We start from the raw sequence: 72,089 nt of genomic DNA on the forward strand, positions 1-72,089 counted from the left end.
GCCATGTCTGTACATGCTAGGCTCGTCAAGTCAACCTAAGTGTTTTGCATGTGTAAATCTAGCTTACACCGATTGTATGCGAACGTTAGAATCTATCACACCTGATCATCACGTGGTGCTTCGAAACAACGAACCTTGGCAACGGTGCACACTTAGGGGGAGCACTTTCTTGAAATGTTATGAGGGATCATCTTATTTATGCTACCATCTTTCTAAGCAAATAAGATGAAAAAACATGATAAACATCTCATGCAATCAAATAGTGACATGATATGGCCAATATCATTTTGCTCCTTTTGATCTCCATCTTCGGGGCGCCATGATCATCATCGTCACCGGCATGACACCATGATCTCCATCATCGTGTCTTCATGAAGTTGTCTCGCCAACTATTACTTCTACTACTGTGGCTAATAGTTTAGCAATAAAGTAAAGTAATTACATGGTGTTATTCAATGACACGCAGGTCATACAACAAATTAAGACAACTCCTATAGCTCCTGCCGGTTGTCATACTCATCGACATTGCAAGTCGTGATTCCTATTACAAGAACATGATCAATCTCATACATCACATATATATCATTCATCACATCCTTTTGGCCATATCACATCACATGGCATATGCTGCAAAAACAAGTTAGACGTCCTCTAATTGTTGTTGCAAGTTTTTATGTGGCTGCTATAGGTTTCTAGCAAGAACGTTTCTTACCTACGCCAAAACCACAACGTGATATGCCAATTGCTATTTACCCTTCATAAGGACCCTTTTCATCGAATCCAATCCGACTAAAGTGGGAGAGACAAACACCCGCTAGCCACCTTATGCAACTAGTGCATGTCAGTCGGTACAACATGTCTCACGTAAGCGTACGTGTAAGGTCGGTCCGGGCTGCTTCATCCCACGATGCCGCCGAATCAAGATAAGACTAGTAGTGGCAAGTAAATTGACAAAATCGATGCCCACAACAACTTGTGTTCTACTCATGCATAGATACTGCACATAGACCTAGCTCATGATGCCACTATTGGGGAACGTAGCGGAAATTCAAAATTTTCTATGCATCACCAAGATCAATCTATGGAGATTCTAGCAACAAGAGAGAGGGGAGTATATCTTCATACCCTTGAAGATCGCAATGCGGAAGCGTTGCAAGAACGCGGATGAAGGAGTCGTACTCGTAGGGATTCATATCGCGGTGGATTCCGGTCTATGCGCCGAACAACGGCACCTCCGCGTTCAACACACGTGCAGCCCGGTGACGTCTCTCGTGCCTTGATCCAGCAAGGAGAGAGGGAGAGGTAGAGGAAGACTCCGTCCAGCAGCAGCACAATGGCGTGGTGGTGATGGAGGAATGTGGCACTCCAGCAGGGCTTCGCCAAGCACTGCGAGAGACGAGGAGGGAGAGGGGTAGGGCTGCGCCAAGAGAGAGGGAGACTCATGTGTTTGGCAGCCCCAAAATCCCCAGTATATATAGGAGGAGGGGAGGAGGGTGCGCCCCCTCTAGGGTTCCCACCCTTACGGTGGCGGCAACCCTAGATGGGGTGGAGGGGGGCGGCCAAGAGGGGGAGAGAGGGGGGTGCGCCCTAGGGTGGGCCTTTAGGCCCATCTGCGCCTAGGTTTTCCCCTCTCCCCTCAAAGCTGCACCTTGGGCCTTGGTGGGAGGTGCACCAGCCCACTCTGGGGCTGGTCCCTTCACACTCTAGGCCCATGTAAGCCTCCGGGGCTCGTGGCCCCTCTCGGTGGACCCCGAAACCCTTCCAATGGTCCCGGTACATTACCGGTGACCCCCGAAATACTTCCGGTGCCAAAATCTCTCTTCCTATATATTATTCTTTACCTCCGGACCATTCCGGAACTCCTCGTGACATCCAGGATCTTATCCGGGACTCCGAACAACATTCAGTAACCACATACAAACTTCCCTTATAACCCTAGCGTCATCGAACCTTAAGTGTGTAGACCCGACGGGTTCGGGAATCATGCAGACATGACCGAGACAGCTCTTCGGTCAATAACCAATAGCGGGATCTGGATACCCATGTTGGCTCCCACATGTTCCACGATGATCTCATCGGATGAATCACGATGTCGGCGATTCAAGCAATACCATATACAATTCCCTTTGTAAATCGTTACGTTACTTGCCCGAGATTCGATCGTCGGTATCCCAATACCTCGTTCAATATCGTTACCGGCAATTCACTTTACTCGTTTTGTAATGCATGATCCCGTGACTAAATACTTAGTCTCACTGAGCTCATTATGATGATGCATTACCGAGTGGGCCCAGAGATACCTCTCCGTCATAGACAAATCCTAGTCTTGATTCGTGCCAACCCAACAAACACTTTTGGAGATACCTGTAGTGCACCTTTATAGTCACCCAGTTATGTTGTGACGTTTGGTACACCCAAAACACTCCTACGGTATCAGGGAGTTACACAATCTCATGGTCTAAGGAAATGATACTTGACATTAGAAAAGCTTTAGCAAACGAACTACACGATCTTGTGCTATGCTTAGGATTGGGTCTTGTCCATCACATCATTCTCCTAATGACGTGATCCCATTATCAATGACATCCAATGTCCATGGTCAGGAAACCATGACCATCTGTTGATCAACGAGCTAGTCAACTAGAGGCTCACTACGGACATGTTGTGGTCTATGTATTCACACATGTATTGCGGTTTCCGGTCAATACAATTATAGCATGAACAATAGACAATTATCATGAACAAGGAAATACAATAATAACCATTTTATTATTGCCTCTAGGGCATATTTCCAACAATATCATTCTCTGACTTTTCTAGGGAATTTTTGCAACAGCGGTAAACTTTCTGTTTTGAAATAGCAACATGTATACTTGCAAAATAAGCATGGTAAAGGCTATCCTTGAAATTTTTATTGAAAATATAGATGCAAAACATTATTCTTAATAACAGCAAGCAAACACTAACAAAACAAAATGACACTTCAAGCAAAACACATATGATGTGGTAAATAAAATATAGCTCCAAGTAAAGTTACCGATGAACGAAGACGAAAGAGGGGATGCCATCCGGGGCATCCCCAAACTTAGGCTTTTGGTTGTCCTTGAATTATCCTGGGGTACCATGGTCATCCCCAAGCTTAGGCTCTTGCCACTCCTTATTCCATAGTCCATCGATTCTTTACCCAAAACTTGAAAACTTCACAACACAAAACTCAACAGAAAACTCGTAAGCTCCGTTAGTATAAGAAAATAAAACCACCACTTAGGTACTGTTGTGAACTCATTCTAAATTCATATTGGTGTAATATCTACTGTATTACAACTTCTCTATGGTTCATACCCTCCGATACTACTCATAGATTCATCAAAATAAGGAAACAACACATAGAAAGCAGAATCTATCAAAAACAGAACAATATGTAGTAATCTGTATCATTCGAATACTTATGTAACTCCAAAAATTCTGAAATAAGTTGGTGGACCTGAATACTTTGTCTATTAATAATCTTAAAAAATAATCAACCTAAGATCACTCTCCAGTAAAAAATGGCAGCTATTTTCGTGAGCGCTAGAGTTTCTGTATTTTACAGCAAGATCATAAAGACTTCACCCAAGTCTTCCCAAAGGTTCTACTTGGCACAAAAACTAACTAAAACATAGAAACACATCTAAACAGAGGCTATATGAATTATTTATTACTAAAGAGGAACAAAAAGAAAAGAACAAAAATATAGTTGGGTTGCCTTCCAACAAGCGTTATCGTTTAACGCCCCTAGCTAGGCATGATAATTTCAATGATGCTCACATAAAAGATAAGAATTGAAACATGAAGAGAGCATCATGAAGGATATGACTAACATATTTAAGTCTAACCCACTTCCTATGCATAGGGATTTTGTGAGCAAACAACTTGTGGGAACAATAATCAACTAGCATAGGAAGGCAAAACAAGCATAGCTTCAAGATTTTCAACACATAGAGAGGAAACTTGATATTATTGTAGTTCCTACAAGCATATGTTCCTCCCTCATAATAATTTTCAGTAGCATCATGAATGAATTCAACAATATAACCAGCACCTAAGGCATTCTTTTCATGATCTACTTGCATAGAAATTTTACTACTCTCCACATAAGCAAATTTATTCTCATGAATAGTAGTGGGAGCAAACTCAACGAAATAACTATCATGTGATACTTTATTCACATAATCAATTTGAGCATTAAAATCATGATGACAAGTTTCATGGATATCATTACTCTTTATAGCATATATTTCATCACAATAATCATCATAGATAGGAGGCATCCTATCATCATAATATATTTTCTCATCCAAACTTGGGGGACTAAAAATATCATCTTCATCAAACATAGCATCCCCAAGCTTGTGGGTTTACATATCATTAGCATCATGGATATTCAAGGAATTCATACTAACAACATTGCATTCATGCTCATCATTCAAATATTTTGTGCCAAACATTTTATAGACTTCTTCTTCTAGCACTTGAGCACAATTTTCCTTACCATCATTCTCACGAAAGATATTAAAAAGATGAAGCATATGAGACAAACTCAATTCCATTTTTTTGTAGTTTTATTTTATAGACTAAACTAGTGATAAAACAAGAAACAAAAAGATTCGATTGCAAGATCTAAAGATATACCTTCAAGCACTCACCTCCCCGGCAACGGCGCTAGAAAAGAGCTTGATGTCTACTTCGCAACCTTCTTCTTGTAGACGTTGTTGGGCCTCCAAGTGTAGAGGTTTGTAGGACAGTAGAAAATTTCCCTCAAGTGATTGACCTCAGGTTTATCAATCCGTGGGAGGCATAGGATGAAGATGGTCTCTCTCAAACAACCCTGCAACCAAATAACAAAGAGTCTCTTGTGTCCCCAACACACCCAATACAATGGTAAATTGTATAGGTGCACTAGTTCGGCAAAGAGATGGTGATACAAGTGCAATATGGATGGTAGATATAGGTTTTTGTAGTCTAAAATTATAAAAAAAGCAAGGTAACTAATGATAAAAGTGAGCACAAACGGTATTGCAATGCTACGAAACAAGGCCTAAGGTTCATACTTTCACTAGTGCAAGTTCTCTCAACAATAATAACATAACTGGATTATATGACTATCCCTCAACATGCAACAAAGAGTCACTCCAAAGCAACTAATACTCGAGAACAAACAAAGAGATTATGGTAGGGTACGAAACCACCTCAAAGTTATCCTTTTTGATCTATCTATTCAAGAGTCCGTAGTAAAATAACATGAAGCTATTCTTTCCGTTCAATCTATCATAGAGTTCATACTAGAATAACACCTTAAGACACAAATCAACCAAAACCCTAATGTCACCTAGATACTCCATTGTCACCTCAAGTATCTGTGGGCATGATTGTACGATATGCATCACACTATCTCAGAATCATCTATTCAACCAACACAAAGTACTTCAAAGAGTGCCCCAAAGTTTCTACCAGGGAGTCAAGACGAAAACGTGTGCCAACCCCTATGCATAGATTCCCAAGGTCACGGAACCCGCAAGTTGATCACCGAAACATACATCAAGTGAATCACGTGAATATCCCATTGTCACCACAGATAAGCACGGCAAGACATACATCAAGTGTTCTCAAATCCTTAAAGACTCAATCTGATAAGATAACTTCAAAGGGAAAACTCAATCCATTACAAGAGAGTAGAGGGGGAGAAACATCATAAGATCCAACTATAATAGCAAAGCTCGCGATACATCAAGATCGTGTGAAGTCAAGAACACGAGAGAGAGAGAGAGAGATCAAACACATAGCTACTGGTACATACCCTCAGCCCGAGGGTGAACTACTCCCTCCTCGTCATGGAGAGCGCCGGGATGATGAAGATGGCCACCGGTGAGGGATCCCCCCTCCGGCAGGGTGCCGGAACAGGGCCCCGATTGTTTTTTGGTGGCTACAGAGGCTTGCGGGGGCGGAACTCCCGATCTATCTTGTCCATCGATGTTTTTAGGGTATATGGGAATATATAGGTGAAAGAAGTTAGTCGGGGGACGCTCGAGGGGCCCATGAGACAGGGGGCGCGCCCAGTAGAGGGGGCACCCTCGTGGCTTCCTCGAAGCTTCTTTGACATGAACTCCAAGTCTCTCGGATCATGTTCGTTCCAAAAATCACGCTCCCGAAGGTTTCATTCCATTTGGACTCCGTTTGATATTCCTTTTCTTCGAAACACTGAAATAGGCAAGAAAACAGCAATATGGGTTGGGCCTCCGGTTAATAGGTTAGTCCCAAAAGTAATATAGAAGTGTATAATAAAGCCCATAATCATTCAAAACAAATAATATAATAGCATGAATGCTTCATAAATTATAGATACGTTGGAGACATATCACTATCACATAATGAACCAGGTATGTATGCAAGTACAGTGCTACAAGACAACACGTACTAATAAGAGCAAAGCAGCGGGCTACATATTTGTGATATCCTGTTGTTCTTTTCAAACCGGAATTCTTCTTCAAGCAGATATCCTGCAAAAAAGATTCGTAAGGCACATGCAGAAAAGTAGAAGTTCAAATTGTCATGTAATTTCATAGATAATATGTCATCCTGGGAACGAGACCAATGCATAACAAGGTTTTTGCATTCAATGTCTTCTAAATTTAGCACAGGAGACTTCACCGGAAATTCGTTTATAGACTTGCCATCTAAGTGTGATTTCCTCAGGTAACACCGATACTGCTGCAATGCTTCCTTGAAAAGAACAAGCAATCTTTTCTCGTCATGACTATCCAGATTGACCCTCGCCTACTTACAAAAATGTAATGTAAATCATTGATGTGTTCAATCAGCGGAAAACAGGAAAATAATAACCATGAATATTATCACTTGCATGTAAGTTGGACAGGAAGATGTGAAAATGGTGTTTGTCTTCACTATAATCTTCCCATGATGGGAATATATGCACTTAGTCCCTAACAACATTGAAAGTATTGTCTTTTAAACTGGGAATAACTGGAATGGGGTTCCAATCTGCAGTAATTGGCCGTCTCTACAGTTGGGATAGGTCTTCGGCCGGTGGACTTGCTGTACTTTGCTGGAGTGGGATTTTTCTGTGGTACGGCTGGTGCTATGGCAACTGATATCTGTATACCTTTTGCTGGAGCGCAGGTCCTGTGTGGTGGGGCTAGTGGTGTGGCCAGTGAAGTATGGGTACAGTCTGCTGGAGTCGGTCCTATGTTTTGTGTCACTAGTTGTACAACCAATATAAGTGGGATGCTGTCTGATTTCTCCGACACCACCACGTTTTTCAAGGACTTGCTGGTGCTCCTTCAGGTTCGACAATCACCCTCTTCCTTTTTGATGTCTGATGCACAAGAACAACATTTGAGTGGAAAAACATGGTATGATGACAGATGGAATATGTATTGATAATGGATGGGCATGGCATCTCGACATATATGATGAGTAAACTAAGCAAATGGTGGTGCAACAAAGTAGAAGAAGTGCAAAATAACATATGCAAGATACGCGCAATCAATAAAACCTTGCCAAATTAGAACAAGCACCTTGATGGGTGAACATGACATGCCATCTGCCTTTGACTCCTCAAGGTTAGAATAGTCATTAGGATCATATTCTGAACAAGAATCAACAGGTGGGGAGCGTATGAGTTTCATTGCATCCGGAATGGCACTCAATGCCTTGGTGCTAATTTTGTAAGTCATTGCAGTGTTTAGCTTCAAGAGTGGACTGCTGCTAGTGCGACACAAAGCAGCTATACAGATCATAGTGTAGATATAATGGGAAAACCGTAAGCATCAGAGTAAAATCAGCAAAGTGGAACTTGCTGGAATATATGTGCTAGTATTGCCAGTACGACTAGAAAGGCTTCGGATACCAACTCTCTTCAACTGAAGGTGCGGTACTGTTAATATCAGTGTTACTCTCAAAGGCGACACAACTCTCCGCATTTCCTTGCTATTCTTATAGGATTCAAGTTGGCAGGTGTCGGAGTAATGGGCCACGGGTAGGCTAACCCGAGCCCCAGAACCTTTCAAAACATCGGGGCAGACTGCGCCCCTCAAGACCCCACGATGAAGAGCCGCCTCCTGGGAGTCGCCAGCAACTGTCCCTCACGGCCGAGTCCCAGGGACGACTTCGAGTTAAGCCGACTCTTGGCTAACGGCTTCGTGTTAAACCGACTCTTGGCTGACGACTTCGAGATGAGCCGACTCTTGGCTGGCGACTCCAAGATGAGACGACTATGGGAGTCGGCCCGCGACTCCAACCATCTCCTGCCTTCGCCACGATGGACGGGGCGGGGTATGATCACTGCATGGTCGTCTCTACCCTGCCTACGAAGGGCTGGCATGGCTACAGTGCGCCGTATCACTGGAGACCTCCATCGTGGCGCGACACTGTTGCCATGCCTGCCTTGACCTCAGCCTTAGTGGGCGGCGCACAGTGCCCACGATGGCCTACCTGTACGGCCCGGAGACAGCAGGACCCGCCCGTCAACGAGAGAACAGAAGACGGCGAGAGCACCCCGAAGACGGACCCATGGGAGTCGGCCCCCTGGCGTCGGCCGGCCCTCCCACGGGCCCCGCACGCCATTAACCAGACAAGACAGGGAATGGCGACAGTGATCGTCCGCCAGACGGCGGCACTGTTGCCATGACCCCATGACCAAGCCAACGTCATCAGAAGCACTGCTATAGTACCAGGCCTGTCGATGGGGCCCGCCAGTCGGCGGGCCCCAACAGTCGGCGGAGAAGACGGCGGCCTGAGAGACAGACGGCTGGGACCCGCGCCCAGCCGGATTACCATTGTATCCCTGGGGGGCAGGCCTATATAAGCCCCCCAGGGAACCCATGCAAGGGGGATAGCTTCTTTAGCATTAGAGCCAATCATATAGGAAGGAGGGAGCTAGCCTTGCCCTCTCCTACCTCCAGAAAACAGCTCTAGGAGCAACCTTGTATTCACTTTGCCATAGTGATCATGCGGAGACCCCGCAGAGCAGCAGTAGGGGTGTTATCTCCTCGGAGAGCCCTGAAGGTAGGTAAGATCCGCCGGCGTGCATGTCTTCGCCTCATCCCTCTTCCGGGCACCGGCGACGTTCTACTCGCTCCCACCATGATAAGCCATCCTTTGGCATATGTTGCACCCAACCCCCGACATTTGGCGCCCACCATGGGGCGAGGTGCACCGTCGTCCGGAGACGTGCTCTGGACGGGAACCCTATTCCTCCCTGGCGAGCACAGCGAGCCCGGCATGCCAGACGGAGTCTGCGCCGACACGCTGCACGGCGCTGAGATCGCACTCGCGGCCAGCTGCCTCGCTGAACTTATCGGCGAGGTTCACCTCTCCGATGAGCCTGCATCTGACGCAGGCACGAGCGGCCCCGAGAGCCTCCTCGTGGGCCTCCTTGACCAACTCCACGTCGCCGGCGAGCCCGTCGTGGACCTGGAGTCCATAGGCTCCACTGACCCGATGCTGGTCGACTCCGACACCGCGTCGCTCGACACGTTCCCCACCAATGTGGTGATCTATGACGAGCCGCTCCCTTGCGCAGAGAGCGGCTGAAGCACCGTCACGGAGGTCCTCGTCCTCGATCACGGCGAGCGTTCCGGCGAAGGAGCTCATGATCCACTCGAAGCGGCCCTGCGAGACCTGACTGCTCCCATTCCAGGAGACGCTGACGCCGAGACGCTGGAGGCGCGCCACCTCCAGCTCGTTGAGGGCGCGAAGAAGCTGGCGAGCATGAGACACTTGTCAGAAACCTACCAGTGTGAGATGGATCGCGCTGTGGGCGGCTCACCGGCACCGACTGGGCCTAGCCGCCTAGGCGCGGTCCGACGGCGTGGCGCGGCCATCGCCAACCTGTTCGGGGCCAATCGCCCTGTGTACGCCACGCCTGCGGAGAACATCCGCGCCGCCCAGGCGGCGGCGGACGAGCTCAACAACTTCGAAGGCGAAGAGCGCCGCCTGATGACGGAGCGAGTTCAGCAACTCCTCGACGTGGCTACCGCGCAGAACGAAGCCGGCTGCCGCACGGAGGCGCTACAACGACAAAACGACGACTTGCCTCCCCGCCGAGATCAAGGCGCGATGTCTCGCACACCAACCGGCGGTGTCCACGGAGGGAAGGACAAGGGTCCGGCTATCAGCCACAGTCGGACTCGCATCACCATCGAGCGCGACCAAGACGGCCGCCCCAAAGCAGTAGAACGGCGGGATGACTATGTGCCTCCTCCTCCTCGCAAAGAAAGACGAGTTTCCCCGCCACCCATTGAGCATCCGACTCTTGGCGACCGCCTTGGCCGCCGAGAGGGAGTCGGAGTAAATGACGCCAGCCACCGGATCGACCGACTCCATCGTTCCCTGGCGCTGGAAGAAGAAGACAAGTTGGGCCTCCCTGTTTCGGGCCCCGCATCTGAGATGAGCCCCTCCCCAAAGGGTTCACGCTCCCCCGAGACACGCCCAAGTACACGGGCTCCGTGAAGCCGGAAGACTGGCTAGTTGACTACTCCACGGCCGTCAACATAGCAAACGGCAACAAGCGTGTTGTCGTAAAGTACGTTCCACTCATGCTCCAGGGCATGACCCGGACATGGTTGAACAGCCTGAAGCCCCGCAGCATCAACAGCTGGGTCGACTTCACCGAAGCCTTCGTCCGCTACTTCACAAGCACATACAAGCGGCCTCCCAAGCCTCGCCAACTCTCGTTGTGCGTGCAAGGCCCCAACGAGTCGACTCGCGACTTCCTCATGCGCTGGGCCGAGCTTCGGAACTCCTGTGAGGGCATGCACGAGGTGCAGGCTATCGAGTACTTCACTGCCGGGTGTAGAGAAGGCACCCTCCTCAAGCACAAGCTCCTCTGCGACGAGCCGGAGACCCTCGACGAGCTGCTGATCATAGCAGACAAGTACGCCACAGCCGACTCCTCGATGAAGGCGAAGGTTCAAGTTAGTGCGACTGGCAAAGTCGCCCCTCAGGCTCCCAGAACTCCGGCTGGGGACGCCAGTCGGCGGCAACCTCAGAACGACCACAAGCGCAAAGCCCCACAGCCGGCTTCCAGTAGTCGGCAAGTTGCGACAGTCAAAGACCAACAGCTGGAGGAGCAGCCTCCGGCCAAGCGGCAGAAAGGCGGCAAGTCCAACTAGCTGCCGGCCTTCTCCTACGAGCAGACCCTAGATGGCCCCTGCAAGTTCCACAACGGGGCGAAGCCGTCAAACCACACCACCCGGAAGTGCCACTGGCTCACCAGAATCGCCAAGGGAGACGGCCTCTTACCTCCCCCGCCTGCTGGGCCGCCGCCTCCACCGCCGCCCCAGGAGCCGGCTGTCAGGCCAGTCGATGCAATACAAGACGAGTACCCAGAAGAGCATGGAGCCTATGTGGTGTTCACTAGTGTGGCTGACGACCGACACAGCAGGCGACTGCAGCAGCAAGAGGTGAACGCAGTCGCGTCAAGCACTCCAGAGTTCATGCACTGGTCCGAGAAGCCTATCAGTTGGAGCAGAGATGATCACCCAGAGGTGATGCCGAATCCAGGCTCTTACGCCCTAGTCTTAGGCGCCACACTCGCCACAGATAGGCGGGCCGCTCGTTTCTCGCGAGTACTGATAGACGGAGGCAGCAGTATCAACATCCTGTACAAGGATACCATGGAGAAGTTAGGAATCAAGCAAAGACAGCTTCAGAGCCGCCGGACTATGTTCCACGGCATTGTTCCTGGCCTTTCCTGCTCGCCAATCGGCAAAATCCTGATAGACGTCCTCTTTGGGGACAAAGATCATTTCCGCCGAGAGCCAGTTTGGTTTGAAGTGGTGGACCTCGAAAGCCCGTACCATGCGTTGCTTGGCCGACCTGCTTTGGCCAAGTTCATGGAGGTCCCCCACTACGCCTACCTCAAGATGAAGATGCCGAGTTCCAAGGGGATTCTAACCGTAGCCGGCGACTATAGAAAGTCGTCCGCTTGCGCGTCCGAAAGCAGTCGGCTGGCCGAGTCCTTGTGATCGCAGCTGAGAAGCGGCTTCTTGATCGGGTTGTGGCGATGGCCGGCAAGCAGCCTAAAATGTCGCCCGACCCCAAGGAGTCGGAAGCAGAAGGATCGTTCAAACCGGCCAGAGATACGAAGAAGATACCCTTGGACCCGGAGCACCCAGAGAGGTACACTGTCATGGGTACAAACCTTGACAGCAAATAGGAAGCCGTGCTCGTCGATTTCCTCCGTGAGAATCGAGACATCTTCGCATGGTCCCCTAAAGAGATGCCAGGTGTACCGACGGAATTCGCCGAGCACAAGTTACATGTCCGGTCTGATGTGAAGCCCGTCAGGCAGCCCTTGGAGAAGAGATAGCCCGGCTCCTGGCAGCCGGCTTCATTATGGAAGTGTTTTTCTCAGAGTGGCTAGCAAACCCAGTCCTGGTGCTGAAGAAGAACAAGCAGTGTCGGATGTGTATCGACTACACAAGCCTCAACAAAGCTTGCCCCAAGGACCCATTCGCCATGCCGAGGATTGATCAGGTAATAGACTCCACTGCCGGATGCGAGCTGTTGAGTTTCTTAGATGCATATTATGGATATCACCAGATCAAGCTGAACCCGGCTGACAGACTGAAGACCGCCTTCATCACGCCGTTTGGAGCCTTCTGCTACCTAACCATGACGTTCGGCTTGAGGAACGCCGGCGCCACCTTTCAGCGTTGCATGCAGAAATGCCTCCTCAAGCAACTCGGCGGGAACGCCCACGTCTATGTGGACGATGTGGTGGTGAAGACGGAGAAGCGCAGAACATTGCTGGAAGACCTCAAGGAAACCTTTGAGAACCCGCGCCGATTCCAGATCAAGCTCAACCCTGAGGAGTGCGTCTTCGGAGTACCAGCCGGCCAACTCCTTGGCTTCCTGGTCTCTGAACGCGGCATAGAGTGCAACCCTGTAAACATCAAGGCCATTGAGAGGATGGAGGAACCCCGCCGACTGCTAGATGTGCAAAAATTCACCGGCTGCTTGGCGTCCATCAGCCGTTTCATCAATCGGCTGGGCGAGAAGGCTCCTTTATTCCAGCTCATGAAGAAGACGACCTTCTTTGAGTGGAACCCCAAGGCGGACGAAGCTTTTCTCCAGTTGAAGAAAATGCTGACTACTCCCCCTATGCTGGCGGCTCCGACTCCTAAAGAGCCCATGCTCCTATACATCGCCGCCACCAGTCGGGTAGTCAGCACAGTTATTGTAGTTGAGCGCAAGGAGGAAGGCAAGGCGCTACCAGTCCAGAGACCGGTATATTACCTGAGTGAAGTACTGTCGGCCTCCAAGCAGAACTACCCCCACTACTAGAAGATTTGGTATGGCGTGCACTTTGCCGCCAAGAAATTGAAGCCTTACTTCCAGGAGCATCCAATCACTGTGGTCTGCACAGCCCCACTTGCCGAGATCATCGGAAGCCGAGATGCTTCTGGCCGAGTGGCCAAATGGGCCATCGATCTGGCTCCCTACACCATCTACTACCAGCCCCGCACCGCCATCAAGTCGCAGGCACTGGCCGACTTCCTCGTCGACTGGGCCGAGACCCAGTACCTGCCGCCAGCGCCCGACTCCACCCATTGGCGGATGCATTTCGACGGCTCCAAGATGCGCACCGGCTTGGGAGTCGGCGTCGTCCTCACTTCCCCCAAAGGCGACAAGCTCAGATATGCGCTGCAGATCCATTTTGCCACCTCCAACAACATCGCTGAGTACGAGGCGCTCATTCACGGGCTCCGGCTTGCCAAAGAACTCGGCATTCGCCGGATCCTGTGTTATGGCGACTCTGACTTGGTGGTCCAGCAGTCATCTGGCGATTGGGACGCCAAGGATGCAAACATGGCGAGCTACCGCTTCCTTGTGCAGCAACTCAGCGGATACTTCGAGGGGTGCGAGTTCCTCCACGTGCCAAGGAATGACAACGACCAAGCAGACGCCTTGGCACGAATTGGCTCCACCCGCCAAGCAATACCATCTGGCGTCGCCCTTTGGCGCCTCCTCAAGCCGTCTATCAAGCCTTCACCAGAATCAAACTCCATCTTTGTGCCGGCTCCACCCGAAGAAGTCGGATCCGACTCCAAGAATGCCGCGGTCGAAGCCGGCCCGAGGACTTCAAAACCCGGCCCGGGGACTGCGGCGACCAGTCCGATGACTCCAGAACTCGGCCCGGGGACTTCTCAAGTCGGCCCGGGGACTTCGTCAATCCAGCAAGCGGCTGCGGACTCCAACCCGCCGCCTCCTAGCCCAGCTGCCCTCGTCCAAGTCGCAGTACTGGTAGTCAAAGAAATAGCAGCAACCTCATGGGCACAGCCCATCCTCAAGTTCCTGGTGAGCAAAGAACTGCCAATTGATGAAACCTTGGCTCGGCAAGTAGAACGCCGTGTGGCAGCCTACACCATAGTCAACAGAGAGTTGGTCAGGCGCAGTGTCACTGGTATCTACCAGCGTTGCGTCGAGCCAGAGCAAGGCCAAGCAATTCTCAGAGACATCCATGAAGGCGAGAGCGGCCACCATGCGGCTTCAAGAGCACTCGTCGCCAAAGCCTTCCGGCACGGTTTCTTCTGGCCAACTGCCCTAGAAGAGGCCAAAGAGTTAGTCCAAAAGTGCAAAGTGTGCCAGATGTTCCGCTCCAAGCCACATCAGCCGGCTTCCGCACTCAAGACTATTCCCATCGCCTGGCCCTTTGCGGTTTGGGGCATGGACATGGTGGGACCATTCAAAACAGCAGGAGGCGGCCTAACTCACTTACTTGTCGCGGTGGACAAGTTCACCAAGTGGATAGAAGTAAAGCCCATCAAGAAGTTGAATGGTCCGACTGCAGTGACTTTCATCGCTGACATCACGACTCGATACGGCATACCGCACAACATCATCACCGACAACAACACAAATTTGGCCAAAGGTGCCTTGGCCCGTTTCTGCGCGACTCAGGGCATCCGACTGGACTTAGCGTCCGTTGCCCATCCGCAGTCAAACGGCCAGGTAGAGCGAGCAAACGGCCTCATCCTGTCTGGCATCAAGCCTCGACTAGTCGAACCACTGGAGCGTTCGACCGGCTGTTGGCTTGACGAGTTGCCAACCGTCCTCTAGGGTCTGCGCACGACTCCAAACAAGTCAACCGGCTTCACACCCTTCTTCCTCGTCTACGGTGCTGAAGCCGTCATCCCGACGGACATAGAGTTCGGCTCTCCGCGAGTCACCATGTACACCGAGGAAGAAGCAGAAGAAGCACGTCAAGATGGTGTCGATCTGCTGGAAGAGGGCCGGCTGTTGGCACTCAGCCGGTCCAGCGTCTACCAGTAGAGCCTGCACCGATACTACAACAGGAAGGTCAAGCCGAGATCTTTCCAAGAGGGCGACCTTGTGCTCTGGCTGATTCAGCGAACAGCCGGCCAGCACAAGCTGTTGGCACCTTGGGAAGGCCCCTTCATTATCAGCAAGGTGCTGGGAAACGACTCCTACTACCTGATCGACGCTCAGAAGCCCCGGGCACGTAAGAGGGACGACTCCGACAAAGAGACAGAACGCCCGTGGAATGCAAACCTTCTCCGGAGATTTTATAATTGATGCAGTATGTATCGCACTACCCTTTGTATGAAAGTACCAAGACTTCGGGCCCCCCGAGACGAGCTTGGGGACTGCCTCTTTTATTATCTGTATGATAAGAATTATGCCTTCGAGTATATTACTCTTTGTTATGCCGCTTGGCACCGGGCTCGACTAGTCGGCCCGAGGACTCGTCGCCTTGCCCTATGAAATGCTTCCTGCAGTCGGACAAGTAGTGTGTGGTGCCTAAGCCGTCTCCTGTCAGAAGCTGCAGCTTGCAGAGCGACTGATTGGTGGACATGAGTAAGGAAGAATGGGCGTCCGCACGAAAAATGGCTAAGGACTCAAAGCATAAACATAGCTTAAGCCGACTCTTTAGTAGTCGGCCTGCCGCTTTCTATCCAACTTGCTAAAGACTCTAAAAAATGGCCAAGTACTTGCCTCCCCAAAGTAGCCAAGCACTTGATCCAGTGGCAGCCGCTGAACGGTTGTCCGACTGGCAAGGCGGCAACTAAGGGAAGGCGGCAAAGGAAAAAGCCAAAAGAGCAATGAGCAAGGAAAGATAGAACTCGGATAAATATTTACATAGCATAGGCCCTTGGCCGAATCTTCAAACAGAAGTTCAAAATACACCCCGTGGGTGGAACTATTCAAATTAACAAGTTCTTCAAAGATTACTAAGGCAGATAAAATGGAAGCAAGACGGCAGCCTAAGAATCGGCATCCGGGTTTGGAGGGTCGGAGGAGACGGCGGTGTCAGGCGCCGGGGTGGCCGGCTGGGCAGTCTCGGCTTGATAGTCTCCGGCGGCAGCCGCCTTCACCGGACGCGGCTCCTTGCTAGAGGCACGGTCGAGCTGAGGCTGGTCGCCCGTTCCGTCCTCTGGCGCCTCTGTCTCACCTCCGTCCTCCGCCTCGCCTTCCTCCTCGGCGCTGGAAGCAATCACCTCCACCGAGTCCTCATCGTAATCTGGGTTCATCCCGAACCACTCCGGCGGTGCCTTCCTGCCGTCTTCAGCCCGATCAGGGACGAAGACGCTGGTGTCTGCGTATTCGGCGATCGCCGCCGCACGCGCGACGAGGGCGTCTTCCACAGCTACCAGCTCTGCCTGGGCCTCTGACCTGAACGCGGCCAGACAGTCCAGGTCTAGCCCTGGAATCCACGCCTTGACGAATTCCAAGGCCCGGCACGCTCCAGCCTGGGCCGAGGAACCCTTCCAAGCCTCAAGACGACCAGCTACGACCTCCAGCCAGTCGGCAGTCCGACTGGCAGTGCGTAGAACCGGCATGTTTGGCTACAGGGCGGCAATGGCCTGGGCACCGGCACGTTGAAGCCGGCGCAGCATCCGATGGGACAGCCGCAGACGAGCTTCGATGCTCAGAAGTTGCTCGTCAAGGGTCCGGGTGGCGTTGGCGGCAATCTCCGCACCATCTGCTCTCCGCGCCTCGCGATCTGCCTCGATGGCTTCAGTGGCCGCCTGCGAGTGGCCAGGGAAGAAGTCTGCCAAGAAAAAAAAGAGAAGCAAGTCAGAATCAGGAGTCGACCTGACCCACAGTCGGCGGCTCAAAGGAAACCAAGAAACTCACCGTCGACGATGTCCTCGATCTCATGGAAGCCGGAGGTCAGCTGCGCCTCCTTGTCGGTCCAGGAGGAGCGCTCGCTCTCGAACTTGGCCAGGAAGGCAGTCTCTCTCTTCTCTGCCTCGTCCTGCGTCTTCTTGAGCAGCTCCCTCTCCTCCACCAGCTGCGCGGCCAGCAGGTCGCGCTCCATGATGAGTTTGTTGCACTCCTCCTCCTTGGCGCGCAAGGCGGTGTTGGCCTCGCCCAGCTGCTGCTGAAGAGTGGCGTTGGCCCCTGAAGAACAAAGGAAAAAGATGATAAGTCGTTGGCAAAGAAGGTCGCCGGGAAGATCCGGCACGACTGCTTAGCAGTCGGCCCGAATCTCGAGGACTACAGCCCGCGGGTGCGCCAGCGCGCCCCCGCGAAGAAGAAAGAGGACTCACTCTGGCTCTCCGACAAGTCAGCAGTCCGCCTGCCCAGCTCCTCGACATTGCGGTTGAAGGAAGTGGTGCGGAGGTTGTGATACTCCTGAAATAAGAATTTTAGACAAGGAAACTTGCCAGAAGGAGTTCCGGGCCGCCTGCTCAGCAGCCGGCCCAAAACTTGGGTACTACACCCAGTGGGTGCGCTGGCGTGCCCCCACAGAGAAGAACAAGGAAAAACAAAGTCAAATAAAGCATACCCGGACGGCTACTCGCGATGCCAGATGCGCCTTGGTGCAGGCCTGGATGGCGTCGCCTTCGGCTTGCAGCTTCGCCTGAACGTCCAGAAGCGCCTGGTTCTGCGGGCCCGTGTCGCCTCCTCAAACCCACCCAATGGGCGCGACACTTGTCGCCTCGGCGTCTGGGATGGCCGAGTTGGCGGCGCCGGTCTCCAACGGGCGTGGCTCCAAAGTCGCCTTCTCGAGGCGACGGTGCGCTGGCGAGGCGACTTGAAGGAGCAGCCTCGCCTCGGACTCGTCCGCAGTCGGCGGCGCCGGCGGGCCCACTGGCTGTTTACCTCGCACGCTTGTAGACGACGACGGAGGTGGTGGAGGTGGCGCGGTCGTGTCCGACATGGAGGCCTCGCCGCTCTCCTTCTTCATGATAGGGTGCTCGCCGCTGGCTTCCCCAGTATGCCCCGTGAACTCCGGGGGCGGCGGCGCGGAGTTCAGTGGAACGACAAGCAGCGTCGACTGATGGTGCGCGGCCTCCTCAGCTAGCCGCCTTGCCGCAATGGCGGCTTCGGCCTCATCTAGCTTCCTCTGAGAGGAGGCAGCCGCCTTCTCGGCCTCTGCCTTCTCCAGGCGGGCGGCTTCGTCCTCGTCGCGCTTCTCCCGCGCGTTCTGCTCCCTCGCCTCCCGGAGTTCGGCGGCGGGATCAATCCGCCGAGTAGTGGCGGACGTCTCTGCCGACCCCATGACGGAGGCGGCGGCGACCCTCTCAAAGGTGAGGGGATCCCTGAAGCAATGAGGGCGTGTAAAAGATTTGGACAAATTCACTAGTAAAGGACAAGACAAAGGCGGAGGCACTTACGCGGAGACCAGTGGCGGCTTCTTCACTTCCTTACGGAAGTGGTTGGCCTTCGCGAGCGCCTCTTCCCTCTTGGTCGCGGCGGCCACCCCCTTGAACTTCTTCGACCGGCCACCAAGCAAGCTCGGCCCGGCCCGACGCCTCTTCCCGCCACCTTGACCATCCAAGCCGGCGGAGGAGCCCGCGCCCGGATGGCCAACCCTTGGTTAGCGGCACGGGACGACTTCCCCCTCGGCGTCGTCATCAGGCCAGTCGGCAAAAGTGGCCGACGGCCTGAAACCTCCTCCTCCTCCTCCTCCGCCTCCTTCGGCGTCGGCCTCCATCGCCGCCCCCCCCAAGTCAGGGTCATCAACATCGCTCTCCGCCTGATCAGAGATGAACTGACGGGCCGGGCCCGTGGTGCTGGCTGAGGGCTGGATGAGGGGGTTCTCACTCGAGAAAAAACCAGAAAGATCAGAAGTCGGATTAGGCTACAAAGGAGGACAGAAGAAAAAGAGATAACTTACCGCAGGCGGGGGGTTGGCGCGTGAGTACGGCTCCTTGCCGAACTGCCAATCCACAGCGAGACCGCAGTTCGCGATGTAGTTCACCGTGTCCGCCACCTCCGGGTGGGGCAAGTCCTTGGAGCACATCCGACTCGGGTCTTGGTGGCCGCTCATCTGACAGATCAGATGAGGTCGGCCTTGGAGCGGGAGGACTCGGCGCGCCACGAAGGCGGCCAGCAGGTCGGCCCCGGTCAGATCCTCCGACTGCGTCAAAACTCAAAGTCGCGCGACGGCGGCTTCTCTGGTGGGAGTCAGCGTCTTGACTCAGTGGGACCAGCTGGGGAGCCTCCCAGCCGGTGCGCCGGCTTCATAAGGCGGCAGATTGACCCAGTCGCCGTCTGGGGCGACGTTCTTCTCGTAGATGTACGACAACCGCCACATTTTCACCGACTTGATCAGCGGAATGGTGGGAAAAGGGTTGTCGGCCGTCGATCTCCGCATCGCGATGAAGGCGCCGCACTGGGCCGGCACGCCGGCAACGTGCGTGCCGAGCTTGGACTGGAAGAATTCCCCCCACAGCTCGATGGTGGGGAGAACACCAAGGAAGCCTTCACACAGGGTGGCGAAGGCAGCCAGCAGTACACCGTGTTCGGGGTGAGGTGGTGCGCCTGGAGCCCGTGGAACTCCAAGAAGGATCGGAAGAAGCCGCTCGCCGGCAGCCCCAAGCCGCGCATAAGGTGCGAGCGGAACACGACCCGCTCGCCCTCCTCCGGCGCCGGCACTATTTCCCTCTCCGGCGCGGCATGGGCTCGCACTAGGCCCACACCGGGGAGGCGGTGCGTCCCACGGAGAAACTCGATATGGTCGTCGTCCACCTCGGAGCCATCCCATACGCCGGAGCGCACGACGGCAGGTGCGGCGGCGGAGGAAGAGCTCATCGTCACAAGCGTGGTGTGGCTCGGTGCAGCGGTAGCAAGAGGAAGAAGAAGCAAGAAGGAAGCAAGGGGAGTAGGGGAGATGGGCGCGCGTGCTTCGCCGCTCCCTTCCTCCCGCCTGCTTATAGGCTCATGAGCTGAGAAGCCGATGGGGCGGGCGTGGGATTAACTGCGCCCCGGCCCCCACGCCCCCCATGATTTACCACACGCATTTACTACATGCAGTTACGGCGAGGGAAACCCAACCGTCCGCACGGCCGCAGCAAATCCGCTCGCGTGCCGAGGCATGGTAGTGGTAGGCCCCGCCTGAGGTCCTGTACCGTCGCGCGCGTGGGTGGGCAGACTGACCCCGCCACATGGCGCCACGCGACGGACCCGCAATAGGCGGCTGCTCGGAAGCTTATCAGGCACGCTGCCAGGGACGCCACCGCGACGTTCAAACTCTCTAAGAGGCAAGACGGATTTCTGCGAGGCCGACTCCAGCTAGTCGGCCTAGAGGAAGACGGTGAGCGAGTCCGAGATTCCACCCCCAAAGAGATGAAACTGTTGAGGCTCCCCGACACGTCTCCTGCGGCGCCTCACCAGCTTCGGGGACTACTGTTGGAGTAATGGGCCACGGGTAGGCTAACCCGAGCCCCAGAACCTTTCAAAACATTGGGGAAGACTGCGCCCCTCCAGACCCCACGATGAAGAGCCACCTCCTGGGAGTCGGCAGCAACTGTCCCTCACGGCCGAGTCCCAGGGACGACTTCGAGTTAAGCCGACTCTTGGCTAACGGCTTCGAGTTAAGCCGACTCTTGGCTGACGACTTCGAGATGAGCCGACTCTTGGATAGCGACTCCAAGATGAGACGACTATGGGAGTCGGCCCGCGACTCCAACCATCGCCTGCCTTCGCCATGATGGACGGGGCAGGGTACGGTCACTGCGTGGCCGTCTCTACCCTGCCTACGAAGGGCTGGCATGGCTATAGTGCGTTGTATCGCTGGAGACCTCCATCGTGGCGCGGCACTGTTGCCATGCCTGCCCTGACCTCAGCCTCAGTGGGCGGCGCACTGTGCCCACGACGGCCTACCTGTACGGCCCGGAGACGGCGGGACCCGCCTGTCAACGGGAGAACAGAAGACGGCGAGAGCGCCACGAAGACGGACCCGTGGGAGTCGGCCCCCTGGAGTCGGTCGGCCCTCCCACGGGCTCCGCACGCCATTAACCAGACAAGACGGGGAATGGCGACAGTGATCGTCCGCCAGACGACGGCACTGTTGCCATGACCCCATGACCAAGCCAGCGTCATCAGAAGCACTGCTACAGTACCAGGCCTGTCGGTGGGGCCCGCTAGTCGGCGGGCCCCAGCAGTCGGCGGAGAAGACGGCGGCCTAAGAGACAGACGGCTGGGACCCGCGCCCAGCCGGATTACCATTGTATCCCTGGGGGCAGGCCTATATAAGCCCCCCGGGGAACCCATGGAAGGGGGATAGCTTCTTTAGCATTAGACCCGATCATATAGGAAGGAGGGAGCTAGCCTTGCCCTCTCCTACCTCCAGAAAACAGCTCTAGGAGCAACCTTGTATTCACTTTGCCATAGTGATCATGCGGAGACCCCGCAGAGCAGCAGTAGGGGTGTTATCTCCTCGGAGAGCCCTGAAGTTGGGTAAGATCCTCCGGCGTGCATGTCTTCGCCTCATCCCGCTTCTGGGCATCGGCGACGTTCTACTCGCTCCCACCATGATAAGCCATCCTTTGACATATGTCGCACCCAACCCCCGACAGCAGGCCACTACAAATCCTATTCCTATGTTTACAAAATCCTATGAATCAAAGAGGCCCTAAGAGTTCAAAGTGTCCATCACAACCGACCATATAGACCTCTACACTGAAAATGTCCCTCCTCATCTTCACTACAAGGAACATACTATACTACTATCATACTCCCTCAATTCCAAAATATAAGTCTTCGTAGAGATTTCCACTATGGATCACATACAGATGTATCCATATACATTTTAGAGTGTAGATTCACTCATTTTGGTCCATATGTAGTCCATGGTGGAATCTATACAAAGACTTGTATTTAGGAACAGAGAGAGTACTTATTAAAGAAGAACGGAAGAGGAACATGCTAAAGAAGAGCAACCAGATTTTGGATAATAAAATATTCATTGTGCAGTGCCCACACATGATGAACCAGAGTGCATTAAGAATGCAACTTCCTTCTGTCTCTCTATATGTGGTGCACGTGCTTTTCGAAAGTAAAGTAGGAACATTAGCTGACCAATTAAATGTTATTTGTTTTAGTAATATCAGCATCATATCCTATTCGTAGTCATGCAACAAGTTTGGAATTATGTGTGGCACGTTGTTTAGCTTGATGGATTTAGGAGCAGTGGTAAGTAGGTACGATGATGGTACTGAATATAAAGGCATGTCTGCATGCAAGTCGCGTGACTTTTGTCATTTGGGTCAGTCGACCATTTCAGGCAGTTGGATGAAGATCCTATGTCTCCTAACCCTTCTTATTCCTTGTCTCTGATTCTTCCCATATAGAACACCGCACAGGCCGCCGGCCGGACCACTGGCCCGTTGCCTGTGTTCCTCCGCCACCCCCACCCCCACCTCGCCCCCACCCGCATCGAGTTTTCTTCATTCGATGAGGCCCCACCACCACCCCACACAACCACCGTCCCCACCCGAGCCCCTTCATTGGCACCGGCGAACTCCGGCGAGCTCTGAAAAATCGACTGACCCAATTTTGAAATTTAGTCTACTGTGATTTAACTAGTGTGGAATATAAAAGGGGAAAACCATAAGCATTGGGAGTATAGTGTTGAGCATGCCATGGCGGATCTGAAGGTGCAAACTGGACAAAGGCAACTTTGCAACCAATGTTTGCTTTCAACTAGCAAGTAAGTGATGGACAAGAAATTAGAGTAAAGCAGTGGCGATCTATTTTCTTTGATAAATAAGTTGAGCAGATACGAAAGAGTATCGCCTCTGGTGCGGCGCCGTGTATGCATCTGCTGAGAATTTGACGGTGCTGCGGTAGCGATGGCCGTCAGCGGTGTGGAAGCAGATCTAGGTGGCGGCAGGGTGCGGTGGACGAGACGGTCGTAGGAGCGGCGCCGGCAAGGTGGACGACGGTGGGGATGAAGCGAGAGGACGGGATACAATGATCTCGGTCTGAAGCCGTGGATGAGAGAGGTCGATCTCTTGTAATGGACGGCGGCGTCGGGGTATCAGCTCCAGCATGGTGGAGGAGGACGATGGTGGATGGGGTGGCGGGCGGAGGAGGCTGGGGTGGAGAGGGTGGTTTGGCGCCCACGGAGTACGAATGGGGAAATGGAGGTAGACAGGAAGGGGTGAACCATGTCTTCAGGGCGCGCTTGTCTCAAATGCGAGGAAATTTACAAACTTAGCCCCCGTTTCAAATTTCCTACATGACAACAATATTAGTCGGTTGGGGATAGGACGGTAATCTCGCATACACCATATATTTGCCGATGAGAGTTTGTTTTTGGCGCCCACCGTGTATGAATCGGGGAGGGAATCGATTTCGGCCGAGGACACACTGTGTTTTGGCCCCCACCATGTATGAATCCGGGTGAGAGGCGGTTATGTCACGTTTGAGTGAAATTACAAACCTACCCCTATCGAAACCTATAGAAATCAAGTAGATAGGCTTTGTGTGGCAGGGATAGGCAGTAGTAATTTCCATCTCGCAGATTTTGTTTTCAGGCGGTTACTGCGACTTTCCCCGCTTCGTTCAAACTTTGCAGAGTGCATGTTTACTGTGCCAACTCAATTCGAATCCCGTTTGTATTCTATTTTTTTAGGTAGGATCCATTTTCGATTGGAATAAAATTCTATATACATCATTTTTTATATATACTTTCAAAAGCACAATAAAGAATTCTGCTCGTTTATATGTATAATATGATTTACAAATACAATGATCTCAAAATCATAAGGTTGAATTCAAAATTTTTAAACCAAATTATGTTCTACTAAAATGTATGGATCAGTAATATCTACATATTACATAACATTGATGCGTGTGAATTCATATGAGTATGCATATGTGATAGATCAATTTTGGTTCGAGTATGGATTACATGTATCATCATCTCAAATTCAAATATTTGAATCCCTTTTCTGTTCACTCCTTTCACACCCATATCTCTCACATGCATGCTCCTTCATGTAGCTATCACTCTCTTTTCTCCAGCTCACCCGCACGCTCACTTCATGTTTCTCCTATCCTCGCAAACATGGTCTCTCGACGTCTCCCTTGACAAGTGTCACACTCTCCCTATCATTATACATTACACGGTTTTCATTATCTCTCACGTCTCTACCGTTCTCTGGTATCACTAGGTACCTAAGCTTTCTTTTTCACCGCCATACACACAGTCTCCACTCATCTTTCACTTTGTCTTTCTCTCTATGGGATTCTCTCACACACCCTATATGTCTCTAGATATGACTCCTACCACTAAAATTACTCTCTCTCTCTCTCTCTCTCCTATAGACACAACATTTGTTGCGCCCTCCTTCTCGTCTCCACCCTAGACTGATATTATTCATTTGTTTACCAATTAGACAAACTCCCCCCCTCTCTGTCTCTCTCTCACACACACACAACTCCCGCTTCCACTCCCCTTCCCGACTACCATCTCTCTCTCACACACACAAAACTCTCGCTTTTGCACCCCCGACTCGTATTTCTCTCACAAACATTTATCGACTAGCCTCTAGATAGGTTTATACACCCGCACACTCGTGCTTCCACTATCGCATACATGTCTCTCTCCCGCTCCTTGTATATATGTAGATTTTTCTTCCCTTCTTGAGACACGCCCTCTCGATCGTGCACACACACACTATCGTCTCATTTTGAGCTGATACCTCTAGCACACACACTCTTTGTGTCTTTGTCACACATGCACACACACACTATCGCCTCATTTTGAGCCGATCACAGTTTTAGATAGCAGGAGATGCCTAGCCTGCTCTACCACTACTAGCTTATTTCTGTCTTCTTCCATCTCTTCTTTGGCTTGGGTGAAGAGAGCATCTGATTACTCTTTTTGCTTCTTCAGGAATTCAGCTACATTCTCAGGGGCTACTGCATGCTTTCTTTCAGCCTTTACTAGAGCCACGAGGACACGAACAGCTGACGACTCCACCTGGCTTGTGTGTAATCTAACATCATCTGGGAATTTGCACCTTGTGTCTAATCTAGCATCATTAGGGAACTGGCACCTTGTGTGTAATCCAGCCTTATTTTGGAAACATGATCTCGAGGTTGACCATACTTCCCTCCTCGCAGGAACTGCATCCAGACATGAAGTTACTTCTTTTTTAGATCAATACTCAGAGCAACCCAGATCCATTTAGTAGAAGCCATATAAACAGAACTCGGAGAAGTTAATTCAAAAGGAAATAAATATATAAAAATAGACTACAAGGTGAGAATACCCACTTCCTACATCAAGCTAAAAACAAAAGCATTAGGACGATTAAGACTCATCTTATTACACATCGAAGAACACGAGGCTTAAGAGAAACAGAAACTACAACATATACACATCAAAGAACACGAGGCTAAACGAAAGTAATTGAAAGGTGTTACTTACCAAAGCTCATTTTACAGGTTCGGTGCAGCTCCTCTTTAACTTGCCATGTTCCTTGAAGATGTCCCCAATATCCCATGTTTGGTCTTCATTGCTCGTCTTTATATGTTTGCACTCGTGGTTTTAAAATCACGACAAGGCAAGAAAAATATACTACTAGTAATACTCGCGCATCTTGTGGGAAACATTAAAGCACTCGTCTGCCATGTTAGAGCATCTCCAACAGAATCGCCGCGCGTGGCACTTTAAAAAAGCGTTTACAACGCTGAGATCGAGAAGTAGAGATAGAGAGTAGAGACTAGAGAGTAGAGGATAGTTCTCAGCATAGATAGATAAAAAATAGATAATTAAACTACTCCTTGTCGTCCGACTCCTCGGTGATGTCCTCCTCCGATGTCTGAAAGTAGGCATGAAGATACCGGTCATCGTCGGATTCCCAGGGCGACGCTGCTCCTAGCCTCATGTTGAATTGAGCGTCCGCTTTTTGCCTATGCTTGTCCTCGCGATAGGTGGCTTGCTCCGCCCTCATCTTATCCCTCTCCACCCTCCTTTGCACGTAGACCTCGCGCTCGTTGATGATATCCTACGGGGAGCATTGGCGCCACATCGCCATGGCTTCCTTGTCCATCTCGGTGATGTCGAGATGGTGCTCCAGCCTCCGGTTGTCGCGACGATCCTCGTCGGTGATAAGTCGCGGCAGATGTGCGAGCTCCTGCGCCTGCTCCCTCGTTGGGACATTAGGGAAGTTCAATGTTCTAAGAGGCCACCGGACGCGCCATGCTGCCGCGTCGTATGCGTTGGCGGTGTCGAAATTGCCAAGGCTGAGGCGCAACCCACGGAAACGGATCTCGGTGGAGAAGCCGCCGGAGGGGCGCGTGCGGACGCCGCGGTATCCCCAAGTTTCCCGGTGACACGACAGCATGGTGGCACAGTGGCGGCGAGGCGAGAAAGAGCGGGGAGAGAGCGGTGGCGAGCCATAGAGCGGGGAGAGAGTGGTGGCAAGGCATAGAGCGGTGGGAGGGCGTTGGATTTTATAAAGCGCACCGGACGCTGCGCGCCAAAACTAGCGCACGCCCGGCCGCTTTTTCCTGCCTGTGATACTTTCCCGATGTCTCTGCTATCTCTACTCTCTTCTCTACTGTTATATTTATTTTATATTTAATATTTATCTCTACTTCTCTACTCTCTACTTTTTTCTCTACTCTTATAAAAAACAGAGTTGTTGATGATGGTGTGCCTGCCATCCTGCAATATAGGCCGTCCAATTTATATCTGATAGATAGGAAGGAAACAATGGCAATTTTGCAAAAAGATAGCCACACCCCTCTCCAGATTTGCAAATAAGGCCTTCCATCTTTCATCCTTTTCTCCCACAAGATAAACTACTCATAAAAATGCATCTTGATGCGTGCAACGCATGGGCATCTTGCTAGTTCTAAAAAACTTTCCATCATTTGCCACACTACTGGTTGTAGATGAAAAAACTACCCAAGCACAGCGCAATACAGGAGCGACGCACAATTACAAGCTGATATTCTGTTGGACAATGGAGGCTATAACCAATTACTTTTACGGGAACAATAGCACCTAGGAAATTTGAAGGGTAGGTATGAACAAAATTGGACCTGCACATGTACTGCTAAGTGATTCAATACACACATTACCAATCGAGGAGGAGAATGATAGTCGCGGTGGCCTTTGTGAGTCATGGTCGGCAATGGGAGTTAGTTCATTGTCCACAACGGTGGTGCTTCTGCGCTTGGCGTCGACTTCCGGGAAGCAGATCCGAGACCGTGGAAGACGGTGCCGGGGATGAAGCTGCGTGTACGACGACGACGGTGGACCGGCTCCAGTGTGACATACGAGGTCGTCGATGAGGCAGATGTGCTGCGGTGAACGAGTGCACCGATGTAGAAGGGGAGGAGCATGAAGGCTGTGGTGCCGTGGAGAAGTCTATTTTGCGATGGGGATAGAAAATGGGGAGTATTCAGGTGTACTACTCTGGGTGCTGGGGTGGGGTTGGCTGGGTAGGGTGAACCTGAAGTTACGAAAACAACCCCCTACCAAGCGTCATCCGTAGGCCTGTTTCGAAGGCTATGATGGTAACTTCCCACTACTTGAATCAGGGTCGCGGGAGATGTTCCCGCCGACCTCAAAATTTTGTGACACTGAACTCCTCGTGTGGCGTGTTGGGTGAATCGGCTAAGCAACTAGCTAGTAGTACTAGTAAACTCTGCATATTAGGTTTGATCGAAGTCAAACTTCCTAAAGTTTGACCAAGTTTATAGAAAAATAGAAACATTTACCATAGAAAATATGTATGATTTGAAAGTACATTCAATACTGAATCTAATGGTATTTATTTGTTATTGTATATGTTAATATTTTTTGTTATAAACTTTCTGAGTTTACAAAACTTGACTTTGACCAATGCTAATATGCAGACTTAAATAAAAATAGAGGGAGTACACATTTGTTTTCTTAGTTTGTAGTGAATTAATCATTTGTTGAAATTGTGAAATAAATATATTAGGCTACTGACTTTGAATGTAATGGTCTAACAATTCAATAGTTACAATCATTGTCAAATTCCAAGATGTATACCAGGTCTATAGTACTTCACAACATGCTCAAACTCACATAATCCCAGTCAAATGAGAATCTAAATGCATTTCATAGTTATTACTTTGTAGGATGCAACAAAACCAACCATAACTCTACATCAGCCATTATAAAAGAAACATTTTGAACACATCCGAATGTGTGAATGAAAACATGCAGAAAGAGCTTGCGAAGATGGAGTAGATAAGGCGGGAAAGATTGTATGTATGTGGACAAGAGAGTAGGAGACAAACCTAACGAGACAGAGAGAGAGAGAGATAGAGAGAGAAAGAGAGAGGAAGAAGTTAGGTCTGTGTGAAAGATGGAGACATGTAATATACATGAGATGCGTGTGCATCCGGATTCTGTACACGTGGAAGGAGAAGAGACAATAGGTTTGATGAGAGAGCTGGAAAAACATGGACGAGAGGGGAAGCATCGGTTGAGGGATTGATAATTTTGTGCGGGGGGAGAGGGATTGGTAATTTTGTGCGAGAGAGAGAGAGGGTGGGGGAGGAGTCAGTCTGTCGTCGTCACATCATCCTACTTCCAAATGGCCCCGCATTCTCTAGCACAGTGTGGTCACCGTCTTCGATCTCCTCGATGCCCTCTTTGATGATTGAGGTGTTGTGCATGCTGGGGTGCAAAGAAGCACAAGCAAGAGTGGTCGCCATATAACCTTGGATGGGGATGAATTGTGTGCTCGGGGGAGTGTGTGTGTGTGTGTGTGTGTGTGTCAAATACTGAGAGAAAACAAACCTAAGGAGAGAAATGTGTGTGTATGTGACTGAAAGCTACATGCTAAACAGGGTATTCATGAAAAGATTGTGCGTGCGAGATAGAGAGCGATGTGCGGGCCTTGAGGTGGGCAGGGGCCGGGTGAGGGTGTCAAAATGTGCATGTTGATTGATACGTCTCCGTCGTATCTACTTTTCCAAACACTTTTGCCCTTGTTTTCGACTCTAACTTGTATGATTTGAGTGGAACTAACCCGGACTGACGCTGTTTTCAGCAGAATTGCCATGGTGTTGTTTTATGTGCATAAAATAAAAGTTATCGGAACGACCTGAAACTCCACGGAATATCTTAGGATAATTAATAAAAAATCCTCGCCAAAGATGAAGACCAGGGGGCCCATACCCTGTCCACGAGGGTGGGGGGCGCGCCCCCCCTGGGCGCGCCCCCCTACCTCGTGGCCCCCCTGGTGGCCCTCTGACGCCAACTCCAGCTCCATATATTGGCTTTCAGGGAGAAAAAAATCAGGGAGAAGAAATCATCACATTTTACGATATGGACCCACCGCCAAGCCCTAATCTCTCTCGGGAGGGCTGCTCTAGAGTCCGTTCGGTGCTCCGGAGAGGGGGATTCATCACCGTCGTCATCATCAACCATCCTCCATCATCAATTTCATGATGCTCACCGCCGTGCGTGAGTAATTCCATCGTAGGCTTGCTGGACGGTGGTGGGGTGGATGAGATTTATCATGTAATTGAGTTAGTTTTGTTAGGGTTTGATCCCTAGTATCCACTATGTTCTGAGATTGATGTTGCTATGAATTTGCCATGCTTAACGCTTGTCACTAGGGCCCGAGTGCCATGATTTTAGATCTGAACCTATTATGTTTTCATGAATATATGTGAGTACTTGATCCTATCTTGCAAGTCTATAGTCACCTACTATGTGTTTTGATCTGGCAACCCCGAAGTGACAATAATCGGAACCACTCCCGGTGATGACCTTAGTTTGAGGAGTTCATGTATTCATTATGTGCTAATGCTTTGTTCCGGTTCTCTATTAAAAGGAGGCCTTAATATGCCTTAGTTTCCAATAGGACCCCGCTGCCACGGGAGTGTAGGACAAAAGATGTCATGCAAGTTCTTTTCCATAAGCACGTATGACTATATTCGGAATACATGCCTAGATTACATTGATGAACTGGAGCTAGTTCTGTGTCACCCTATGTTATGACTGTTACATGATGAACCACATCCGGCATAATTATCCATCATTGATTTGGTGCCTATGAGTTTTCCATGTACTAGTTCTCGCTTATTTACTTTTCTATTGCTACTGTTACAATCACTACAAAATACCAAAAACATTACTTTTGTTGTCTTTACTTTTGTTACCGTTACCACCACTATCATATTACTTTGCTACTAAACACTTTGCTGCAGATACTAAGTTTCCAGGTGTGGTTGAATTGACAACTCAGCTGCTAATACTTGAGAATATTCTTTGGCTCCCCTTGTGTCGAATCAATAAATTTGGGTTGAATACTCTACCCTCGAAAACTGTTGCGATCCCCTATACTTGTGGGTTATCAAGACCTTTTTCTGGCGCTGTTGCCGGGGATCATAGCTCTATTCTTTGAGTCACTTGGGATTTATATCTGCTGGACACTATGAAGAACTTGAAAGATGCTAAGACCAAGATTTTGCCCTCAACTACGAGGGGAGGTAAGGAACTGCCATCTAGCCTTGCACTAGATTCTCCTTCTATTATAAGTAAGCTTGCGACACCTAAACCTTCTACTGCTATGAATTCTGATATGTCGCATGTTATTGATGATGGCACTTCTGCTATGCATGATACTTATGATGAAACCACTTCTATGCTTGATACTACTATGCCCCTTGGTGAATTTCTTGATGTGAAAATTGCTAGGTCTAGAGCAAGAGAAATTATTACACCTGAATACAATGATGAGAGTGATGATGAAAATATGCCTCCTATTTCTGAAGGTTATCTTTTTGATGCAGAATCTTCTGCAGCTATTTTTTGCTTGCCAGGATAGATATGAACTTAAGAGGTTGCTAGTTAAATGGAGTAAAAAATCTTTTACAGATAGAATGAGACCCGACCCTGCTTTTGCTACTTCACCTATTTGTGTCCTCGATAAGGATTATTATGATTTTTCTGTTGATCCAGATATAATTACTTTGGTTGAATCTGATCCTTTCTGTGGCTATGAATCTGAAACTGTTGTGGCACATCTTACTAAGTTAAATGATATAGCTGCCCTGTTTACAAATAATGAGAGATCACGCTACCTTTATTTACTCAAAATATTTCCGTTCTCATTAAAGGGTGATGCTAATATATGGTTTAATTCTCTTGATCTTGGCTGTGTGCAAAGTCCCCAGGATATGATTTATTACTTCTCTGCTAAATATTTCCCTGCTCATAAGAAACAAGCTGCCTTGAGGGAAATATATAACTTTGTGCAAATTGAAGAAGAGAGTCTCCCACAAGCTTGGGGGAGGCTTCTCAAGTTACTTAATGCTTTGCCTGATCATCCCCTTAAGAAACCTGGAATACTTGATATCTTTTATAATGGACTAACAGATGCTTCCAGAGATTACCTGGATAGTTGTGCTAGTTCTCTTTTCAGGGAAAGAACACCGGATGAAGCGGAAATTCTATTGAACAATATGTTGACAAATGAAAATAATTGGGCACCTCCCGAGCCAGCTCCTGAGCCAATTTCTGAGCCAATTATTGAGCCTATTCCTAAACCAACTCCAAAGAAGAGAGGTGTTCTATTTCTCAGTCCCGAAGATATGCAAGAGGCAAAGAAATCTATGAAAGAAAAAGGTATTAAAGCTGAAGATGTTAAGAATTTACCTCCTATTGAAGAAATACACGGTCTTAATTTACCGCCTGTTGAAGAAGTACATGATCTCAACTACTTATTTACTGAAGAACCTCCCGATATCCCGACACAGGTAGTAAAGGTAAATTCTCTCTATAGATATGATAAAGTTGAAGTCCCTTCTACTAAAATTGCTAGTCAGTGCTTGGATGAGTGTGATAACTTTATGTTTAAGCAAGATGACTTTAATGCTTATTTTGGTAGACAATTAAAACAAGATGCTTATATGATTAAATGCTTGGGTGATTATATGGCTGATATTAGAGGTGAACTTAAACTTGTTAGCAAACATGCTTCTATGGTTACCACTCAAGTAGAACAAGTACTTACAGCTCAAAAAGAAGCGCTTGATGAAATGAATAGTAAGAAAAATGATTATGCTGTTAGAGTGGCTACTAGAACCGGTAGAATGACTCAGGAACCTTTGTATCCTGAAGGCCACCCTAAGAGAATCAAGCAAGATTCTCAGAGAAATGATATTGATGTACCTAGTTCTTCTAAAAGGAAGAAAAAGAAAAATGATAGGACTTTGCAAACTTCTAGTGAACCTATTGGTGAGCCACCTGAGAATCCAAATGATATTTCCATGTCTGATGCTGAAACACAATCTGGTAATGAACATGAACCTAGTGAAAATTTTAATGATGATGTTCATAATAATGCTCAACCTAGTAATGATAATGATGTGGAAGTTGAACCAGATGTTGATCTTGATAACCCACAATCAAGGAATCAACGCTATGATAAAAGAGACTTCGTTTCTAGGAAACATGGTAAAGAAAGGGAACCATGGGTTCAGAAACCCATGCCTTTTCCTCCAAAACCATCCAAGAAAAAGGATGGTGAGGATTTTGAGCGCTTTGCTGAAATGATTAGACCTATCTTTTTGCGTATGCGGTTAACTGATGTGCTCAAAACAAATCCTTATTCTAAGTATATGAAGGATATTATTACTAATAAAAGAAATATACCTGAAGCTGAAATTTCCACAATGCTTGCTAATTATACTTTTATGGGTGGAATACCAAAGAAACTTGGAGATCCCAGAGTACCTACTGTACCATGCTCCATTAAGAGAAATTATGTTAAAACTGCTTTATGTGATCTTGGAGCCGGTGTTAGTGTTATGCCTCTCTCTTTATATCGTAGACTTGACTTGAATAAGTTGACACCTACTAAAATATCTTTGCAAATGGCTGATAAATCAACCGCTATACCTGTCGGTATTTGTGAGGATGTGCCTATTGTGGTTGCAAACGTTACTATTTTAATGGACTTTGTTATTCTTGATATTCCCGAGGATGATAGTATGTCTATTATTCTTGGAAGACCTTTCCTTAATACTGCAGGGGCTGTTATTGATTGCAACAAAGGCAATGTCACTTTTCATGTTAATGGCAATGAGCACATGGTACACTTTCCGAGGAGACAACCTCAAGTTTATAGTATCAACTCTATTGGAAAAATTCCATCGATTATATTTGGAGGTTTTGAATTTCCTCTCCCCACTGTCAAGAAAAAGTATGATATTCTTATTGTTGTGGATTTTCATATCCCCGTTGAGGTAACTTAGTGCTATTCGAAATTTCTCCGGTTCCGTGTTAATTGGAATGAGCTTGTTAACAAGATTTGATCAACCTTGTTAGTGGATTCTTTTTGATGAACATGAGATGGATGAAACTAGAAGCACAACCTTCTGTACCCTCTTTATATTTTTTGTTATTTAGTAGAAATAAAGTAAAATAGTATTTTTTTTGTCTATCTCCTGACTTATTCGTAAAAATATCCCGAAAATAAAAGTCCTCAGAATGCCATGCCAATTTAATATGATTTTTTTGGGAATATTTAAGCATTTACTGTGCAAAAATCACCGCGGGGGGAGCTACCGCCTGGTCACGAGGGTGGAGGGCGCGCCCTACCCCCTGGGCACGCCCCCTGCCTCGTGGGCCCATGGTGGCCCTCCTCCACTTATCCTTGCACCCATCTTCTTCTTCTGCCTCACACAAACACGAAAAACCAACTCAAGCACGAGTTCCAGCCCCCGTTGCTGTGATTTTCGATCTCCTTGCTCAAAGCACCTCTCACAAAACTGCTTGGGGAGATTGTTCCTTGGTATGTGACTCCTCCATTGGTCCAATTAGTTTTTGTTCTAGTGCTTTATTCATTGCAAATTTGTGCTGCATAGGTGACCATGTTCTTGAGCTTGCATGTCAAATTTATATAGTTCCAAGTAGTTCTAATGCTTTATATAGGCTCTAGGCACTTGTGGGAGTAGTTGCTATCAACTTTATTGAAGTTGGTTCACTTTTATTTGAAGTTACTAAAAATTTCAGATTGTTTTAGAAATAATGAAGAGACTTTTGAGGGGCTCGTCAAGCCGAAGCTCGAAGGAAAAACAGAAGGAAGAAGAGCAGAAGCCCAAATTTAATTTGCCTCGCACCGCGGAGGTCCGACCATGTGAATGGCCTTCCGATGACTTCTTGAGGAGAGCCGGGATTTATGAAGATTTCTATTTATTAATTGAGAATGCTGGCCTCACCGACTTCCTCCGCGACCAATGCCATCAGTATCTCTTACTCACAAATACTTTTGTGCAAAATTTCTACTTCTTCCCAAAGAATTCACCTCCATCGGTAGAATTTCATTTATATGATGTTATTAAGAGGATGCCATTAGCTGAATTTTGCGAGGTTTGCAAAATACCTTTTGAGGGCACTTTGGATGAACCACACCGTAACGAAGTAGAAGCTTTTATTAACACTATCACGGTGGGAGAAACCAGGAAGGTTTCTGATGCAAGAATGACTAGAATACATTTTCCTGTTTTATGCTACTTCGCCTTATTTGCTAGTCATTGATTGATAGGGCGCAGAAACTGTGGAAACCTTAGTATTCCTGATGTTATCATTTTGTTCCATGGTTTATATCGAAATAACTCTGTTAGTATGGGTGGAATTGTTGCTAGACGGTTAAGTCTGAACTGTACTAAAGGCCCCATCTTTGGAGGCATTTATGCCTCACGCCTAGCTGAACATTTTGAAATACCTATTAGGCATGAAGAGAAAGAGGAAACATCGCTGCCCCGTGCTTATTTAGATTATAGGAGTATGATAGCGCATGGTTTTCTTGTTAAGAGTCGCGAAGGGGAGCTCAGATATAAATTGTACTTTGATAAACATCACCCTGAGACTACTACTTTTCCTGCTCCCTCTTTGTTTAACTTGTCTGCAGGTCCTCACATCGTTCCGTGGGCGGCAATTCAAGCCTATCGAAATCCTGCACCGGCCTCGGAACCGGAGCCACAAGATGAGCCTCCACGGCTATCTGTTTATTCTTGGGATCCAGAGGAGGCTGCCAGCCAGTGGCAGCCGGAGCCTTCTTCGTCACAGTATGACCCCAGCTTCACCTACGGGTATCCGCCAGGCCATCCCTGGCAATAGACCAACTTAGGAAAAAGCCTAAGCTTGGGGAAGTACGTATTTCCCACCGACATTACATTTATGTTCACACACACTCATTGCTAGATGTCGGTGCTCATACTCTTTCACTGTAATATCCATGCTAGATTATTTTCTTTTTCCTACTTTCTTCTTGTGTGTTTGATAAACTTTAAGAAAAAACCAAAGAAAATTAGTAGTAGTTTATTTATTTGCTGTAGTAATTAAAAAGGAAAACCCAAAAATATTTCCCGTTCTTCTTTTACTTGTTGGGAGCTTTCCCGTGTAAATAGGTTTTATTTTTTTCCTTTCTTTGGGGGTCGAGAAGACCATATTGAAAATGCTTAGTGGCTCTTACATGCATGATTGTTTATTTAACTTAGAGCCCATATTACTTGTCTTCTCTCTTGAGTTGAATGCTTGCAGATTCCAGCTTAGTCCAATGCACGTGCACTCTTATTATTATACACTTCGTTCGATCGTGCAAGTGAAAGGTAATGATGATATATGATGGACTTATTGGGATGAGAAAAGCTGGTATGAACTCGACCTCTCTTGTTTTTGTAAATATGATGATTCATCGTTCCTGAGTTAGCTATTATGAAGTAAACATATTTGCAATGACATTTAGAGACTATAGTTGCTTGTGCCATGCTTGATTAGCTATGAGTTATAATGGTTTACCTTGCGTGCCAACATGCTATTAGAATGATCATGATGTGGTATGATGGGATGGTATCCTCCTTTAAATGAATTGAGTGACTAGACTTGGCACATGTTCACGCATGTAGTTGAATCAAATCAACATAGCCTTCATGATATGTATGTTCATGGTGGATTATATCCTACTCATGCTTGTATTCGGTGTAAATTAATTTTAATGCATGTTTACGACTGTTGTCGCTCTCCCAGTTGGTCGCTTCCCAGTATTTTGCTAGCCTTCACCTGTACTAAGTGGGAATACTGCTTGTGCATCCAAACTCCTTTAAACCCCACATTTGTTCCATATGAGTCCACTATACCTTCCTATATGCGGTATTTACCTGCCGTTCCAAGTAAATTTGTATGTGCCAAACTCCAAACCTTCAAATGAAATTCTGTTTTGTATGCCCGAGCAGCTCATGTCTCAACTAGGGCTGCCCTTATCTTCCATGTTAGGCAGTTATTCTCAAGAGGAGTGGACTCCGCTCCTCATTCACGAGAAAATGGCTGGTCACCGGGATGCCCAGTCCCATGCTTTATGCAAACTAAATCAAAATAACTGCAAACAAAACTCCCCCTGGGACCCGTTGAATGTTGGAGGCACTCGTTGTTTCGAGCAAGCCATGGATTGATGCTTGTGGAGGAGGGGGAGTATAAACTTTACCATTCTGTTTGGGAACCGCCTATAATTTGTTTAGCATGGAAGATATCGTCATCTCATAGTTGTTGCGTTGACAGCAAAAGTATGCCGCTCAAAATGTTATTCAATCTCTATTTTAAAACCGAGCTCTGGCACCTCTACAAATCCCTGCTTCCCTCTACGAAGGGCCTATCTATTTACTTTTATGTTGAGCCATCACCCTTCTTATTAAAAAGCACCCGCTGGAGAGCACACTGTCGTTTGCATTCATTATTATTGGTTTATATTGGGTATGACTTGACTGGATCTCTTTTACCATCAATTACAATGTTTAGTTAGTCCTTGATCTTTGAAGGTGCTTTGCATTTATGTTTTGCGGTCTCAGAAAGGGCTAGCGATAAACCATTTCGTTATATCATGTTATGATTATTTTGAGAAAGTGTTGTCATCCGAGTTTTGTTATTATAGCTCGCTAGCTGATTATGCTATTGATATGAGTAATTGTGAGATCTTTGTGCTATTGTTAGCATGGTTAGTTCACAATATTTGTTGAAACTTGAATGTTGGCTTTTCATGTTTACAACAACAAGAGCAAATTAAGTTTGTAAAAGTATTTCTTTTTCTCTTTCAGTTTTCAACTGAATTGCTTGAGGACAAGCAAGGGTTTAAGCTTGGGGGAGTTGATACGTCTCCGTCGTATCTACTTTTCCAAACACTTTTGCCCTTGTTTTGGACTCTAAATTTGTCGGATTTAGGGTTCTGGCAGACCCTTGAGGTTCGAACACTGGGGTGCACGCGGAGGTTTCGCCTCCTGCCTACCTGTTCCTCGTCGAATCGCTAGGATCTAAACTACGAGAAGAACAACACAAAAGACACAGGGTTTATACTGGTTCAGGCCACCATTGTGGTGTAATACCCTACTCCAGTGTGTGGCGTGGTGGATTGCCTCTCGGGCCGATGATCAACAATACAACGAAGAACAGCCTCGTGAGGGTCTGTTCTTGTGGTGGTGGTGTCCCTTTTGAGGGGTTGATTCTAGATGCCTATCTTATCTTCAGCTTCCTATCCAGATCTCTCTCTTTGGCCGGCCGGGTCGATCTCTATCTCTACCCTGTGGGTGGCTAGTCCTATTTATAGGCGAAAGCCCTGGGCCTCTTCCCAAATATTGAGCAGGAAGGGCGCCAACAATTGGCCAATTTGAAGGGGAACATCTAGTACACTTATCCTGACTAAAGTTGGTCCTCGCCTGCCAAAGGCTCTAGTGGTGACGCCAACTTGGGCTCCATGGTGACCTCCATCCTGCCGTTGGACTGGTCTTGGTCTTGTTGCACCAAAATGAATGCCTTTGCTTGATGCTCTCGCCTACGCTTGCTCCCCTTGCACCAAAGAGGAAAGAAGGACACTGCGCGGCTGGCCCCCGTCCGGCGCCCTTGGTCGTCATGGCTTGTGTCATGGGCACCTCGCGAGGTACCCCGCCTTGAACTCTCCGCCTCCTCGTGAGCCAGCTTGACGAGGCCGTGCCTGAGGAAGCTCCCTGTCGTCCGCCCCGCGAGGCTTGGCCCCTCGCGAGGGTCTTGAGGTTGTGCTGATGAAGATGGGCCGTGCTGGGCCCCCTTTGAGCCACGCCGGAGGCCGCAGGCAAGCAAGTCTGGGGACCCCCGTTCCCAGAACGCCGACAGTAGCCCCCGGGCCCAAGTCGCGCCCGGACTTGGCCGAGCAGAGAGGCGAAAAGGCAAGTGCGAAGCGTCGCGGGCCCTAAGAGCCCGCGGCCTTGGGCGCCGCGTGGCGGTTGATTGGACACGGGCGTCTCCGCAACCGCACTAGTTGATAAGGAGCGGCATCTGCCCTCTGCCTCCTTTGCTCTCTCCAGTTGCTGCTCAGATCCCCTTTCTTGCGCCTCTCCTTCCTTCCTTCGAAATCTCCAGATCTACTCCACCCGCACGCCCTAGCCAGACATGGCGCCTCTCCAGGCCCCCGCCGGAGCTTGGTACTCGTCCGCCCTGGACTCGCCGAACGTGTCGGAGGCGAGCCTTGCCCGGGTGCGCCAGCTGGCAGCGGCGCAGGGCGTCGACGGGGCGAAGGTGTTCAAGGCCGGCTCTGCCCTCCCTGAGGGCCAAGGAAGCACCTTCTATCTGCTCTTCGTGAGCGCCATCGTCGCCGGTCTGGTGCCTCCCTTCTCTGAGTTCTTCTTTTCCGTCCTCTGCCATTACAACCTTCAAGCTCTGCATCTCCACCCCAACTCTGTCCTCCTTCTGGCAATCTTCGCCTACTATTGCGAGGCTCACGTGGGGGTGAAGCCCTCGGTGGCCCTGCTGCGCCACTACTTCTACCTCCGGCCCTCTCGCGGTTCCGTCTCTGCGTGTGCGAGCTTCGTCGCGTACGGTAGCTCCATAGCCATTTCGAATCCTGGGAAACGGATTGAGGGCTTCAGGAGCAAGTGGGTCTTGGTTGATGCTGGGCGCGTCCACCCTCGGCTGGCCTTGCCCACGGGGCTCCCCTCGAGCTCCGACGATTGGTCTTGAGTGGAGCTTGTGGATCCCCGTGCAAGGCTGGTGTTGGAGAAGATGGATGCGGATCTGAGGCTAGCCAGCATGGCGGCGGCAAAGCTGACTGGCGCCTCGCTGTTGAGGGAGTTCCTGGAGCATCAGCTGGCTCCGCTTCGTCAGTACTCGCTTCCGATGTGGAGGCCCCACCCGAGCCCCGCGGTCCTGGCCAATGAGGATCTGGCCGTGGTCCTCGAGTCTTTGGTCGGGGGAGACGTGGCAAGGTTGGAGGGTGCTCCGACGCCCCTGTTCCTTCGTGAGGACTGGGAGCAGGTCGTGGGGTCCATGCCCGTCCTCAACGGGGACGGGCCTGTGCCCGCGGAGGCTCCCGAGGACCTGGTGGACGTATCCTCCGGCGACTCTAGCGAAGAGAGGGAAGAAGGGGAGCGGGAAAAGGGGGCTGACTCCGAGGCAGAGTCAAGGGCTCCACCTCCTCGGCGCAAGTCCCGCACTCTCCGCCTCTCTCTAAGTGACGACGACCAGGGTGATGGCGAGCAGGACAGTGGGAGCCTGCCCCCGGTTCCGAAGAAGGACCGGACTGGGCTGATCCCCCGCGGGTCCGCCCTAGCCCCGAGGCGATCCGCAGGCGCCCCAGCTACACCCGCGCTCCTTGAGGCTGATCCTTGCGACCGGCTCTCGCGCTTCAAGTACGGCCGGAGGCTGCTCGAGTCTGCGGGCGACGACTTGTAAGTGCTTGATCCCTGTCTTGTTTCTTGTTTCGTCGCTGAGGCTTGACTCCTGTATCTCCCGGCTAGGCTGGCGCCCACGGAAAGAAGCCAAAGGGGGCTCCTTAGACTCCATCCGCGGCAGCGCCTCTGCTCGCGACAGAAGGTGAACGTGGCGCGCGGGCCTCTCCTGCCCAAGCGTCCCTTCGAGGCCCTGCCAAGCCAGCTGGAGCGATCTTGGCTCCTATAGCCCTGGCAACCCCTGAGGCGCCCCCGCTTGACACTGTCGCCACAGCCGGTGGGGCGCAGCAGGCTCCGCCTCAGGACACCGTGGTCACGCTGCCGCCTTCTCCTCCTACTCTGCCGACTGCTGCTTCCCCGTCTCCTCCTACTATCTTGGATCATGCTGCTGCTGAATTGGACCGTCTGCGGCGGGATCTTCTGAGCGGCGACCCTCGTTTGGTGGCCGGGCTCTTGGAGCTAGCCTCTGGCTGGATTCGCTCTGATGCTTCAATTCGGGCGGCGCTGGTCCAGGCCTCGATGGCCTGCGACGAGGAGAAGCAGGCCGTCCTTGGGGCGAAGGTTGCCCGCGACGCAGCCTTGGGGGAGGTGGCTAATGCCCGAGGTCATTGCGAGGTGCTGGAGGGCGAGTTGAAGGGCCTGCAGGACCAGCTCGCCGAGGAGACTCGCCTTCGCCTAGAGCAGGAGGATGGCATGAAGGCTTGTGAGGCGGCCGTCAAGGACTGGGACGCCAAGCTCAAGAAGCGCCGTGACCGCCTAGGCGCGCTGGAGCAAGAGCTGGAGGCGAGGAAGGTCGAGTTGGACGGCAATGCACGGGTTCTTGCCGAGGATCGTGTGGCCTTTGCAGAGATGGAGGAGAAGGCTCGAGCTTCACTGAAGACGCTTTATGAGAGCGGCCTGGAGAGCCCGCTGGCCGGCGAGGAGGACGGCCCCGCCAAGCTGCTTCCTTTCCTGGTTCGTGCCCTTGACGATGTCGCCCTTGGCCTCGGCCCTACGGCGGAGGCCGAGGCACGCGTCTTGTCTTCTGCGGCGCTGACGCGGGTGTTCACCCACATCTATCTTCAGAACCCCAACGTCGATCTCGACAGCCTGCTGGAGCCGGCGAGTGGCGAGCATGCCGCTGCCGCTGCTGAGGCTGTGAAGGGTCGTGCGGAGGCTCTGCTGGGGAAGTTCCGGGCCTTCAGCACCAGGCCGAAGCGGAGCGCTGCTAGCCCGGCAGCTCCACAAGGCGAACCCGCTCCGCGCAACTCCACGGCCGGCAAGTGACTCCGTTGTGGCTCCCGCCCTGCTTGTAGTTTCTGCACATGTATCAGGCCTCGGGGAGGCGTTAAAACTTGCATTTGGTGTTGTGATAATAGTATGGAATGTAATATTTGCTCTTGAATTCCTTGAAATTTGCGCTATTTCCTTCTTACTTGCTTGTGTCCTACGCCGGCAGAGCCCGGCCCCGCGCATACCTCAGCCGCCGTTAGCCCCGACAGGAAACCAGGACGGGACCAAGGAGAGAGGGGCTACGTGACAAGTTAGGCTCCTGAGTCGCGATGCTCAGGAGTCCCCCTTGGCGCTCGAACAGCAAGTAGGTAGGTGAGATGTGGGGGTGGATCTACTGTTCTACGTCTGCAGAGCCTGGTCCCGCGCATACCTCAACCGCCGTTAGCCCCGACCAGAAACCAGGACGGGACCAAGGAGTGAGGGGCTACGTGACCAGTTAGGCTCCTGAGTCGCGATGCTCAGGAGTCCCCCTTGACGCTCAAACGGCCTTCATACCTTGGCTCCGCTCGGGGAGGGACGCGCGACGAACCAGGCCGGGGGGTGGGGGGCTGGCTGGGTGGCGTGCGCCTGGGCGTGACCCAGGCGTAGCCCCCGTGCCCAGCCCCCTCGCACGGCACTCCCAAGGAGAGGCGTTGCAATGAGGCTAGACACTAAGCTCTGGGCTCCCTAAGGTTGATGCGGCCCGGGGTGCCACCCTTTGTTGTTTATCACCAGCGCGGAGCATAGCGCTTCCGTATGCGTACGGGCATAGCCGCTCCTCGGCAGTGTCATCAGCCAGCGCGGAGCATGGTGCTTCCACTAGTGCGTGGGAGGGGGCTCCCCTCCGGGAGGAGCCCCCGGGGCATGTACAGCCCCGCCCTGACACGTGGCTGGCACGATAGGGCTTGACGAGGTGTATCTGGGCACCCGTGAGCCAGCGCGGGACTCACGCGGCCCTACCTCAAGGCGGGTTGCGCCTGGCTCTGGGCCTTATCTTGGAGTGTGTTCCTGCAAATTTGGCTAGATGCCGATGCTCTACGTCCTCGAGTCCCGGCTCTCAGGCTGGTCTCAGCCGTTGCTGGTATGCCGGGGCGCCATGCCGTGGGCAGACCAGAGGGTGAGGGCCGGAGAGATGGTAGGAGCCCTGAGTCGCGATGCTCAGGCACCCCCCCTTTAACGTGCAAGCTGGGTCAGATGTCGAAACTCTATGTCCTCGGGTCCCGGCTCTCGGGCTGGTCTCAGCCGTCGCTGGTATGCCGGGGCGCGATGCCGTGGGCAGACCAGAGGGTGAGGGCCGGAGAGCTGGTAGGAGCCCTGAGTCGCGATGCTGATGCACCCCCCTTTAACGCGCAAGCTTGCGACATCCAGGAAGAAAAAAGGTACCATGAACAGGCACCAAACAACAAGCATGACGGGTCGAAAACACGGCCCTAAGATAAATGCAGGAGGGGTACATGCCACTGGGTCTGACCCGAGCGGCTTGGGGATAATGCAGCCCGAGGGGCGCCCCCAACAAAGTGAGCTAATAACATGAAATAAAAGAGATACATGCCACAGGGACGAACCCACGCGCCCTGGGAATAATGCAGCCCTGGGGGCGCTCCCAGCTGGAAAAGAAACTAGAAAGATGTCACCTGATGACGCTGAAGACGAAGGGGTGTTGATGCAGCAGACTCGGTGGGCTGCGGGAGCAGATCCTCACGAGCCCCCCAGGCCCTGGGGCCTCGGGAGGCTCCGGAGGCGCTGGTGGCTCCTCGCGGACCGTCTCCATCTCCGCCAGGGCTGCGGAACGCGTGACCTCTTGATCCTCCAGGATGGCCCTCATGATGCGCCGGTACGCAGCAGCCGCATTCGGCAAGCCGTATGGCATGCGAACGTAGCTGTGGGGCGGGCCCTCGCAGCGTCCCACTCGCGAAGGCCAGAGGCGCTCCTGAGACGCGGCTTGGTTGAGCCCTGGTATGTCGATGCAGACGCGCAGCCCACCATCCTCGCCTGGATGGGGGGCCACAGCGGGTAAGCGGCGGCTGCCTCTCATGACCCTTGACTCATGTAGCTCCTGAATGGCCTTGCTGACGAACTCCTGAGGGTTTGGCCCTCCTTGCCTTGCTCCTTCTTGATGGAAATGCGCTTCGAAGCACGCCTCCACGTGGTGCCCAAGAGCCTCCCTCGTGACCTTGGCGAGGTCGACGGCCCTCCAGGGGAGAGCCCTCGAGCCCTGCCTGAGGAGGGCATCAGGCGCGCTTCCCTATGCGATGGAAGGAGGTTCCCCCTGAGCAGGCGCGGGCCCAGAGGGACCTGCCTCCTGAGGGGCCGGGCCGGTCGATGTATTCTTCTTCTTGGGGGCGGCCTCGGGAAGCCTCCTGCTTCCACGATCCAGGTCTTCCAGTGATGCGGCCTGAAAGGCTCTCTCCAGGGAGCAGACTGCATCTCTCTCTTCGGAGGGCACCGTGATGACTCCGCCACTTCCTGGCATCTTGAGGACGTTGTACCCGTGGTGGGTTACCGCCATGAACTTGGCCAGCGCTGGGTACCCGAGGATGACGTTGTACGGCAGGTGAATGTGGGCGACGTCGAAGTCGATGAGCTCGGTGCGGTAGTTGTCGCGTGCCCCGAAGGTGACAGGGAGGCGGACCTGCCCAATCGGGACCGTGGAGCCGTCGGTGACTCCGGAGAAAGGCTTGGTTGGCTGAAGCTGACTGTAGGGTACTTGGAGATTGTTGAATGTTTCCACGGACAGGACGTTGAGCCCTGCCCCGCCATCGATGAGGGTCTTGGTGACTAGCACGTTGCTGATGATTGGGGAACAAAGCATCGGGAGGACTCTGGCTGTGGCCGCGCACTTGAGCTGATCCGCTGAGCAGAACGTGATGGCGCACGCCGACCACCTGAGAGGGCGCATGGCCTCGAGCTTGGGGAGGACTGCATTCACTTCGCGGGCGAACTGCTTGAAGATGCGCTGAGAGGCTGGGGCTTGAGCTCCACCTAGGATGCAGGCGATCGCGCGTGGTTCCTGGAAGCCCCCAGCCCCTTCGTCCTCATGACGGTCCTCATTTCTCCTTGGCTGCGGTGGTAGCGGAGGGAGGCCTGCGTTACCTTGCGGGCGATCCTCGCGAGGCTGATCCCTCCAGCCTACCTCGCGAGGCGGGTCCTGCCAGCGATCCTCGCGAGGTTGGTCGCGCCACCCTTGACATGGGCCGCGGTCTTCCCATCGTCCTGCGTTCCATCCTCCTCCTCGTCTGTAGCCCCGGTCGTTGCGGTCGAGACGCCGGCCAGTCCGTCCTTCACGCACGGCCCTGAGCTCTTGGCATTCATTGGTGTTGTGGGTGTGGAGGTCGTGGTACACGCAGTACCGACTGCCCTTGGAGGATTCGGGCTGATCTCTGCCCCGCTTGGTGTCTGGTTCTGCCGCGAGCACGGCAACCCCCTTGCGCTTCACGTCCTTGGGCTTGGGCTTCTTCTCTTCAGGGTCTGCGGTAGGTAATTCAAGGAGGGCGAGACGCCCTTCCTCAGCCCTGGCACACTTGGTCGCCAGGTTGAACAGCTCCAAGGAAGTGCACAGATCTTCATGCATTGCAAGCTCCTCCTTCACGCACGCCATCAGAGAAGGCTGAGATGATGGCCTCCTCGGTCACCTTGGGAATCTTGAGGCGCTCGTTGTTGAAGCGCTAGATGTACTTCTACAGGGTTTCCCCCGGTTGTTGCTTGATGCAGCGCATGTCGCTCACGGCGGGTGGCCGGTCGTGAGTACCCTGGAAGTTGGCGATGAAGCGGGTGCGCATCTCGTCCCAGGAGGAGATCGTGCCTGGGGCCAGGTTCAGAAGCCAGGTGTGGGCCCCGTCCTTGAGAGCCATGGGAAACTAGTTCGCCATGACCTTCTCATCTCCGTTGGCAGCCTCGATGCCCAGCTCGTAGAGCTGAAGGAACTCTGCAGGGTCTGCCGTGCCGTCGTAGCGAGGAGGCAGGTCTGGCTTGAACTTGCCGGGCCACGCGACGGTGCGTAGCTCGGTGGAGAAGGCGCGGCAGCCCGCTGTAGCCACAGGAGGCCTTGGAGGACGAAGGGCTCGGTCCTGCAGGTCCCCGGGCGCCGCAGCTGGGTGCAGCGCAGGGTCTTGACGTGCTGGAGTAGGAGCGTGGTCGGGATGAGCCGGAGCAGGGAGCGCTTGGGCAGCTTCTCGAGGGCGTGGGACCTCTTGGCAGCTCTGCTCCTGCCGTGCTGGTTCCTGACGGGGCGGGTTCCGCCCAGGGGCCGCGCGCCTTGGAGCTAGGGCGCCTTCTTGAGGGGGAGGCGGCTGAGGCGCCCCATGAGCTTCATTGCCCACGCATGGCGGGGCGCGGTGCAGCGAGAAAGATGGCGTGGGGGAGCCCCCAGCGGCGTGGACGAGTTCGGCGACTCGGTCGAGCCACTCTTTGTAGACGTCGTCGACCGGGCGGTAGCGCAGGAGCTCGTTTGCCGCGATGAGCGCAGCTCGAGCCTCCATGGCCGCGCGGGGCGCGCGGGATGAAGAACCAGCGGGGGTGAGCGAGGGCGTAGCGGTGCGTCCGTCTCGCCTCAAGGACGGGTGCTGGGACGATGCTTTCTGCTCGTTCCCCGCAGGGCCGGTGGCGGCGTTGACGGTAGGCGACGGGGAACGACGAGGGCGTCCGCCGACGGGAGCTGTCGTGGATTTGTCACGACAGTTGTCCTAGTGAAAGGACTTAGTCGTGGAGCCATCGCCACGGGTTTACTTGAAGGGGTTAAAGCGGACACAAAGACACGAGGGTTTTATACTAGTTCGGCCCCTTCGATGAAGGTAAAGCCTACGTCTAGTTGTGATGGAGTTGATATGGTCTCGATGGCTAGGGAGCAAACAAGCTTCGCCCAGGCTCGAGTTGTTGTTGTCTGTCCTGAACCGCCGCCGGGTCGTCCCCTTATATACACGGGTGACGCCCGTCGGTCCATAGAGTCCCAACCAGTTCATATTCGTATCCCTGTTGGTATCTCTCTATTCCTAACTTACAATACAAGTTATACATTAGGTCGGTTTACGGCTACAGATTCTAAACCGACTATAGGCCTTGGGCCTTCACCTGCTTATACCACTAATGAAGTTAACCCGGCCCAAGTAGGCCGTTTTACGCCTAGTGGTAATATCCCCAACATTAGGCCCCAGATTGATTTGAACTGGTTCATGTCAATCCTTCACAAAATCTTGTATCTTGGACATCTTCTGGTAATTGGTAAACCGCCATGTTGTCATCATTTCTGGTTGTTGTAAACCGGCATGACGTCATCATGAAATTTGTCATTTATAACGCCCTCTTTTAACGGTAGCTCCTGGATCCGCGCGCTTGACCTAACTCTGTTGCCTTATAAATAAGACCGAAGGGTCATCTCCTTTCTTTTCGCCTCATCTCTTCTTCTTCATCTTCCTCGCATCGCCAGCCTCGGAGCTCCGCCGCCACCGTCGACCTCTGCTTCGTCTTGGGCCGCTGCACCAACCTGAGCGCACCAGAGCATTGCGGTATCATTCCGCATCTTCTCCGTTCCCAGTAAGCTTTCTCCTCTTCTTGACCTAGATCTGTTCTTAGGGTTCCATGTTCGTGCTGTGTTCTTCACTTGCTCATACTTGTATTCCGACTCTTGGATGAATCTGTAAACTCCCGCTGTGTTCAGTAGTAATCTTTAAGCATCCGCCTGTTATTTCTTATCTAAGCCCATAGATCTCACGCACATACCCGCTCAATGGTTCACTTCCGTTCCGCCTTACTCTTCAGAATATTTTCTGTTTTTGTGAGCTCGCTGTAGATCCGTGGCTGTAATAAGATCTTGTGAAACCTATTTCTGTATACCTAGTTGTCCATAGCTTCAATTTCTTCCGATGCTTAGGTCAGGCGGTTTAACTTATCATAGAAAAAAGTTACTAAACCGGTGTATACCATTAGTCCCCTGGTTGAACCGCCAGAATCCACATGATGCCGCATTGTGGAAGACCGGTTTATCGTAGTTTAGATCAACACCTTCTTTTACCCAGCGTGTTCTTGAACCGGATCATCTATTTCTTGTAGATCTCGCCATGGCCAAACAAGTGTATGAGTGCAATTGGGTTCCTTCTCGCGTCACGGAATCACAGTTGGACAATCTAGTCTTGATCGGCGCTTTAGACAGTAAAGATACGATACACTGGAGGGTTCCTGGAAATGAATGTCCACCTACCCCCCAGGAAGGAGAGGTTGTGGTCTTCGCAGATCACTTGGCCCGGGGCTTCAAACCGCCCGGCTCTAAATTTTACCAGGATGTGTTAGCCAATTTTCAGCTCCGTCCACAGGATATTGGCCCCAACTCTGTTACCAATCTATGCCACTTTCAAGTGCTCTCTGAGGTATACTTTCAAGAGGAGCCTTCAGTCGAATTGTTTAGAGACCTCTTTCATTTAAACCGTCACACTGAATTCACCGATGGCCCCAACACTGAATTGGGTGGTATGGGCATTCAGAAGAGGAAGGAAATCACTTATCCCCACGTCAAACTCCATACTCACCCCAAGGAGTGGAATGCAACTTGGTTCTATTGCAAGGATACCTCCCCTTACAATGAAAATCCCTTGCCTGGTTTCCGTCCGGAACGGCTCAGCAACACGCACCCTTTTCCACAAAGACTAAGCGCCAAGGAAAGAATTAAATACGCTCCGCAACTGTCCAAGCTCCGAGCTTTTATGGCCAACGGCTTAACGGGAATAGATCTTGCACGCTGTTGGATATCATGGAGCATACTGCCTCTAAGCCGGCGCTCCAATTTGATGTGCAAGTATACTGATAGTGTCGATGACCCACTCCGACACACTAAAATCCAACTCCCCGATGACGAAGTCACAGAATCCGTGAAAAAGATGCTGAATGAACCGGAGCACCTCTGTGCTCAAACCGGTCTGCCTCCTTACTGCACCACCAACAAACCGCCAGCGGTAATATTTTAATTGCTCTATTGTTGAACCAGTTACTGTTTTATATGTTTGACATTTAATTACTACTGATCCAGGGCGATAATCCGTTTTGGAGCAAGAAACTTCCTCAAGACAAAATGGAGAAAGCAGGGCGGCCAATCCGTCCCAAGACCAAGGTTATTAAGAAGCCAGCTCATAAGAGAAAAACCACCGCTTCATCCGATCCAGCTATTGATGATGATGTGGGTAACCCGGACCTTGAGGTAGAACTTGACTCGCTTGGCTTATTTTTTACACGCCTTATTGATGATGATGCTTGTAAGGATGACGCTGAAGCCAGCAATGCGGAATTCGTTGAGGTAACTATTCTCTCTTCCGATTCAGAAATCTTGCCTTTGCCAAAACTTCGACAGGAAAACCAGAAAGTTAAATTTTCTCATCCTCTTGCTTATTTGGATCCTAAATTTCATATGAAGATTCAGCAACATGAAGTTCGCCGCACAACCCGGGACAGTGGCCAGGTAGTTACCTCCACCGATTTACCAAACAGTCCGGTTCGAAAATGTCGCTCCGAGGTCTCTGACCTTTTTGTTGATTTACATCCTAAAGCGGGTTTCTTCTGTCAACCTCTTAACCCATCCGAATCCAATTATCAGGTTACTTCTCATTCATCTTCTGGTGAATCGTCGGCCACTCAGCTGCCACCGTTAAAACCGGTTCTTGGGTAAGTTAAGCTGAACATATGCTTCCAATACACTGTGTAATGGCTTATGCTTTTCCTTGACTCTTTGGTTTTCTTTCAGGGCCAAACCTAAACCGAGCAAGAAAGCCCGCCTGGATAAAGCGGCCGAAGAGGATGTAGCCCAAGAACATGACAAAACGCCAGATCTTGAGGCATTTCCTCTTGAGGATATTCCCAATGATCCTCCTTTACAAGATGATGCTATTCCCGAAGAGAGGCCTATTAATACTTCAGTCTCTGCTGACCCGCCTGTCAGCTCCGTCCGGATTGAGAAATCCCACAGTCCTCTTGACAAACCGATCACACAAACCAGCGAGTCCAAAGATGTTGATGTTGTGATTACCGGTGTAGGCCGCTTTGAACCCGGGAATCCTGTCACCTTAACCAAGCATACCATAAAAGAGGATTTTTCCGCTCTGAATAAAGAAAAATGGGATGTTGAACTGGAGACATATGCTGCTCTGAGCGCCCAAGATCTTCATTCCGGCTATCTAAACCGGCTTTATACTAGCCGTGACTGTGAAGCTGGTCTGGTAAAAATGATGAGGGATAAATTTGAGGTAACTTACTTCTTTACTGCCTGCCTTTGCACCAATCCTCCTAGCCCCCAAGGGTCGGTTTGTAGCCTTTGTCAAACCGGGACTTGAATATGATCCCCAACACTTTTGAAATCCATTAATATAGCCCCCAAGGGCCGGTTTAACTTAGCAGAATTAAACCGGGGCTCGGACAGAAAAACTATCCTTAGAACATAATTTGATCAAATAGCCATTAGCCCCCAAGTGCCAAGTTGAATACCTGTATTGAGCTTGGGACTTCGCAATCTAATAACTTGATGAAAATTGAAGGTGCATTAGCCCCCAAGTGCCAAGTTGAATACCTGTATTGAGCTTGGGACTTCGCAATCTAATAACTTGATGAAAATTGAAGGTGCATTAGCCCCCAAGTATCAGGCGTATAACTTTGTTTATGTGGTTGATACTTCAATTTCTTTGGACCGTTTGTTTGAAAGCTAAATACTGTCTGTATGCAGGCTAAGGTGAGAATCAAGGAGGACCGGATTGCCGATTTGCAGGAGGCCTTGAAAACCCAATAGGCTGAAACAGACAAGGCAAAGGAAGAACTAACCAGCGCCTTGAGCACCGCTGAACAGTTGAAGAAGGGCTTCAAGAAAGAGCGGGATGATTGGGCCACTGAGAAGGCCGCTTTAATCAAAAGAGCAGAAAATGCTGAAGCTGCCCTTAAACCGGTGGGGGATGAACTTACGACCGTAAAGCAGCCAATACACTCCATGACCGCTGCAATCTTTGGTAAGCTCCTTTTAACTTCTGTGATAATTTGAACCTGCTGTAATGTAAATCCGGTGTGAGACCGTCCCTGTATTGTTGTAGGCACACGCATTGGGCACTTAGGAAATGATGTGCGGAAGAAACTGAAGGCTGCCTACACCTTAGTGGAACAATTATATACCGGAGCCCAGCGGATCATCACCACAGCCTCTCATAACAACCCGACACCTTCTTTAATCCAGGACACTCTTAACAGGTTGTCGATGCTTCCGGCCCGGATGGAGGAGCTGAAGAAATCTGCTGCTCGAACCGGATCTATTAACGCTTTGATCCGGGCAAAGGCATGGGTGCCAGATTTCGACCCTGTGGAAGCATCTCAAGGCTATCCCAGCCTGAAGGAAGATGGCTCTGAATTTAACGAAGAGGATTTAAGGGCAATAAACCGTGCAGTGCGCCCTCTGGCTTGTCAGCTAGCTGAAGAGGCAGACTTGACGCATTATCAAGCACAATACAATGACCAGAACAAGCGAGTGCCTGCCCCAACTCTTGAAGCGAAGAATCTAATCCCTCCAATCCGTAAGCACACTTACGCTCCTGATATTGAACCGTCTTCCCTAATCCATGAAGAGGCTGTTTTCCAAGCTTTAATGGGAATCGACTGGACCACTGTTGATTTCCAGCCAATGGGTAGAGACGAGGAAGCTGAAGTGGCGGATGATGAGGAGCAGGCTTGAACCGGAAGCCGGTTTGGATAGCTGTCTTTGGCATCTTTCCAAAAGAACAACGATCTTATTTGGGCACCGTGCTGCCTTGTAATAGAATAGTTAATACTTCTGCCTTGAATATGCCTTCCCGTACTGAAGCTTTTGTTCGAAAAACTTCAATTCATATTTCCTGCCATGTCTGGGCATGAAGCTGACTTAGCCAAGCTTGAAGCGGAGGTTTTATAAACCATTACCATCAATAAGGGGGGAGAAAACAGCTCCCGTAAAAGAAAAGGTAAACCGGGCATACTTCTCCGGATTAAAGGGGAATCAAATCCATCGGCTGTACCGGAAAAAGGGTGTTTGTTGACATAAAAGAAATCCAACAAAAACAAAGAACAAACAAACCATGAAAATAACATGGAAGCAAAGGCAATGATAAAAACCATTTGCAAAAAATATGCTATACTGAGCTGATCAGATGGTGTTACCATGGTCGGACAGGACCAAGCCCCCAATAGGAGTGACAATGATTCAAGTCAGCCAGGTCCCCAAATGATTCGTGGCATATATGGCAGATCAAGAGGCGTGGCAATGGTTCGGGTTCGACCAAGCCCCCAAGTGATTTTGTGGCCTTAGGCCGATCAAGAGGCGTGACTGGTTCAGACGTGACCATGTCCCCAAGTGATCTGGTGGTTGTCGCCTATCAAAAGGTGTCGCGTTGGTTCGGACACGACCAAGGCCCCAAGTGATATATAAAAAGCAAATGTCAAGGGGAAAACCGGAGGCCGCTTTAAAAACAGAACCACTCCAGGTAACCACGCATGATAAGAAAGACAGAGACCCCGCTTTAGCTGAGGCTCCGGTTTTATTATATCAAAGATAATATATACACTGTCATGATATGTACATAGATAGAGCCGATGGCTCAAGTGTAGTAAGGCTGAAGATGAGCTATATTCCACGGCCTGTTGGTCTCCTCCTCTGATGTACGTGAGTCTTTATGCTCTCGAATATCAATCAGATAGTACGACCTGTTGTGCAAATTCTTGCTGACCATGAAAGGTCCCTCCCAAGGTGGGGATAACTTGTGCATATCCGTCTGATCTTGGATGAGTCGAAGCACCAAATCTCCTTCTTGAAAAGTTCTGGTTCTAACCCGGCGACTGTGATAGCGACGAAGATCTTGCTGGTAAATCACCGAACGGGCAGCCGCTATATCACGCTCCTCATCCAATAGGTCCAAAGCGTCTTGCCGTGCTGTCTCATTGTCCGCTTCAACATAAGCTGCCACACGAGGCGAATCGTGCCGGATATCACTAGGGAGAACTGCTTCTGCTCCATAGACCATGAAAAATGGTGTGTATACTGTGGACCGGTTTGGCGTAGTATTGATACTCCATAACACAGATGGTAGCTCTTCAACCCAACATCCTGGTGTTCTTTGCAATGGGACCATAAGCCGGGGTTTGATGCCTCGCAAGGTTTCCTGATTAGCTCGTTCTGCCTGTCCATTGGGCTGGGGGTGTGCCACTGACGACACGTCAAGTCGGATGTGCTCACGTTCACAGAACTCCTTCATAGCACCCTTGGATAAATTGGTACCATTGTCAGTAATGATACTGTGTGGAAAACCAAATCGGAAAATCACCTTTTTGATGAACTGCACCGCTGTTGCTGCATCACACTTGCTGACAGGCTTCGCTTCAACCCACTTGGTAACTTTATCAACTGCCACCAAAAGGTGGGTTTTCTTATCCTTGGATCTTTTAAAAGGTCCGACCATATCCAGCCCCCAAGTTGCAAACGGCCACATTATTGGGGTCATCCTCAATTCTTGAGCCGGCACATGAGCACGCCTTGAAAATTTCTGAGATCCATCACACCATTTAACCATGTCCTCCGCGTCAGCATGCGCTGTCAACCAGTAAAACCCGTGACGAAACGCCTTTGCTACCAGAGACTTTGAACTCGCGTGATTTGTACAATCCCCTTCATGGATTTCTCTTAATATTTCACAGCCTTCCTCAGGAGAAACACAATGTTGAAACGCCCCTGATACACTGCAATGATGCAATTCACCATTAACAATCGTCATAGACTTGGATCGCCGGACTATCTTCCTGGCTAGAATCTCATCCTCTGGTAACTCCCCCCGGTTCATGTACGTAAGATAAGGAACCGTCCAATCCGGAATAGCATGCAGTGCTGCCACCAATTGAGCCTCTGGATCAGGAATAGCCAAATCCGCTTCACCTGGGAGCTGGACTGACGGGTTGTGCAACATGTCCAGAAAGACATTAGGCGGGACCGGTTTACGCTGAGAACCCAACCGGCTTAAAGCGTCCGCCGCTTCATTCTTCCGACGGTCCACATGATCCACTTGATAACCCTTGAAACTACCCGCAATATTATCCACCTCCCGATGATATGCAGCCATGAGCGGGTCCTTAGAATCCCAAGTGCCAGACACCTGTTGAGCCACGAGGTCCGAGTCACCGAAGCACTTAACCCGGCTTAAGTTCATCTCTTTAGCCATCCGGAGACCATGGAGCAAGGCTTCGTACTCAGCTGCATTATTAGTACAAGGGAACATTAAGCGGAGAACATAACAAAACTTATCACCTCGTGGGGAAGTTAATACGACTCCAGCCCCCGAGCCCTCCAGTTGCCTGGATCCATCAAAATGAATAGTCCAATATGTGTGATCCGGCTTCTCCTCTGGTGCTTGTAACTCCGTCCAATCATTGATGAAATCAACAAGTGCTTGAGACTTCACCGCCGTCTGTGGTACATACTTCAGTCCGTGTGGCCCAAGCTCTATAGCCCACTTGGCAATCCGGCCAGTCGCCTCCCGGTTCTGTATGATGTCCCCCAAGGGAGCTGAACTGACCACTGTGATGGGATGCCCTTGAAAATACTGCTTCAACTTCCGACTGGCCATGAAAACACCATAGACCAGTTTCTGCCAATGCGGATACCTTTGCTTGGATTCAATAAGCACTTTGCTGATATAATAAACCGGCCGCTGAACCGGATACTCCTTGCCTGCCTCCTTGCGTTCCACCACAATAGCCACGCTAACTGCCCGAGCATTGGCTGCTACGTATAATAATAGTGGCTCCTTGTCAACCGGAGCTGCAAGGACAGGCGGATTGGCTAATTGCCGCTTCAAGTCCTCAAATGCTTCATCAGCAGTCGGACTCCAAATGAAATGGTCTGTCTTCCTCAGCATTTGGTATAAAGGAATGGCCTTTTCTCCGAGGCGGCTGATAAACCGGCTTAGTGCGGCGATTCGGCCCGCCAAGCGCTGAACATCATTGATGCACTTCGGTTTAGCCAGGGAGATGATAGCTGTAATCTTCTCCGGATTAGCCTCAATTCCTCTATTAGACACCAGGAAACCTAGTAACTTGCCTGCCGGAACACCAAAGACACACTTGGCCGGATTAAGCATCATCTTGTAAACCCGCAGGTTGTCAAAGGTTTCCTTCAAGTCATCCACCAGCGTCTCCTTCTGCCTTGATTTTACTACAATATCATCCACATAGGCGTGCACATTGCGGCCGATCTGTTTATGCAGGCAATTCTGTACACACCGTTGATAGGTGGCTTGGGCACTCTTGAGTCCGAAGGGCATAGATACATAGCAGAAGGCTCCAAAGGGAGTAATAAACATTGTTTTCTCTTGGTCCTTAACCGCCATTTTGATCTGATGATATCCAGAGTATGCATCCAAAAAAATCAAACGCTCACAACCCGCCGTGGCATCAATGATCTGGTCAATGCGGGGGAGGGCAAAAGGATCCGCTGGACAGGCCCTGTTAAGATCTGTGTAATCCACACACATACGCCAAGTGCCATTTTTCTTAAGAACCAGCACCGGATTAGCAAGCCACTCTGGATGGAACACCTCAATGATAAAGCCAGCTGCCAAAAGCCTGGCCACTTCCTCTCCAATGGCCTTTCGCCTTTCTTCGTTAAACCGGAGGAGGAATTGCCTCACTGGTTTATACCTAGGATCCACATTAAGAGTGTGCTCAGTGAGTTCCCTCGGTACACCTGGCTTGTCGGATGGTTTCCATGCGAAGATGTCCCGATTCTCACGGATGAACTCGACGAGCGCGCTTTCCTATTTGGGATCCAAATTGGCACTGACAGTGAACTGCTTGGACGAATCGCCGGGCACGAAGTCAACAAGCTTGGTCTCAGCTGCCGATTTGAACTTCAGATCCGAATCATGCTCTGTAGTTGGCTTCTTCAAAGGAGTCATATCCGCTGGATCAACATTGTCCTTATAGTACTTCAACTCCTCCGTGGCACAGACCGACTCTGCATAAGCCGCATCACCTTCCTCACATTCCAAAGCGACCCTACGGCTCCCATGAACCGTTATTGTCCCTTTGTAACCCGGCATCTTGAGCTGCAAGTAGATATAACAAGGCCGCGCCATGAACTTGGCGTAAGCCGGCCGGCCAAACAAGGCATGATATGGGCTCTGGATCTTCACCACCTCAAATGTTAGTTTTTCCGACCGGGAGTCGTGCTCGTCCCCAAAAGCCACGTCCAGGGCTATCTTACCAACAGGATATGCAGATTTGCCAGGCACCACACCATGGAACACCGTATTAGACGGTGTGAGATCTTTGTCTGTTAAACCCATGCGACGGAATGTCTCATAGTATAGTATGTTAATTCTGCTTCCTCCATCCATGAGTACCTTGGTGAATTTATAACCCCCCACCTGAGGGTCTACCACTAATGCTAGCTGGCCCGGATTATCAACCCGGGGCGGGTGATCCTCTCTGCTCCACACGATAGGCTGTTCCGACCAGCGCAAGTAACGTGGTAAGGCCGGTTCAGCAGAATTCACCGCTCGCTTGTGGAGTTCTCGGTCGCGTTTATCCAAGCTAGTTGTGAAAACATGATATTGCCCATTGTTCAACTGTTTTGGCTGGCTCTGATAACCCGACTGCTGCTGCTGCTGCTGGCCATTCTGATTATTCTGGTGATTGTGACCGCCCTGATTGCGACCTGAACCGGAAGCTCCATCGTGATCCGGCCCACGAAAAACGGATCCTGAACCGCCACCTGACCCGTGATCATATCGGAAGGCATTAGAGTTTTTAAACTCCTGCATGATATAACAATCCTTCCAAAGATGGTTAGCCGGCGCCTCCTTCGTCCCGTGCTTCGGGCAAGGCTGATTCATCAAATAACTCAAGCGGCTTGCATTAGGATTGGGAGCCCCATTACGATTTGCCGCTTTACCTCTGCGCCGCTGTCCCCTGTCCTGTGCATTAGTGTTGGCCACAAAGTCCATGCTGCCATCTGCCTTGCGCTTGCCTCCGTTTCCATGACCCGCCGGTTTATACTGCTGCTGTTTGGAGTTGCTATTCTTCCTTCCCTTCCCTGCTTCATTATCATCAGTCTCGGGATCCTTGGTACTGTCTGAATCAGCATACTTCACTAGAGCGGCCATGAGTGTTCCCATGTCATTACAGAACCGCTTCATGCGTCCCAATTTCAATTTTAAAGGCTCAAACCGGAAGTTGCCTTCCAGGGTTAAGATCGCAGAGTCAGCATTAATCCTGTCGGACGAGTGCAAAATTTCCGAAACGTGGCGCACCCAATGGGTCGTTGATTCTCCTTCCCCCTGGACACAAGCCGCCAGGTCTACTATGGATTTGGGCTACTTACACGTATCCTTGAAATTATGGATAAACCGGGCCCGCAACTGGGCCCATGAGCCGACAGAATTGGGCGGTAGGCTCTTCAACCAGGTACGCGCCGTGCCTTCAAGCATCATGGTGAAGTATTTTGCACATGCGGTCTCATCCACGTCTAACATCTCCATGGCCATCTCATAACTCTCTATCCACGCTTCAGGGGATAAATCAGCGGTGTAATTCGGCACCTTGCGTGGACCCTTGAAATCTTTGGGCAGGCGCACATTGCGTAAAGCGGGGATTAAACAAGGCACTCCCAAAGCGGATGCGACTCCTGGTCCAGCGAAGGTGGTAGGGCGAACCGGTGTAAGTTGATCTGCATCATCCTGCGCTGCTAACTCGGCTTCCCTCCGTGCCCGGGCCCGGTCCAACACATCCTGAGCATCGCGAACACTGCCTGCCGGGCTATTGCCATGGGCTGCTTCACGGCCTCGCGCATTGCTCGATATGGCCGGTTCATCCATGCGCCTGCTATAGCTCCGGCTTGGACGGGGCGTAGAGTGAATCCGATCACGGCTGTACGAGTATGCTTCCTGCTGAATCAGCGCGGTCCGGAGAAGCTCCTTAACCCGGCGCGTCTCTATCGCTTGCAGAGAGTCCCCTTCGACTGGGATAGCCTCTAATCGCGCGGCGGCCGCAACAAGGTTGTCCATAGGATTAGAATAATGACCTGGGGGCGTCTGGACCGGCGGAAAAATCGCAATGTTCTGCGGAGGAGGTTCCATCAGGCGAGGTTGGACCATCCCCCCTGGTCCTGGTGCCTCAATCCGGTTTGCCTCCAGGTGCCGCGGCGGTTTACTGGGTCCAGCTCCTGGAGTGTGAAAGAGATTCCGGGGATCAAACCCTAACGGCAGGCGTGACCTGTGCTTCCGCTTTAAGACCTCCTGTGACGCGTTCTGGTCAAGCATGAGCTTATAAGCCTGGGCGTCCAAAGCGGCCCGCTCTGCGGCCATCCTGTCTTTTTCTGCGGCCAGATCCGCTTTGGCTTGCACGATCTGCTCTCTCACCTTTGCAATTTCTGTATTCTGGGCCTCCTGATCTGCCAGATTGTCCTCTGCCATGAGCGCGGCTAGTGTATCAAATAGATCAGATAGAACTTGAACCGGCGGGCGCACAAGGCCTCCTGCCCCTGCTGATCCGGAGAGCATTGCTGCGGCGGTCGAAGAGTGATTCGCCACCTGTGTGCCGGCCATGAATATTCCAACCCGGTTGACCTGGCCTGGGGGGTCCGGAATACTGTCGCCATCGGAACAACCCCTAACCTGGTCGTCTTGTAACTGGTATAGTGATTTTGTCTCTCCGGTCGAGGACTCGTCGCCGGAATAGACGACGGCCTCGCTACCGTGTTCTGACTCGTCCTCACGCCCTCCTCCGTGGATGACTCCAACGAAGGCACGCTTCACGGCCGGTTTAGCCTGGGTAGATCTCGCACGCTGAGCCGTCTCGACGAGGTCGATGCAGATGTCCGGCTCATGCCCCGGCTCACCGATCTTTCCGATGAAAACGTGTATGCCACCAAAGGGGACCCGGTACCCGTACTCAATCGAATCGGCCTCGGGACCCCATCCTACGTCGTCGATGTAGATCTTGCCATGACGACTCTTGGTCATCTGGCCCACAGCATAGCCTTCGAGTCCTTTGAGCTTGCCCTCCAAGATCGTCAAACCATCGTGTGATAGCCCCACGGTGGGCGCCAACTATCGTGGATTTGTCACGACAGATGTCCTAGTGAAAGGACTTAGTCGTGGAGCCATCGCCACGGGTTTACTTGAAGGGGTTAAAGCGGACACAAAGACACGAGGGTTTTATACTAGTTCGGCCCCTTCGATGAAGGTAAAGCCTACGTCAAGTAGTGATGGAATTGATATGGTCTCGATGGCTAGGGAGCAAACAAGCTTCGCCCAGGCTCGAGTTGTTGTTTTGTGTCCTGAACCGCCGCCGGGTCGTCCCCTTATATACACGGGTGACGCCCGTCGGTCCATAGAGTCCCAACCAGTTCATATTCGTATCTCGGTTGGTATCTTTCTATTCCTAACTTACAATACAAGTTATACATCAGGTCGGTTTACGGCTACAGATTCTAAACCGACTATAGGCCTTGGGCCTTCACCTGCTTATACCACTAATGAAGTTAACCCGGCCCAAGTAGGCCGGTTTACCCCTAGTGGCAATATCTCCAACAGGAGCCGTCTGGGCGATGCAGGAAGCGAGGGCGGCTCGGCGCTCGGCGCGAACCCGGCGTGCGTCAGACATGGTCGCGACGGTCGGAGAAGAACAGGGCGACGGAAGACGAATTCCGTAGCACCCCTACCCAGCGCGCCAAATGTCGGATTTAGGGTTCCGGCAGACCCTTGAGGTTCAAACACTGGGGTGCGCACGGAGGTTTCGCCTCCTGCCTACCTGTTCCTCGTCGAATCATTAGGATCTAAACTACGAGAAGAACAACACAAAACACAGGGTTTATACTGGTTCAGGCCACCATTGTGGTGTAATACCCTACTCTAGTGTGTGGCGTGGTGGATTGCCTCTCAGGCCGATGACGAACAATACAAGGAAGAACAGCCTCGCGAGGGTCTGTTCTTGTGGTGGTGTTGTCCCTTTTGAGGGGTTGATTTTAGATGCCTATCTTATCTTCAGCTTCCTATCCAGATCTCTCTCTTTGGCCGGCCGGGTTGATCTCTATACCCTGTGGGTGGCTAGTCCTATTTATAGGCGAAGGCCCTGGGCCTCTTCCCAAATATTGAGCGGGAAGGGCGCCAACAATTGGCCAATTTGAAGGGGAACATCTAGTACACTTATACTGACTAAAGTTGGTCCTCGCCTGCCAAAGGCTCTGGTGGTGACGCCAACTTGGGCTCCACGGTGACCTCCATCCTGCTGTTGGACTGGTCTTGGACTTGTTGCACCAAAATGAATGCCTTTGCTTGATGCTCTCGCCTGCGCTTGCTCCCCTTGCACCTAAGAGGAAAGAAGGACACTGCGCGGCTGGCGCCCGTCCGGCGCCCTTGGTCGTCATGGCTTGCATCATGGGCACCTCACGAGGTACCCCGCCTTGAACTCTCCTCCTCCTCGTGAGCCAGCTTGACGAGGCCGTGCCTGAGGAAGCTCCCTGTCGTCCACCCTGCGAGGCTTGGCCCCTCGCGAGGGTCTTGAGCTTGTGCTGATGAAGATGGGCCGTGCTGGGCCCCCTTTGAGCCAACCGCAGGACGCACGCAAGCAAGTCTGGGGACCCCAATTCCTAGAACGCCGACAAAATTTTATGATTTGAATGGGACTAACCCGGCCTGACGTTGTTTTCAGCAGAATTGCCATGGTGTTGTTTTATGTGCAGAAAATAAAAGTTATCAGAACGACCTGAAACTCCACGGAATATCTTAGGATAATTAATAAAAAATCCTCGCCAAAGATGAAGACCAGGGGGCCCACACCCTGTCCATGAGGGTGGGGGGCGCGCCCCCTACCTCGTGGGCCCCCTGGTGGCCCTCCGACGCCAACTCCAACTCCATATATTGGCTTTCAGGGAGAAAAAAATCAGGGAGAAGAAATCATCGCGTTTTACGATACGGAGCCGCGGCCAAGCCCTAATCTCTCTCGGGAGGGCTGATCTGGAGTCCGTTCGGGGCTCCGGAGAGGGGGATTCGTCGCCGTCGTCATCATCAACCATCCTCCATCACCAATTTCATGATGCCCACCGCTGTGCGTGAGTAATTCCATCGTAGGCTTGCTGGACGGTGATGGGTTGGATGAGATTTATCATGTAATCGAGTTAGTTTTGATAGGGTTTTATCCCTAGTATCCACTATGTTCTGAGATTGATGTTGCTATGACTTTGCTATGCTTAATGCTTGTCACTAGGGCCCGAGTGCCATGATTTCAGATCTGAACCTATTATGTTTTCATGAATATATGTGAGTTCTTGATCGTATCTTGCAATTCTATAGTCACCTACTATGTGTTATGATCCACCAACCCCGAAGTGACAATAATCGGAACCACTCCCGGTGATGACCTTAGTTTGAGGAGTTCATGTATTCATTATGTGCTAATGCTTTGTTCCGGTTCTCTATTAAAAGGAGGCCTTAATATCCCTTAGTTTCCAATAGGACCCCGCTGCCATGGGAGGGTAGGACAAAAGATGTCATGCAAGTTCTTTTCCATAAGCACGTATGACTATATTCGGAATACATGCCTACATTACATTGATGAACTGGAGCTAGTTCTGTGTCACCCTATGTTATGACTGTTACATGATGAACCACATCCTGCATAATTATCCATCATTAATCCGGTGCCTACGAGTTTTCCATATACTGGTTCTCGCTTATTTACTTTTCCATTGCTACTGTTACAATCACTACAAAATACCAAAAACATTACTTTTGCTGTCTTTACTTTTGTTATCGTTACCACCACTATCATATTACTTTGCTACTAAACACTTTGCTGCAGATACTAAGTTTCCAGGTGTGGTTGAAGTGACAACTCAGCTGCTAATACTTGAGAATATTCTTTGGCTCCCCTTGTGTCGAATCAATAAATTTGGGTTGAATACTCTACCCTCGAAAACTGTTGTGATCCCCTATACTTGTGGGTTATCATTGATGCATGTGTTACATGCGATCGTGCAAGGGATGGACGAATCGAGAGAGATGGTTGTTGTGTTACGGATGCTCCTCTCTCTCTCTCTCTCTCACACACACACACAAGTAAAATAGAAGACCGTTCTCTCATGTATACACAACGTATCGGCATCTATCTATGTCTCACTCATGCATGATCATTTGCACATTCACACCTCTCTATGTCTCTATCACACGCACACCGTCTCCACATTGCCCTTCTGCCACAACACACATATGGACACATACACACGTTCTCTCTCAGTCACACACACAAACTCAGTATTAAAAAAACCCAGGGCGCACCTAAAACGTCCAAATCCAAATAAACATGAACTAGAGCTAAATTCAAATATATGGAAATATTGTAGCGTCAAGAACTTTTCCAGGAAAAAAAGTTGAGTAATATTCGGGGATTGTTTTCACACACACAAAAAGGTTCGGTGGATGTCCTTCGAGCGGGACACGGTGACGCACCGTTCGATCAACCGTGCGGCCACGGTTCACGTGCTTGCACAGGATTCTGTATCGTGGTTGTGGTAACTAATAAAAGTGTTGCCTAAGTCTAATGTTTACGTGTACTAGTACGGTTTTCTTTTAAGTTTGACCAACCCTATATATAAAACTAAACTAAGCTCCCATACGCGCACTCATCAATATGTCACCACCATTGCACATGCCGACACCCTTTTGCTCCGGCCAACAATTTCTCGCCCGTCACCGCCGTGCAGTCATTCCTGTGCCACGAAGCCGAATGCTTGCCCGCTTGATACGTCTCCAACGTATCTATAATTTTTGATTGTTCCATGCTATTATATTATTTGTTTTGAATGATTATGGGCTTTATTATACACTTTTATATTACTTTTGGGACTAACCTATTAACCGGAGGTCCAGCCCATATTGCTGTTCTATTGCTTGTTTCAGTATTTCAAAGAAAAGGAATATCAAACGGAGTCCAAATGACGTGCCAATTTTTGAGGATTTTTTATGGACCAAAAGAAGACCACGGAGCATCAGAGTTGGGCCAGAAGAGCTCCGGGCTACCCACGAGATAGGAGGGCACGCCCCTAGGGGTGCGCCCCTCTGTCTCGTGGACGGCCCGGAGACCCCCCTAACGTGAAACCAACGCCAATAGTTCCTATAAATACTGAAACTTTCGGGAATCAAGATAGATCGGGAGTTCCGCTGCCGCAAGCCTCTGTAGCCACTAAAAACCTCTCGGGAGCCCTTCCCGGCACCCTGCGGGAGGGGGGATCCTTCATCGGTGGCCATCTTCATCATCCCGGCGTACTCCATGACGAGGAGGGAGTAGTTCACCCTCGGGGCTGAGGATATGTACCAGTAGCTATGTGTTTGATCTCTCTCCCTCTCTCGTGTTCTCTCTCTCGTGTTCCCTCTATGGCACGATCTTGATGTATCCCGAGCTTTGCTATTGTAGTTGGATCTTATGATGTTTCTCCCCCTCTACTCTCTTGTGATGAATTGAGTTTCCCCTTTGAAGTTATCTTATCGGATTGAGTCTTTTATGAGAACACTTGATGTATGTCTTGTCCTGCTTATCTGTGGTGACAATGGGATATCATGTGCCTCTTGATGTATGTTTTGGTGACCAACTTGCGGGTTCCGCCCATGAACCTATGCATAGGGGTTGGCACACGTTCATGACTCTCCAGTAGAAACTTTGGGGCACTCTTTGAAGTACTTTGTGTTGGATTGAATAGATGAATCTAAGATTGTGTGATGCATATCGTATAATCATGCCCACGGATACTTGAGATGACAATGGAGTATCTAGGTGACATTAGGGTTTTGGTTGATTTATGTCTTAAGGTGCTATTCTAGTACGAACTCTTTTATAGATCGATCTGAAAGAATAACTTTGAGGTGGTTTCGTACCCTACCATAATCTCTTCGTTTGTTCTCCGCTATTAGTGGCTTTGGAGTGACTCTTTGTTGCATGTTGAGGTCTTGTTATATGATCTATCTATGTTATTATTGTTGAGAGAACTTGCACTAGTGAAAGTATGAACCCTAGGCATTGTTTCCTATCATTGCAATACCGTTTACGCTCACTTTTACCACTTGTTACCTTGCTGTTTTTATTATTTCAGATTACAAAAACCTTTATCTACTATCTATTTTGCACTTGTATCACCATCTCTTCGCCGAACTAGTGCACCTATACAATTTGCCATTGTATTGGGTGTGTTGGGGACACAAGAGACTCTTTGTTATTTGGTTGCAGGGTTGCTTGAGAGAGACCATCTTCATCCAACGCCTCCTACGGATTGATAAACCTTAGGTCATCCACTTGAGAGAAATTTGCTATTGTCCTACAAACCTGTGCACTTGCAGGCCCAACAACGTCTACAAGAAGAAGGTTGTGTAGTAGACATCAAGCTTTTTTCTGGCACCGTTGCCGGGGAGGTTAGCGCTTGAAGGTATATCTTTAGATCTTGCAATCGAATCTTTTTGTTTCTTGTTTTAGCACTAGTTTAGTTTATAAAAAAAACTACCAAAAAAATGGAGTTAAGTTTGTCTCATACGCTTCATCTTCTTAATATCTTTTGTGAGAATGATGGAAAGGAAAATTGTGCTCAAGTGCTAGAAGAAGAATTACATAGAATGCTTGGCATAAAATATGTGAATGATGAGCATGATTGCAATGTTGTTAGTATGAATTCCCTGAATACCCATGATGCTAATGATATGCAAAGCCACAAACTTGGGGAAGCTATGTTTGATGGAGATGATATTTTTTGTCCCCCAAGCTTTGATGAGCAAATTTACTATGATAAAAGCATGCCTCCTATCTATGATGATTATTGTGATGACACGTATGCTTTAAAGAATAATGATAACCTTGAAACGTGTCATCTTGATCTTAATTCTCAATCACATGATAGTTATTTTGTTGAGTTTGCTCCCACTACTATTCATGAGAAGAAATTTGCTTATGTTGAGAGTAGTAAATTTTATATGCTTGTAGATCATGAAAAGAATGCTTTAGGTGCTAGTTATATTGTTGAATTCATTCATCATGCTACTGAAAATTATTATGAGAGAGGAACATATGCTTGTAGGAATTGCAATAATATCAAGTTTCCTCCCTATGTTCTTAAATTCTTGAAGCTATGCTTGTGTTACCTTCCTATGCTAGTTGATTATTGTTCCCATAAGTTGTTTGCTCACAAAATCCCTATGCATAGGAAGTGGGTTAGACTTAAATGTGCTAGTCATATTCTTCATGATGCTCCCGTTATGTTTCAATTCTTATCTTTTATGTGGGCATCATTGTCATCATCATGCCTAGCTAAAAAGGCATTAAAAAGCGCTTGTTGGGAGACAACCCAATATTTATCCTTACTGTTTTTGTATGTCCACATTATTATTCTACTGTATTAATCATGTTTTATTGCTTTTGTTTCAATAAAGTGCCAAGTAGAACCTTTGGGAAGACTTGGGTGAAGTTTATGTGATCTTGCTGTAAAAAATGGAAACTTTAGCGCTCACGAGATTAGCTGCCATTTTTTTACTGGAGAGTGATTTTAGGTTGATTCTTTTTTTGGATGATTAATAGACAAATCACTTAGGTCCATCAATTTATTTCATTATTTTTGGGGTTCCAGAAGTATACATTTGATACAGATTACTACGGACTGTTCTGTTTTTGACAGATTCTGTTTTCTGTGTGTTGTTTGCTTATTTTGATGAATCTATGAGTAGTATCGGAGGGTATGAACCATAGATAAGTTGTAATACAGTAGATATTACACAAATATGAATTTAGAATGAGTTCATTACAGTACCTAAGTGGTGGTTTTATTTTCTTATACTAACGGAGCTTACGAGTTTTGTGTTGAGTTTTGTGTGGTTGAAGTTTTCAAGTTTTTGGTAAAGATTCGATGGAATATGGAATAAGGAGTGGCAAGAGCCTAATATTGCGGATGCTCATGTCACCCCAAGGTAATATTCAAGGAAAACCAAGAGCCTAAGCTTGGGGATGCCCCGGAAGGCATCCCCTCTTTCGTCTTTGTTCATCGGTAACTTTACTTGGAGCTATATTTTTATTCGCCACATGATATGTGTTTTGCTTGGAACGTCATTTTATTTTGTTAGTTTTTTTCTTTTTGTTAGTTATAATAATGTTTTGCATCTTTAGTTTCAATAAAAAAGTCAAGGATAGCCTTTGCCATGCTTATTATTCTTGTATACATGTTGCTGTTTGAAAACAGAAAGTTTACCACTGTTGGAAAAATTCCCTAGAGAAGTCAGAGAATGGTATAACGTTGAATCTTTTTGCATATTAAGATCTGATAAATTTATTACAGTGTGAATTTTAGTTAATAATTTTTGGAGTCAGGGAAGTATTGTTACTCTTGCATTCTTTACAGACTGTACAGTTTTGGCAGATTGCTGTTATGGTTGCATTGTTTGCATATGTTTGCTTGTTTAATGATTCTATTTTAGGATAGGCGTATTAAATATGAAGAGACATTTAGTATTAAATGTTGAATAATAATGTTAGTGATTTGTTACAGTAGAAGATGTTATGATTTTGCATTGGTTTATACTAACCTATCTCACGAGTTCTTGTTGAGTTTGTTGTGAATGAAGCTTTTGATAAAAAGATGAGAAACCATGATATGAGAGGAATTAAGGAGACATAAAAGCTCAAGATTGGGGATGCCCAAGGCACCCCAAGATAATATTTCAAGAATTCTCAAGCATCTAAGCTTGGGGATGCCCCGGTAGGCATCCCACCTTTCTTCTTCGACAATCATCGGTTAGTATCGGTTGAGCCTAAGTTTTTGCTTCTTCACATGAGTTGTGCTATCCTTGCAATGTCATTTTATTTTGTTTTTCTTGCTTCTTAATAAGATACAAAGATCTGAAATTCTTTAATGAGAGAGAGTCTTTGCATAGTTGCATAATTATTTAGCTACTCATTGATCTTCACTTATATCTTTCAGAGTAGTTTATCGTTTGCTCTAGTACGTCACTTATATATTTTTAGAGCACGGCGGTGGTTTTATTTTGTAGAAATTAATGAACTCTCATTATTCACTTATATTATTTTGAGAGTCTTAAACAGAATGGTAATTTGAATAAAAACTATCATAGGAAGTGAATTGGATGCTATGGTCAATATGTTGCTTGATAATTGTTTTGAGATATAAAGGTAGTAATGTTAGGGTCATGCTAGTGGATAATTATGAAATTGAGAAATACTTTTGTTGAAGTTGGCAAGTCCCGTAGCATGCACATATGGTAAAAGTTGTGTGACAAATTTGTTGCATGAGGTACTCTTTTGATTGTCTTCCTTATGAGTGGCAGTCGGGGACGAGCGATGGTCTTTTCCTACCAATCTATCCCTCTTGGGGCATGTGTAGTAGTACTTTGCTTCGAGGGCTAAGTAGACTTTTGAAATAAGTATATGAGTTCTTTATGACTAATGTGAGTCCATGGATACAGGCACACTCATCCTTCCACTTTGCTAGCCTCTCTTGTACTACGCAACTTTCGCCGGTACCATACACCCACTATATACCTTCCTCAAAACAGCCACCATACCTACCTATTATGGCATTTCCATAGCCATTCCAAGATATATTGCCATGCAACTTTCCACCATTCCGTTCATATGACACGCATTACTTTTGTCATATTGCTCTTTGCATGATCATGTAGTTGACATCGTATTTGTGGCAAGTCCACCTTCATAATTTTCATACATGTCACTCTTGATTCATTGCATATCCCGGTACACCGCCGGAGGCATTCATATAGAGTCATATCTTGTTCTAGCTTTGAGTTGTAATTCTTGAGTTGTGAATCCATAAAAGTGTGATGATCTTTATTATTAGAGCATTGTCCTAGTGAGGAAAGGATGATGAAGACTATGATTCCCCCACAAGTTGGGATGAGACTTCGGACTTTACAAAAAGAAAAAAAAGAAAAAAAAGAGAAAGGCCAAAAAAAGGGAAGGCCAAAGAAAAAAAAGAGAAAAAGAAAAAGGAAAAAAATAAAATGAGAGAAAAAGAGAGAAGGGACAATGCTACTATCTCTTTTTCCACACTTGTGCTTCAAAAATAGCACCATGATTTTCATGATAGAGAGTCTCCTATGTTGTCACTTTCATATACTAGTGGGATTTTTCATTATAGAACTTGGCTTGTATATTCCAATGATGGGCTTCCTCAAAGTGCCCTAGGTCTTCATGAGCAAGCAAGTTGGATGCACACCCACTTACTCTCTTTTGTTGAGCTTTCATATATTTATAGCTCTAGTGCATCCGTTGCATGGCAATCCCTACTCACTCACATTGATATCTATTGATGGGCATCTCCATAGCCCGTTGATACGCCTAGTTGATGTGAGACTATCTTCTCCCTCTTTTTGTCCTCACAACCACAATCTTTTACCACCCTAGTGTTATGTCCATGGCTTGCGCTCATGTATTGTGTAAGAGTTGAAAAAGCTGAAGCGCGTTAAAAAGTATGAAACAATTTCTCGGCTCGTCATCCGGGTTGTGCATGATGGGAGTATTTTGTGTAATGAAAATGAAGCATGGCCTAACTATATGATTTTGTAGGGATAAGATTTCTTTGGCTATGCTATTTTGATAGGACATGATCATTTGTTAGTATGCTTTGAAGCATTATTATTTTTATGTTTTATAAGCTTTTATCTTGAATCATTTGGATCTGAACATTCATGCAACAATAAAAAGAAATTACTATGAGAATCATGCTAGGTAGCATTCCACATCAAAAATTCTGTTTTTTGTCATTTACCTACTCGAGGACGAGCAGGAATTAAGCTTGGGGATGCTTTATACGTCTACAACATATCTATAATTTTTTATTGTTCCATGCTATTATATTATTTGTTTTGAATCATTATGGGCTTTATTATACACTTTTATATTACTTTTGGGACTAACCTATTAACCGGAGGCCCAGCCCATATTGCTGTTTTATTGCTTGTTTCAGTATTTCAAAGAAAAGGAATATCAAACGGAGTCCAAATGACGTGCCAATTTTTGAGGATTTTTTATGGACCAAAAGAAGACCACGGAGCATCATAGTTGGCCCAGAAGAGCTCCGGGCTGCCCACGAGATAGGAGGGCGCGCCCCTAGGGGGGCGTGCCCCCCTGTCTCGTGGACGGCCCGGAGATCCCCCTGACGTGAAACCAACGCCAATAATTCCTATAAATACTGAAACTTTCAAGAATCAAGATAGATCCGGAGTTTCGCTGCTGCAAGCCTCTGTAGCCACTAAAAACCTCTCGGGAGCCCTTCCCGGCACCCTGTCGGAGGGAGGATCCTTCACCGGTGGCCATCTTCATCATCCTGGCGCTCTCCATGACGAGGAGGGAGTAGTTCACCCTCGGGGCTGAGGGTATGTACCAGTAGCTATGTGTTTGATCTCTCTCTCTCTCGTGTTCTCTCTCGTGTTCCCTTTATGGCACGATCTTGATGTATCCCGAGCTTTGCTATTGTAGTTGGATCTTATGATGTTTCTCCCCCTCTACTCACTTGTGATGAATTGAGTTTCCCCTTTGAAGTTATCTTATCGGACGGAGTCTTTTATGAGAACACTTGATGTATGTCTTGCCGTGCTTATCTGTGGTGACAATGGGATATCATGTGCCTCTTGATGTATGTTTTGGTGACCAACTTGCGGGTTCCGCCCATGAACCTATGCATAGGGGGTTGGCACACGTTCTTGACTCTCCGGTAGAAACTTTGGGGCACTCTTTGAAGTACTATGTATTGGTTGAATAGATGAATCTGAGATTGTGTGATGCATATCGTATAATCATGCCCATGGATACTTGAGGTGACAATGGAGTATCTAGGTGACATTACGGTTTTCGTTGATTTGTGTCTTAAGGTGTTATTCTAGTACGAACTCTTTTATAGATCGATCTGAAAGAATAACTTTGAGGTGGTTTCGTACCCTACCATAATCTCTTCGTTTGTTCTCCGCTATTAGTGGCTTTGGAGTGACTCTTTGTTGCATGTTGAGGGCTTGTTATATGATCTATCTATGTTATTATTGTTGAGAGAACTTGCACTAGTGAAAGTATGAACCCTAGGCCTTGTTTCCTATGATTGCAATACCGTTTACGCTCACTTTTACCACATGTTACCTTGCTGTTTTTATTATTTCAGATTACAAAAACCTTTATCTACTATCTATTTTGCACTTGTATCACCATTTCTTCGCCGAACTAGTGCACCTATACAATTTGCCATTGTATTGGGTGTGTTGGGGACACAAGAGACTCTTTGTTATTTGGTTGTAGGGTTGCTTGAGAGAGACCATCTTCATCCTACGCCTCCTACAGATTGATAAACCTTAGGTCATCCACTTGAGGGAAATTTGCTATTGTCCTACAAACCTGTGCACTTGCAGGCCCAACAACGTCTACAAGAATAAGGTTGTTTAGTAGACATCACCGCTCACGTCGTCTGCAGTCGCTCCTCGCGATGCCGATGCGCTGCCGAGCACGCGAGCAGCTGGTGGAGCTGCATCTATGCACGCAACATACAAAGAGGAGGACGAGCGCGTGCTCCAGCACGCCGAAGAGGAGGAACTAGCGTTTCATTGTCGTCTCTGCCCGCGCGGAGGAGGCACGCGTCGGGCACGCGTCGGGCCTGCAAACCGGGTGCAGATGTGGAATCTACCTTCGAGACCTTGAATCCCACATGGATCCTACAATCTGAAGGAGCAATTTGGGTCAGTCGACTCTTGTGAGCCGGTTGATGCAACATGGATGGCTAGAAGGGCTTCTTCAACCTCCGAAATGGATGCACCGTTCACCTTCTCAGCCCACCACACGCCTAACCGCCTGCCGCCGCCACCCCGCCCTCCCTTGAACCGCCTGTCGCCGCCATGCTCCCCCCACCCCCGCCATCCGTTTAACCCCGGGCATGATCCATTTTTTCCGGCGAACTACATTCCACACCCAACACTCATAAGATAGATCATGGGCACCCTGCCACCCTAATATAGATATTGGGGTAGCTTCTCTGTCGTCTTCTTCCTTTGCTCCATCGAACTTCTTTCACAAATCGACTGACCCAAATTATACTACTAGTACGAACGTATTAAGTACAGTAGGAACACGAAGATACGAGCAGTAGTACCAACTGCAAGAAGAACAATAGTAAGACATAGTACTAGTACTACTGTAAGTACTAAAGAGTTCAAATAATGAGAAAGAACATAAACATAGTTCTGTTGGGGCCTCAGCACAACACACCCTTGAAAATAAACTAAGCAACTAGTCCACTTGACACTATAGTTGAACCAGCATGAGCGACAACACTGCCACCTACTCAGAGTCCGAGTCCACGTACTCGACTTCGTCCTCGTCCCTCTTCCTCTTCCTCTTTGCCGACACTTCTTTGCTTGAACCAGACACTGGGCTCTACTTCTTCATCCAACCCTTGTAGATATTTAAAGAAAGGTAGGCATCCATTGCTGCGTACAGGATGTGATCTTCATCTAATGTCTTCGACTCCCATGCATGATGAAACTTGTGGTGAGGTTTCTTTAGTTTAACATACGAAGGATCAATCATGGCTGCGGCCAGGGTCAGCATTGAAGGCTGAGAGGAGGACACCACGCTTGCCTTCTAGAGATCGAAGGGCTAGCCTACAACGAGGTCTATCTAACCCAGGACATCCCTGTCGTTCCTAAAGTCTACAGTAATGAATTTCACTCTTTCGTCCTTGAGGAAGTTCTTAAAATCTTGGCACTCAATGTCGGCATGGTATATGTGGTAGACCAAGCACATGTTATGTACGCAAACCTGGATCACGGTGGGCTTCTTCTTGTTTTCCTCCATAGAATCTTCTCTCTTTCCAGGACTGTGGTGTACTCAACATCTAGCCCAGTGACCCACTCATCCATTGAACTGTTGAACATGCGTAGGAAGCGAGCAAGGCATGCTTTTACCATTGCGGATCCACGTGTGTAGATGATGATGAACTCATCACCGGTGATGGCTCTAACCTGGTACTCAGCGGAGACCATGGAGATTTGGGAGGCCATGGATTTTGGAGGAGGGTTAGGAGAAGTTGAACTAGTGTAATGTGAAAGGACGGGACGACTGGGAGCAAACTGTTGTAAGGTACTATACTAGTAGAACACGGGGACGGATAGGGCGTGCGAACGACGTGGGGTTGCCGGCTTGCCCGGTGGATAAACGACTACAAGCCCCCAAAGAGTTCTCGAGAACTATGCGGGACCCACTAGATGTCATGTCTACTAGACCCTTATCATAGGCCTGATGGTATCGCTTCTGCCTGTTTGCACGCCATGCCGGCGCGTGGATGTAACTTTGCTTAATTCCGTCAACCGGCGCGCCTCCCAGGACCTTCGCCTCCCTCGCGCGGTCATGCCCTTTGAGACTTCGACTGGCTATAAATGAGCAATTATTTTGCCTACTCCGCATGCATGATACTCCCTCTGGTCCTTTTTACTTCCATCAACCATTTGCAAAGTGTTTCACCAAATTTATACTAAAAATATCAATATCTACAATACTGAGTATAATGAGTATAAGAACTACATTTTATAACGAGTATAACAATATTGATTTGACATTGTGAATGTTGATACATTTTTCTATAAGTTTGGTCAAAGTAGTACATTAACTTCAAACAAAACTTAAATGCACAATGCAGACTAGTTCCTCCGTTCAGGTACGTGCCATGTCCTATCTGTTCATCAAAACAAGGTTAGCTATTAGAGTACTACTACCTCCCTTCTAGTTTAAAGGGCTCGATTCTAAAATTTCACCTACTCTTAGCAAGATAGAGGCAGTGGAATATTTTTTGTAGTCTGAAAAAGTAC

Source organism: Triticum aestivum, chromosome 4B (genome assembly GCF_018294505.1).
Source record: "Triticum aestivum cultivar Chinese Spring chromosome 4B, IWGSC CS RefSeq v2.1, whole genome shotgun sequence".
NCBI lineage: Eukaryota > Viridiplantae > Streptophyta > Magnoliopsida > Poales > Poaceae > Triticum > Triticum aestivum.